The sequence below is a fragment of the Muscardinus avellanarius genome, assembly GCF_963383645.1.
Source record: "Muscardinus avellanarius genome assembly, chromosome: 2".
Lineage (NCBI taxonomy): Eukaryota > Metazoa > Chordata > Mammalia > Rodentia > Gliridae > Muscardinus > Muscardinus avellanarius.
Window position 1 is genome coordinate 118,570,284 of NC_137787.1, and position 72,089 is coordinate 118,642,372.

The window sequence follows — 72,089 nt, forward strand, 5'->3', positions numbered from 1 at the left end:
GGGCAGAGCCAAGCGAATCCAAATAGGGCGGAGCAGGTTGGTTGAAGCCTAGTGGGCCAGAGAAGCAGAAGTGTGGGGCAGCCTGAGGCAGAAACCCCAGAGGTGTGTAGGGGAGACAAAAAAGCATGGGAAACTTATGGGGCAGATCTGAGGGACCCAAGTGGAGCTGAAATGATGGATCGGTGGGGGCGAGAGGGTAGACGGGCAGAGAGGATGGGCAGAACCGATGGGGTGGGCGGGGCTGATAGGGTGGGCGGGGCCAAGAGGGTGGGCTGGGCTTCGTGGAGCCCAACGGGGTGGGTGGAGCCAAAGGGTTAAAGGAGCCAGTGGGGCAGAGCTGGAGGGGCAGGTTGAGAGGTTTGGGTGGAGCCAGTGGGGCAGAGCCAGGAAGGGTGGGTGGGGCCATCCGGTGAGGGGAGGTGAGGGGTGGGATCAAGAGGGTGGGTGGGCATTCCGGTGGGAGGAGCCAAAGGGGCGGGGTCAAGAGGGTGGGTGGGGACAGCCTGTAGGAGAAGCCCTTGGGGTGGGGCTGGAGATCTGGGCCAGGGGCAACCAGCAGGAGCAGTGTGGCCACGTGAGGGATGGAAATAGTTGGGAAGGTCCAGTAAAGTACAGTTGTGGAGATGAATGAGTGGGGGGGTGATTGTTGAGTGGGGGGGTGATTGTTGCTGACTCACTTAGAGGGTCAGAGTCAGCATGGAGAGTGCAGAAGCAGAGGAGGGGTTGGAGAGGGGCCGAACAGGCAGGGTGAGTGGAGCCAACAGGTAGGAGAAGCAGTTAGGGCAGTTTGGGGGTGGAGCTGAGTAGGCAGGGCCTGCTGGATGGGGCAGAACAGTCAGGGCTGAGTGGAGCCAGCCAGTAGGAGGAGCAGTTGGGACAGAGCAAGCAGTTGGGATGGGGCTCTAGGGCGGGGCCCGGTGGAGTCAACCTGTAGGAGGAGCAGTTGGGGATGAGGATGCGGAGCTGAGCAGGCTAGGGCATGGCAGAGCAGGTGGGGCCTTAGCCTAATGGGCAGGGCTGAGTGGGCGGGGCCTGAGCATCACCTGCTGGAGACACCCAGATGGGAGAGGCACGAGGAGGTGGAGGCTGCTGTAGAGATCCTGTCAGACATCGCATGGACCACGTCGTTTTATGTCCCACAGGCCAACAGGCCTCTGGGTCCTCCAGGTGAAATATACCCTCGAACTCCTTTCCTCAGGGCCTCAGTTTCCCATTTCCTTAATCTGGGTGGGGAGGGTGGCAGCAGAAGAGGTCAGCCTGTGGCTGCCTTCCTCTTCCTCAAGGGATCTGGCGGTAACTGCTGCTCTTGGGTGGGGCTAGCGTCCCCTGGGGTCCCTGGGGAACACTTATTCTGGGACAGGTACTGGAATGTTGCTTTAGAGACGTGGCCTTTCAGGACCCTGTGGAGCCTGCAGTGTAAACAGTGTCTACATGGTACAGAGAAGGGACCCCTGTGAGCAGCTGACTCTGCTGGGCCCTGGTTGGGTCCCACTGTCCCCATATTGACACCCACGGGCAGCTGAAGAGGCAGGAATAGGGAGGGAACCTTGGGAGCCTCCTGCTTCGATAAAGGTGGAAACTGAGGACAGCGACTACAGGCCCTTGGGCTGCCATGAAGCTAAGTTCAGCCTCCTAATTCTCCAAAGGACAACTTGGCATTGGATGAAGCAAGATAATATTACCATTTAGCCGTGTGTGTGTGTGTGTGTGTGTGTGTGTGTGTGTGTGTGTTTACGGGGGATTGATACAAGAGTCAGACAACCTCTGAGCTATACTCAGTCCTTCTTATTTTTTGGTTTGAAACAGAGCCTCATTAAGTTACTGAGGCTACCCTTAAACCTGCATTCCTATTTCTGCCTCCCAAGTACTGAGATTACAGGCATGCACCACCACCCTGTTCTACTGTGTGTGTGTTTGTGTGTAGTGTACTGAGGATGGAACCCAGTGTCATTCTACCTGCAAGCCTCACCCCCAGACCCTTTATTGTTTTTTATTTTGAAGCAGGGTCTCTCTAAAATGCTAAGGCTGGCCTTGAACCTGCAATCCCTCTATCACAGCCTCCCAAATACTGAGATTACAGGAATGTGCTATGATGCTCCTCTTCCATTTAGTCTTTAATATGGAAAAATATTCCCTTGTATTATGTGTGTGTGTGTGTGTGTGTGTGTGTGTGTGTGTGTGTGTTACTGAGGATTGAACCCAGGGACTTCTGATCTGCACACCTAGCCACTTTCAGTTTTTATTTTGAAACTCTCTTGCTAGTTTGCCCAGGCTGATCTCAAGCATGCAATCTTCCTGCCTCAGCCTCACTGGCTCTGGGATTACAGACCTGTACCACAACATGGGATTTCTTCCATGTATTTTCAAATAAAACTAACCGGGAACCAGGCACAGTTGTAGTCAGTGAACAAATCCTCCAGGAATCCAAATTTCCTTTCAGCAGGAGGCTGCTGTTCCATGGTCTGGCTCAGGAATTCAGGCTGTAAGCATAGGTGTGGAGCACTGACCACTTGTGCATTTTATCCTATGGAACAATTCATGGCTGTTTGCACTGTTGAATTATTCTAAAACACAAGTCTGGTTGTCTGATCATGTGTTTACCTGCCACAAACCCTTTGATATCTTTGAGGATGGCTTGTTTTAGGAATTGGCTTTGCCAGTAGCTTCGGTTGAATTTCCCCATCCATTCCCCAAATTTTCTACACCTGGCTTGAGGCCCTCCCTCTGCTCTAAGTGAGCTTTAAACTTCTTTGAAGTGCTGAGCTCCACATTAGACACTAGATGGAGCCAGAACTCTACTTAAGAATTTTGCTAGGCGAGCATGGTGGCTCAAGCTTGTAATTCCAGTACTTGGGAGACTGAAGCAGTAGGAGCTGGGTTTGTGGGCAGCCTCAGCTATTTAGTGAGGACCTCAGCAATGTAGTGAGACCCTTTTTCAAAATAAAGAATTAAAAATGGGGCTGGAGGTATAATTGGAAGTAGAATACCCTGGGTTCCATCCCCAGTACTGCAAAAAAAAAAAAAAAAAAAAATTGCCAGCTGAGCATGGTGACTCTAACTTGTAAACCCAGTACTTGGGAGGCTGAGACAGGAGGACCACAGGTTCCCACCCAGTCTCAGCTACTCAGTGAGGCACTCCACAACTCAGTGAGATCCTATTTTAAAATAAAGAATAAGATAGGACTGGCAATGCAGCTCAGAGACAGAATATCCCTGGGTTCAATCCCAGTCCTGCAAAAAGTTTAATTTTTTTTGCTGATCCCCCCACCACAACAGCCCCAACCCCAGATTCCTGGCCTCCTGTCCACTGGCTTGGAGATTGGAACTTTTGGAAAGTCCCATAGTATTTGTTCAATAAGCAGCCTATATTTTCAGATAATCTTTTATATATTAGAAGACTAATACTTAAAATATACAAAAAACCTTAAAAACTTCACTAAAATCAACAAAAAATACCTAAAAAGACAGGCAATTGCACTGAATACACACTGCCTGGAAGAAGAAACACAAATGGCCAGTAGGTATGAATGAATGCTCAACATCGTTAGCAATTGGGGAAATGCAAATCCAAACCCTTCTGAGATTCATCTGCCTCCAGTTACAAGATCAGTCCTCAAGAACACAGGCAATAATAAAAGTTTTTTGTTTCTCCCATGAACTCAGGGGCAGCAGGACCTTCAGCTGGTTGTTATCCAGCCTCCCGGTTGCCAGTGTCACCATCAAGGGCATAATGACCACTGGCGGCGACACCAGGCTCAGTGTGATCCAGGTGCAGGATGTAGAGAACCTGCTACATATTGGCGTGATGAAGGTGAGAACCCAGGGCTGTGGCCTTGTGGGGGAGGCCAGGGCTGGGAAACAGCAGCCCCCATCACCAGTCCTCAGGCCTCATCAGAGTCACCATTCTGTCCTCGGGCCTGTGACCAGTGTTGGGGGCACATGAGGGGAAGCGTTTCAGCAGCAGTCCTGGCTTTGAGGAGCCCATGGCCCCACTGTGGACACAGCACCAGACAGGCAGTGCCCACAGAGCAGGGGGTTCTGGAGGGGAGACCTGAGCACACAGAGGATGTAAGAGAATCCTAGAGCCATTCAGAAAGCCCAGCCTCAGCCCCAGAGAAATGATCTTCAAGCTTCAGGGTCCCTGAGTGCTGGATTATACATTTACAGTAAAAGGAGAGCCTGGGATTCCAGACACTAGCCAGGCTCGGCACTCGTGCCCCACTTAGGGGCACAGCCAGGTGTCCTCGCACGGGCCCACTCTTGGCTTTTGACACAATGTGATGTGGGACTTTCTCTCTTAGTAGTGGCACAGGTCGGGTGTCACCTGTGGCTGGTCATCATCCCTGCCCCCCTGTGGTCCTTGACCCCAAGCCATGCCTGTCCACTGCTCAGTACCCACCCTTATCACCTCATTTAGGATGAAGAATGGAGTCCAATGGTGCATCCATGCACAGCATTCTTGTGTGTTGTTGGGACACTGGGCCACAGGGTATTTGATTTTTTTTCCCCCTTCTGATTCTGGGGTTTAAACTAGAGGGTCAGGTGAGTGAGCTGTGTTCTCAGAACAGAGCCCCCTGTGCAGTATGGTTGGACTCACATAAGAAATAGCATTCTTGGCCAGGCAAAAGTCTCTAATCCCAGTACTTAGGAGGCTGAGAAAGGATTCTTTGAGGCCAGTGTCAGGAACTTAGCGAGAACCTATTTCAAGGTTTAAAAAAAGAAGCAAAGAGCCGGGCGTGGTGGCGCACGCTTGTAATCCCCGCGCTTGGGAGGCAGAGACAGGAGGATCGCGCAGGTTCGAAGCCAGCCGCGCGCTGGCTTAGGAGACCCTGTTTCCAAATAAAAATATAAAAATAGGTCTGGGAGTATAGCCCGGAGGTAGAAGGGCTTCCAGGAATCCCAGTACCACCAAAAAAAAAAAAAAAAAAGCAGCAAAGAAAAAATGCTGGGCATGGTGGTACATACCTGTAATCCTAGTACTTGAGAGGCTGAGGTAGTAGGATCACAGATTTGTGGACAGCCTCAGCAAGTAGTGAGACTCTCATCAGGCTAGTGAGACCCTATTTCAAAATTTAAAAATAGGGCTCATTGTTTAGCTTGTTCAGAAAGCCCAACCTCAGCCCCAGAGGTATGATCTTCACTGCAGAGTCTCTGAGCATGGATTGTACATTCACAGTGAAAGGGTAGCCAGGGCTTCCAGAGGCCAGGTTGTCCCATTCAGGTGCCCTGCACTGACCCACCCCTGGCTTTTGACCCCAGGAAATAGGGTCTTACTAAGTTGCTGAGAGCCTCACTAAGTAGCTGAGCCTGGCTCTAACCTGTGTGATCCTCCTGTCTCAGCCTCCCAAGGACAGGGATTACAATCATACACCACTACACCTGGCAATAATAATTCTTTTAAACATAAATCTTGCCCTTCTGTGCCAGACATTGCTCTAAATGAAGGTTCTAGAGGGACTCAATTTCTGAATCTGCTTTTCTCAGTCCAGGAACACTGAACCTCCAAGCTACACCCCAGCCCATTTTTTTGTTTTGACTTGAAACAAGGTTTTTTTTTGGTTGCAGAGACTCGCTACATTGCTGAGGCTGGCCTCTAACCTGTGATCCTACTTTCTCAGCTTCCCAAGGACTGGGAGAACTTCAGCTCCACACCACAGAAGAGTCTTTTATTACTAAAGTATTTGTAACACCTGGAACCCTGTGCCACACACAGCATTTTTGTTGAATGAATGAAAAAGAAAGACTTTTCTATGGGGAGCAGGCTCAGAAGGAACCCACACGAATTACTCGATGTGTGTCAGAGAGGGTTTGGAGGGGAACCTGGGAGCATGGCCAGAGGCAGCCTCTGAAGAGAAGATGAGCACTGAGAACCCAAGAGTGAAAAATCCAATGCTGTGGTGCACACCTGTAATCCCATCACCTGGGAGGCTGAGATAAAAGGATTGCAGGTTCAAGGCCAGAGTGTGTTAACTTAGACCCTGTTCCAAAATAATAAATAAAATAGGGGCTAGATATAGCTCTGTGCTAGAATGTCCCTGGATCATCCCCTGGTGTCTCTCTCTCTCTCTCTCTCTCTCTCTCTCTCTCACACACACACACACACACACACACACACACACACACACACGAAATACAAACTGTCTTGTGAGGCCGGCACAGTGGAGTATGCATGGAATCCCAGTACTTTGGAGGCTTAGACAGGAGGATCACAGGGTTGAGACTGGTGTGCTGTAACTCAATGAGACCCTTAAGATAAAATAGGGCTGGTGTGGCTCTGTGGTAGGATGCCCCTGAGTTCAATCCCCAGTACCACCAAAAACAAATCATCTTGTTTCAGTTTACCACGAGTCCAGCATGGCTGTGTTTTGAGCGTTCAGTTGTATGGCTGAGAATTACCGTCTTCTGTATTGATTTTCCTCTCTCAGTGTACACTTGGCCTGTGGTCCTGAGGTTGCAGCTAAACCACTTTCCTGCTCCAGAGCCCTCAGGAAGCAAGAGAGGTTGAGGGTTTCTAAATCCTGCAGTGGTGCCCAACGCTGTGTGTAGGGCAGGGCTCAGGGGCCAGAAAGGGGTAGGAGCAGCTGGCCCAGAGGACAGGGCATGGAGTGCCGATCCGGCTCACCACATGGGCTGACACACAGTGCTGGATTCAAAGGGCCCTGGGTGGAAGCACGAGACACCAAGCCAGGCCCCAGCGCCGTGTGACTCCAGCAAACCAGTGCTCTCTGCCGTATTTCCAACAGCATTCATTCATAGGCTGTGTTGTACTTGTGGTACTTGTATTCTTTCTTTCTTTCTTTCTTTCTTTCTTTCTTTCTTTCTTTCTTTCTTTCTTTCTTTCTTTTTTGTTGTACTGAGGATTGAACTTAGGGGTGTTCTATTGAGTTACACCTCGAGCCCTGTTTTATTTTTTATTTTGAAATAGGGTCTAAGTTACCATATATGGCCTTGAACCTGGACCTGTGATTCTCATGTCTTAGCCTTCCAAGTACTGGAATCACACTGCACGCTGCAGGCCAGAAGGATCCCAGGTTTAAGACCAGCTGTGGCAACTTGCTGTGGCAACTTACTGTGACCTTGTTTTAAAAGAAAAAATTTAGAGCTGGGTGTGGTGCTGCATGCTTGTAATCCCAGCATTTGGGAGGCTGAGACAGGAGGGTCATGGATCATGGACAGCCTCAGCTACCTAGTGAGGTCCTTTGCAACTCAGCGAGACCCTGTTTCAAAAAAAAGAATAAAAAAATAGGGCTAGGGGTGTAGGTTATAGGAAGAATGCCCCTGGGTTTCATCGCCAGTACCACAAAATAAATAAATAAATAAATAAATAAATAAATAAATAAATAAGTAGAATAAAAAATAGGGCCATTGGTGTAGCTCTGAGGTAGAATGCCACTGGGTTCCATTCCCAGTACTTCAGAAAGAAAAGAAAGAAAGATAGAATGAAAGAAAGAGAAAATATAAGAAAAAGTACTGGGGCTGTAGTTCAAAGGTAGAATGTTCCTGGGTTTAATCCCCAGAAACACACACACACATACACACATATACACACACTAATAGCATAATAGGATTCAAGCAGTTTTAAGATAGTACTTTAGTACTTTATTGGGAGGGTACTGGCGATTGAACCCAGGGGTATTCTACCTCCAAACCACGCTTTTGGCCCTAGGTTGTTTTTTTTTTTTTTTTTTTTTTTTTTTTTTTTTTTTTTGGTGGTACTGGGGTTCCTGGAAGCCCTTCTACCTCCGGGCTACACTCCCAGACCTATTTTATATTTTTGAAACAGGGTCTCTTACTCCAGCATGGTTGGCTTCGAACCTGTGCAATCCTCCTGTTTCCGCCTCCCAAGCAAGGGGATTACAAGCATGCACCACCATGCCCGGCCCTTGGCCCTAGTTTTTATTTTGAAAGAGTCTTGTTAAGTTGCTGAGTGTCTTGCTACATTGCTGAGGCTCACCTCAAACCTGTGATCCTCCTGTCCCAGCCTCCCAAGTACTGGGAATACAGGTGAGCACCACTGCTGAAACAAACTTGCTCAGTCCTGGGGGGCAAATCTGACACTGAGTCCGTTTGGGACCAAGATCCTCAGAAAGATGGACAAGGGTTGGTTACAGTTCTGCAGCCACTTATCCGCAGCGATTTTTTTCCCTTTTATGAAATAAATTCCTTTAAGTTCCTGTTCACGGCGCTAAAGGTGGAGCTTCCTCTCCGGGAAAAAATCTGAAATAATTATTGACATGGACAACCACCTTCTGTGCAGTTGACAAAGTTTTTAATTTCCATCACCAGTATTTATACCCTATACCCCATGTGTGCACTAAAGGACAATAGTGAGACATTAAGTGTAAACAAGATAAACAGGATAAAAGAGGATCCATGGCATTATAGTTTAAGATTCATCTGGGACTAGGTGATTAAAGTTACTCCCCTTGGCCTTTGTCATTGGAATCAGGTTTCTGGCCTTGGGTGAGCCTTAGGGGGCAAGGTCTGGAGTCTGGAAAGGCTTCTGGAACAGGCAGGCATCTGTAAAGGTGGGGGTTCACACCCAAAGTCCGTTTTGGGGAAATTCAGTCTTCTAGAATCTCCTTTGATCCTTCCAGAGTCTTTTTGTCTCTAGGGCTTAGTCTAGGCCCTCCTTTATCAAGATCCATGGGCTGCCTTGCAGATTTGTCCGGTCCTGTCTGCTCCGCCATCCCCTATGAGGCAATACTTATATTACAGTTAGTAAAACAGGGCAAAAACATTATAACACAGGTGATTGGATTTCTTTTTTTTTTTTTCTTTTTTTTTTATTGGTACACTGTATTCATACATCATAGTAGGATACATACTTTTGTAGACATACATGCACACTTTTCCCAGTCAGCCCCCACCCAATTCCCACCCCATTCTCTCCCTATCCCTCCCTCCCATGCTTGGCTTAGTAGTTGACATCTAGTATTATGGCAATTTATCTAATATTAAAAATGATAATCTCACATAACAGTTTCATTTGTCTGATACCAAGCTTTTGATGACTTAAAGATAATATTTCAATATTTCTTTTTGCTTTCTTTCTTACCAGAGAATATTTTTTAGGTGAAACTATCATATATTTATGTATTTATTTTTCAGAAAAAAATCTCTCCTAATATGGAATATGGAGTCTAGGTACCCAAAACGATCTTGAAAAAGAACAAAGCTAGAAGATATATATTTTCTGATTTCAAACCATATAAAGCTACAATAATTGAAACAGTGTAGTACTATTCTAAAGGCAGATATATAAACCATTGGAGTTAAATAAAAGCCTAGAGCTAAATTCTTCCCTATATTGTCAAGTTATTTTTGACAAGGTTTCCACGAACATTTGGTGGTGGAAATGATAATCTTTTAACTAAATATTGTTAAAAAATAATAATTACATGGAAAAGAATAAAATTGGACCCTTACCTAATCCCATATACACATATTAACTCAAAATAGATAATAGACCTAAATATAAATCTTAAGACTATAAACTTTTAGGAGAAAATCTGGGTCATAAAAGCTCACAACATTGAAATTGGCAGTAATTTCTTGGTTATGATTTCAATGGCACAGGCAACAGAGGAGTATACAGACTCCCTAAAAAATAAAAAAAATAAAAAAATTGTATATCCAAAGACAATGTAAACAGAGTTAACAGTTACTAATAGAATGGGATAAAATATTTCCAATTGCTATATCTGAAGGTATATTAATATTCCTACTAGAAATCCTAAAAATTAACAACAATAAAGGCAAACAATACCATTTAGAGATAGGTAAAAGACTAACATAAATAATGAATCTCCACAGATAACCAATCTTAATTGTCTGTTGGATGGAAACTCTTGTTTCTCTGGTTCTGGTGTGTGTTACCTATTTCTTCTTTGTAGTTAATCTCGTTGAGTATTTTCTCTAGTGCTGGTTTTGAAGACAAAAATTCCTTCAGTTTCTGTTTGTCATGGAAGCTTCTTATTTTTCCATCTAATTTGATAGAAAGTTTTGCTGGGTAGGAAATTTTTGGCTGGAAGTTGTTTTCTTTCAGAGTTTGGAATATGTTACTCCAAGCCCTTCTGGCTCTCATGACTTGGTTTGGGAAGTCTGGAGTGATTCTAATTGCTTTGCCTCTGAATGTCACTTGGCCCTTTGCTTTTGTTGCCTTTAAGATTCTCTGCTTGGCTTCCACATTGGTCATTTTGACAATTATGTGGCGTGGGGATCCTCTTCTCCGATCCTGTCTAAAGGGAGTTCTGTAAGTTTCCTGGACCTTTGTATCAACCTCTTGCTCTATGTTTGGAAAATTTTCTGCTATTACTTCTTTGAAGAGATTGTTGATCCCTTTGGTATCACTTTCTTTTCCCTCCTCTATTCCAATTATTCTTAGGTTAGCTCTCTTAAAATGGGCCCATATTTCTTCAATATCAGATTCCTGCTTTCGGATATTTTTTTCTAGATTAGAAACTATGAGTTCATTTTTGGATTGATCATCTTCTAAGAGCGAGATTCTGTTCTCCATGTGGTCTAATCGGTTGTTTGTGCTTTGAATTGAGGCCTTTACTTCATTAATTGCATCCTTTATCTCTTTTTGGCTCTCTCTGAGTTCTTTTCGAAGCACCTCTATTATTTCTACAGTTATTTTCCTGATTTGATCTTCTAGAAATCTCTGATTTTCTGTTTTATCGGGTTCTGATGTTGTGGGGTTGTGGGCATTCATTGCTCCAGTATTATTCCTCTTTCCCATGATTTCCGATGTTTGTGCCTTCTCTGGGTTCTTCCCTTGGGTCACTATGACTTCCCTTAAGGTGTTCTGGATCTCGAGTCAGTAGTATCTCGGACCCCACTACTCCTTTACTGGGTTTTATCACAGAGTCTCCGACCCAGAGAGTCGATAGAGGCTGCTTTAGACTGTGGGGGGTGCCAGGTTGCACGTTCTCCTATGGTGTGATATCTCTGCCACCGCCCCTCCCCCACTGGGTCAAGTCCCAGGGAGTACAGTACTGGGATTTCTCCTCTGTGGCCCGCAATTTGACTCACTGTTCTTGAGTACGCAGATGTAGCTGTACTGGCCTCGCTGAATTCGCTGCTGCCGCCGCCGGTGGCAATATGGCGCCGCTGCTACGCCCTTGGCAATGGGGCTGGCGTTTTTTTTCTTGATTTTGATTTCTACTCTGAATCCCTGCAGCGTGTGCTGAGCTCGGCTGCTGGGAGCTTTAGATGCTCTCTGCGCGGAGAAATCCCGCCTAGCTGTTCCGCAGTGGCTCACCTCGGCTTGCTGTAGCCGTCCCGTGAATTCACTGGTGCCTCCAGCAGTATGGCGCTGCTGCCGTGTCTGCCGCGGCCTCGCGCCCGAGGCCGGTGTATCTCCTCTGTGGCTCTGTTCTCAGTCCGCTTTCTCTCTGGAGCCTGGTGATTTTTGGTTTCACTGGTGATGGTGTTTTCTGGCTATGAAAGGCGCTGATTTTGTGGTAATGGAGATTTGTTGTTAGCGGGGCTCTTAAGCCCCGCTTTTCTCGGTCGCCATCTTCCCGGAAGTCTGGATTTCTATACTTGTTCTTTAATGCATGATTTTGGGGCAGACTTTTGAGTTTTTTACTGTCCTGCTGCTGAGTCCTAAGGATAGGCTTGTTAATGCCAGATAAGAGCTTATTAGCATCTCTTAAGAGGAAAAACAAATGGCCCAGGTTCCAGAGACAGTTTTACATCTCTTTGGGAAATGGGGCAAGCAGCTTCCCCTGCTGGCAGAGAGGTGCTGGAAGCTCAAAGGACCTGCCTGCCGAGGGGGGGGGGGAATTTGCAGCCCCTGAATTCTGGCTGCCCTTTACTAGAAAATTTATCTTTCATGGACTCAATTTCTTCCACAGTCCTAATTCTTGGGATCCTGTTTTACATCATTGGAGCTTTTTAGTGTAGAAATGTAAGAGCAGGGAGTATTTCTGCCAGAAATGATGCCTCTTTCCTCGGGGCATGGCCTCCTTGGACCTTGCTGGTTGATACAAGCGTTTTCCACGCTTGTATATGCTGAGGGGGGCCGTGGCACACCACCATGTCCAGCTACTCTAGTACACATGTAAGCACTGGTGTCACAATAAGTACTTAAGGTACCACTGTGTGGGAGGGGAGCTACCACAAGACACTTTCCCTTCATGGAGCCTGACTGTCAGTGCCCCATGTTTGAGAAACAAATTCTCCTGATTTCAAAGGAGCCTGTGGACTCTTGTGGTGGTCCCTGAGTGCATCCATGGGCCACCAGGTGTGGAACATTTCTTTTCTTGGCACTGGGAAATGAGCCCAGGGGTGTTCTACCTTCAAACTACTCCCCAAGCCCTTTTTACCTTTTATTTTGAAGCAGAGTCTCACTAGTTTGCTGAGGGCCTTGCTAAGTTCTTGAGGCTGGCCTCACATCTGCAATCTTCCTGTCTCAGCGTCCCAAGTGCTGGGATGACAGATGTGCATCATCATGCTTGGTGAGGATTTCCCATTGAACTTGGAGACCACTGCACGGCCATTTTACACAAAATACTGTGTATATGCATTTGGTACTTTGGGGATTGCCAGCACCAGAACCCCTAGAAGGGGTGTAGCTCAGAGGTAGAATGCCCCTGGATTTAGTCCCTACTAACACACACACACACACACACACACACACACACACACACACATTGTATTGAGTTATGAAAATGTTAAGTGCAATTATATAGATTTCAAGCTATACAAAAATATTCTAGGGATTGTTGAATTGAATCCTCTGTCTGTCTGGCTGTCTTTCTGTCTGTCTGTCTGTCTCTCTCTCTCTCTCTCTCTCTGTTTCTCTACCCAAAAAACACCTATTTAAGGCTCCATATATAGCAGAGCCAGAATTGAAACCCATACCGATTGACACCAGAGCCCTTGCTATATACAACTTTACCATGAGCAGTGTGGTTGGGAAGGAGTTGTCCCAGAGAGGCCCAGGGGGCAAGGAGCTTACACGAGTAGAACTGGGCTTCCCAGGAGACCAAGAGAGGACACTGACCTGGTGGAGTCACAGTGTGCTGGACACTTCCGGGAGTTGAATGGTCCTCACTAAGACCAAGCAAGGAACCAGGGGTGGAGGGGCAAACATGCAAAGCCAGGATAGTACCTCTGCCTGAAGAGGACAATCTCAAGGGCCTGGTGCCTTGGAGAGACTGGGAGGAGGGAGCCAAGCGGATCAAAATAGGGAGGAGCAGGTTGGTTGAAGACCAGTAGGCCAGAGGAGCAGAAGCATGGGCGGCCTGAGGGCAGAAACCCAGAGGTGAAGAGAGAGGCAAATGAGCACAGGAAACCTGTGGGGTGGATATAGATGGGGCTGGGGGTGGAGTCAAGCGGGGGCGGTGGAGCCAACCAACAGAGGAAGTGGTTGGTGAGAAGCTGAGTGGGCGGGGTCTAGCAGACAAGGGTAACCAACAGGCAGGAGGTGTGGTTGGGGGCGGGACCTGGTGGGCGTGGCACTGGGCATGGCCAGCCACCCCTGCTGGAGGCAGCCCAGGCAGGAGAGGCTCAGGCGGCAGTGGCAGCTGTGGAGATCCTGTCAGACATCTTAATGGACTGCGTCCTTTCACGCCCCAGAGGCCAGCAGGCCCCTGGCCTCCCCCAGGTCAAGATGTACCTTGTTTCCCTAATCTGGGCCTGGAGGGTGGTGGAAGAGCCCTGCAAGTGGCTGCCTTCCTCCTCCTCAGGGATGATACTGAAGCTGCTCTTGAGTGGGGTGGGTGCTGGGCCCCTGGGGTCCCTGGGGGACACTTACTCTGGACATACTGGGAATGTTGCTTTGAGTACTGGGCCTTTCAGGAGAGATAGTTGTCCCTGGTTTGTTCCCTGGCCCTGTGGAGCCTGCTGTGAAGACTGTCTACACAGGGTACAGAGAGGTTCGCGTGTGAGCAGCTGACTCTGCTGGACCCTGGTCCGGTCCCACTGTCACCGTACTGATGCTCCCGGGCAGCTGAAGAGGCAGGAATGGAGAGGAAACATTGGGAGCTTCCTGCCTCTATAAAAGGGTAAACTGAGGCCAGCATCTCTGGCCTCCATGGCTGTCGTGAAGCTAAGTCCAGCCTCCTAATTCTCCAAAAGACAACTTGGCGTTGGATGGGGCAGAACATCTGTGTTAAGATAAAAATGTGTGTGTGTGTGTGTGTGTGTGTGTGTGTGTGTGTGTGTGTTACTCGGGATTGAACCCAGGGTCAGTTCACCTTTGAGCTATATTCAGTCCTTATTTTTTTTTGGTTTGAAACAGAGCCTTATTAAGTTACTGAGGCTGGTCTTGAACCTGCAATCCTATCTCTGCCTCCCAAGTACTGAGATAACAGGCAAGCACCACCAGCCCATTCTGTGTGTGTGTGTGTGTGTGTGTGTGTGTGTGTGTGTGTAGTATACTGGGGATGGAACCCAGTGTCATTCTACCTCCAGGCCTCACCCCTAGACCTTTTATTGTTTGTTATTTTGAAACAGGGTCTCCCTAAATTGCTGAGGCTGGCCTTGAACCTGCAATCCTCCTATCTCAACCTCCCAAGTACTGAGATTACAGGACTATGATGCCCCTGTTCCATTTAGTCTTTTATATGGAAAAATATTCCCTTGTGTTTTTTATGTGTGTGTGGTACTGAGGACTGAACCCAGGGACATTCTACTTCTGATCTGTACACGTAGCCCCTTTCCATCTTTATTTTGCAACTGTCTTGCTAGGTTGCCCAGGGTGGTCTCAAACACGCACTCTTCCTGCCTCAGCCTCCTAGGCACTGGGATTATAGGCCTGTGCCACAGTGTCAGACTTCTTCCTTGTATTTTCAAATAAAAACAACCAGGAACCAGGCATAGGTATAGTCAGTGGGTATAACAGAGGTGAACAAATCAGCCAGCAATCCCAGTTTCCCTCCAGCAGGAGGCTGCTGTTCCATGGTCTGGCTCAGGAATTCAGGCTGTAAGCATAGGCTTGGAGCACTGACCACTTGGGCATCTGGTCCTATGTGACCATTCATGGCTGTTTGCTCGGTTGAGTTATTCTAAAATACAAGTCTGACAGTCTGATCATGTCATTTACCTGCCACAAACTCTTCAATATCTTTGAGGTAAAGGCTCGTTTTAGGAGCTGGCTTTGCCTGTGGCTTCAGTTAAATTTCCCCATTTATCCCTCCAATTATTTTCAACACCTGGCTCCAGGCCCTCCCCTCTGCTCCAAGTGGGTTTTAAACTTCTTTGAAGTGCTGAGCTCCACCTTGGACACTAGATGAAGCCAGAAGTCTATTTAAGAATTTTGCTAGGGGAGTATGGTGGCTCAACCTTGTAATCCCAGTACTTGAGAGGCTGAGACAGGAGAATCACAGGTTTCCACACAGCCTCAGCTACTTATTGAGGCACTCCAAAACTTAGACTCTATTTTAAAATAAAGAATAAAGTAGGACTGGAGACATAGCTCAGAAGTTGAATGTCCTTGGGTTCAACCACTAGTACTTAAAATATTTTTTTTGCTAATCCCCCCCACAGAACCACCCCACCACAGAGTCCTGACCTCTTGTCCACTGGCTTGGTTATTGGAACTTTTGGAAAGTCCCTTAGTTCTTGTTCTATAAGCACCCTATATTTTCAGATATTAGAAGACTAATATTTAGAATACAAAGGAACTTAAAATTCTTTATGTTTAAACCCAAAACCTCAGCAAGACAGGCAATTCCACTGAATGCACACTGCCTGGAAGAAGACACACAAGTGGACAATAGGCATGAGTGAATGCTCAACATCATTAGCAATCAGGGAGGATCTGCCTTCCATCACCAGAGCTTTTTTCCTTCTTCAAGTGTGAGTTCCAGCTGGGTCTCCAGCCTGTGCTCAGTGCTTACCATGTATAGAATGGTTTTCCCCTCAGTGTGCTGTCCTTCATGCCACTTGTCTCTAGAAATCACCCACCCTGACACACCCAGAAGTCTCTTTATCCTAGGCATCTCTCCATCTGATCATGTTGACAGTCCAAATTAACCACCAGACACTATCAAATAAGTAGGTTTAGTAGCAAAAGCAAATGTATGGACCAGGTGTGGTGGCACACACCTGTGATCCCAGTACTTGGAAGGCTGAGACAGGAGAATTGTAGGTTCAAAACCAGCCTCAATGACTTAGCATGACCCTGTCTCCAAATAAAAAATCAAATAGAGCTTGGGGTGTAGCTTGAACATAAAGTACCCTGGTCACTCCCCAGCACCACTATATATACATACATAAAATGTACATGATAATGTTTCTATGTAAACTAGTGTTCAGATATGTTATGCTATGGAATATAACTCTGAGAGCAGCTCATTGTGCTTAAGAAAACTTACCTTTGACAAAGATAATCTAACATTTACTGTCCTCCAGCACACAGATTGCAGAATGCTAATGACACGTTTCTCAGTGCTGATGAACACCAAAGGACTAATGGTGGCATAGCCATTGGCTATGAGTATATGGACACCATGGTCAATTGAGTCATTCCTCCACATAAATCTTGAAGAGGAGATGCTGTAATCCAAAAAGTACATGAGCAGAAAGACAGTCACCAGCAGCAGGATGGTCCGGGTGGCCCTTTGCTCTGAGGATGCTTTTGGAGAGAGGCTGGTGTTATGAAGGTGCTGGGACTGCCTCTCATGCCTGCACAAGAGAGCTGCCATGTACCCACAGGAGAGGACCATGACCCCAATGAAAGATACATCCCAGAGCATCCCTATTAAGGCAAACAAGAGCCTGAAAATATGGTCTATGGGTGAGATACTGCAGGATTTAGAGATGAGCAGGTCAGCTGAGGTCTCATTGGTGGTACCAGCAATGGAGATTAAACAATGAGCAGTAATGGATATATTAAACACCCAGAGAATGAGAAAGCAACACAGGCTGTGATGTGGGTATTTATGTTTGAACTTTGCCAAGCAGGAGCTTCTAGGGCTGAGGATGATGGCCTGATGGATACTCAACAGGCAGGTGGTGCAAACAGAGTGGCTTCTGCACAATCTATACAAGTAGACAACTGATTTACATATGATATCATCCACAAAATCCTCAGGCCTTAGAATGTCATGAACTATGAAGGCCCTGGTCAGCAGCAGCATCATTGTGTGGATTAAAGCCAAGAAGCCAATGGTCAGGTCTGTGGGCTTGGGTATGGGCTCCGGAAAGAAGAAGAGGACATGGATGAGAAGAAGAACAGTGTTGGCTGAGATCCCAATGACAGTTTCCCCCCCACAATGCACATTTTATGTGAATATTTTTCTGCATATATTTCTTGTATTTATTCATCCTATGAGGGCAAGAAGCATGTTCTGAATAACTGACAAATCAGAGAAATTCAGTATCATAAATGTTGCCATCTTCATTCTCAACATCCACACCATGAGCATTTGTAGGTATTGCAGTGTCCCCTGTTCCTGTGCTCCTTTAATGCTCCGTCTCCCTTGCCTCCTCTGGAAGCCCCCCAACTCTTCCCTTCTCCCCTCCCTTTCAAGTTATGGCTGGGTGCTGTGTCAACCCATGGCTGGTTTCCCAGAGTGCACAGCTTTCATGTTCAATAAAAATCCACATAGAAAACATTGTATTTTAATTTCATTTTTGCATTTTCTTAGGGACAATAAGGATGTGTTATTTGGTTTTGATCTATATCAACTTGATTAAAATTTAGGTGGATCACAACAGCTATATGATTTGTAGTCAATTTTAATGAGGAAGATTGAACAAAGTCGGAAATAAGATCCTCCCAACAAGAGAATCACAATGTATTAGACATACAGTGAGTTATATAATTTGAGTTATCTTGATTCTGACTGCTTTATTGCTAGACTAAATATTCTTTTCTTTTTGTTCTGGGATTGAACCCAGGAGCATTCTACTTCCAAGCTCCAGATCTATTTCTTATTTTGAAATGTCTTGCTAAGTTGCTGAGGCTGGACTTGAACCTGTGATCCTCCTGTCTCAGCCTCCCAAGTATGGGAATTAGAGGTCAAATATTCTATATATATTAGCAGGACAAATGACTTGCTGTGATTTGTGATCTCTCATTCAAACATAGTATGTGTAACCTTGAGTTTTCTACCCTATGAGCTTTAGTCATCTTATCTATGAAATATGTCCAGTCATATGTTAGATAGTAGATTTATTATGTGAGAAAAAGTTACCTATACCAAAAATGGGAGTGTTTCTGGCACACTGTGATCTCTACAGAAATATTTGCTATTATTTTTATTATTATACAGTTCCTCATATATGTGTCTTAGGACACATTATTTAGCTGTTTTGATAATGGATGAACTCTATCTCTGCCAATAGAGAGATGACAAAAAAAATTCCCCAAACAGGACATGTTCACCATCTCTGTTAAGGGGACTCTAATGGAATTTTCAATCTCTGTCTCATTTATACAAGCTTCTATAAGATACCTATACAGATCATGTGTTGTTTTCAATCCTTTTGCCAGATCAATTAGCCTATGTGAGCAGAGTTTGGTTATCGATCAGTAGAACCATATACCATTATTTTTCTGTTTAGGCACGTGGAATCACAGTTTTAAATTTAACCATAATTAAAATAGAGTCAAATTGAGTGTAGTGGTGAATGTCTGTAACACCAGTATTTGGGAAGGTGAGAGAGGAGTATTGCAGGTTCAAGAACAGCAACAACAAGTATCAAGCCTCTCAGCAGCCTAGTGACACCCTGTTTCAAAACAAAAATAAACTGAGGGAATGCCCCTTGGCTCAATCCCCATGAAAACACACACACACACACACACACACACACACACACACACACACACGGTAATATTATTTTTATTTTTGTTACTTTTTTATTATTTGTGGTGCTGAGGAATTGAACCTAGGGTCTCTAATCTACATCTATAGACCTATTTTATTATTTTCATTTTGAAACAAGGTCTCACTAGGTTGCTGACAGACTCACTATGTTGCAGAGGATGTCTCAAACTGCAATCCTCCGTCTCAGCCTCCCAAGTACTGGTGTTACAGGTGTGCACTACCATGCTTGGCTAAGGTCATATTATTTTTGTGGTACTGGGGGTGGGACCCAGGGGCTTTTCTACCTCTAGGCTATACTCCCAGACCTATTTTTTATACTTTATGTGGAAAAATGTTCTCACTAAGTTGCTGAGAGCCTAACTAAATACCTGAGGCTGGCTTCATACCTATGCCATCCTCCTGTCTCAGTCTCCCAAGCACTGGGATTACAAGCATGCACCACCACACCCAGCTCTTAACCTCATATTATTTTTAGGCTTTATTTCCAAAGTATCCTATTTCACCCTGAGAAATGGGTTTTCATAAGAGCCTATGCTGACTTACAAGTCCCGCTAACAATCGAACTCTATTACCACAAAACCAGCGCCTTTCAGAGTCAGAAAACACCACCAGCAAAGAAATAAAAACGGTAAATACAAGGGACAGAGAAAAAGGGCTGGAAAAACAAGACACCCGAAAAAACACCAGCCCGAAGGGCCGCGCCCACCGCGGTGCAGAGCGGCCGGAGGAGCCGGAGCGGCCAGAGCCGCAGCGCAGAGAAGTCAGAGCCGTGGTGCGAAGCGGGGCGGCCGGAGCAGCCGAGCGGAGCGGCCAGAGCAGCTGGAGAGGAGCGGCCAGAACAGCCGGAGCAGCCAGAGTCGCTTCACGGAACTTCCGGAGCGGCCGGAGTGGCCAGACCCGCAGTGCGGAGCAGCCAGATCCACAGTGCAGAGCAGCCAGAGAGGCCAGAGCGGCCAGACCCGTGGTGCGGAGCAGCCTGAGCCACAGCGCAGAGCGGCCGGAGCGGCGCGGCTTACATCTCCCCTAGCAGCACCAGGCTCCAGAGAGGAGGGAGACTCAAAACAGAGCTCAAATCCAGAGAGGAGGTACTCTGGCCTCGCGGCCTAGGATGCAGAAGCAGCATCTTACTGCTGGCGGCAGCGGCGAATTCACCAGACGGCCCTAGACCAACCCACACAACCAGCCACCAGACGCCTGAGAGGAGGGGTGGACAGCGAGCCAAGGTAAGCCGCTGCTGAACAGCCGGGCGGCAGTCAGCAGTTTCTCCAGTGCAAGGAGCGTCTAAAGCTCCCAAGGGCTGGGCACAGCACACCTGGCAGGGACTCAGTGGAGCTCAAAACCAGAGAAGAAATAGGCCACATCACGGCCGAGGGCGTAGCAGTGGTGCCATATTGCCAGTGGCGGCAGCAGCGAATCCACCGAGTTCACTACAGCTCCATCAGCGTACTCAACAAACGTGAGTCAAATTGCGGCCCCAAGGGGAGAAATCCCAGTACTGCACTCCCAGGGACTTGCGCAGATAGTCTTCCTGGGTCGGAGATTTTAGCAGTGCAGCCCAGTGGGGGAGTGGCAGTGGCAGAGATATCATACCATAGTCACAACTCCCCGCTAGAGAACACCCAACTTGGCACCCCCCACGGTCTAAGCAGCCTCAATTGACTCCCTGGGTCTGAGACTTTGTGATACAACTCAGTAAAGGCATAGTGGTGACTGAGATACCACAGACTCGAGATCCAGAACATCTTAAGTGAACTCATAGTGACTCAGGGAAGAACCCAGAGAAGGCACAAACTTCCAAAATCATGGGAAAGAGAAATAACAATGGAGCAGTGAATGCCCACAACCCCACAACATCAGAATCTGATAACACAGAAATCCAAAGATCTCTAGAAGATCAAATTAGGAAAAGAACTCTAGAAATAATAGAAGACTTTCAAAAAGAATTTAGAGAGAGTCAAAAAGAGATAAAGGATGCAATTAATGAAGTGAAGGCTTCAATTCAAAGTATAAACAACAGATTAGACCACATGGAGAATAGAATCTTGCTTCTTGAAGATGACCATTCCAAAAATGAACGCATAGTTTCTAATTTAGAAAAAAAAAAAAAAACCGACAGCAGAAATCTGACATTGAAGAAATATGGGGCCATTTCAAGAGAGCTAGCCTAAGAATAATTGGAATAGAGGAGGGAAAAGAAAGTGAAACCAAAGGGATCAACAATCTCTTCAAGGAAGTCATAGCAGAAAATTTTCCAAACATAGAGCAAGAGGTTGATACACAGGTCCAGGAAACTTATAGAACTCCCTTTAGACACGATCAAAGAAGAGGATCCACACGCCACATAATTGTCAAAATGACTAATGTGGAAGCCAAGGAGAGAATCTTAAAGGCAACAAAAACTAAAGGCCATGTGACATACAGAGGCAAACCAATTAGAATCACTCCAGACTTCCCAAACCAAGTTATGAAAGCCAGAAGGGCATGGAGTAACATATTCCAAACTCTGAAAGAAAACAACTTCCAGCCAAAAATTTCCTACCCAGCAAAACTATCCATCAAATTAGATGGGGAAATAAGAAGCTTCCATGACAAACAGCAACTGAAGGAATTTATGTCTTCAAAACCAGCGCTAGAGAAAGTACTCAAGGAGATTAACTGCAAAGAGGAAATGGGTAATACACGCCAGAACCAAAGAAACAAGAATTCCCATCCAGCAGACAACTAAGCAAAGAAGAATAAACAGTATCTCAAACAGAAATAAGATCTTAACATGTTAGGAATTAAAAATTATCTCTCTATAATCACACTGAATGTAAACAGCCTCAACTCCCCAATAAAAAGACATAAAGTGGCAAAATGGATTAAAAGCCAGAATCCATCCATCTGCTGCTTTCAAGAAACACACCTTACAAGTAAAGATAGGAACAAACTCAAGGTAAAGGGCTAGAGCAAGGTTATCCATCCTAATGGTACTCGAAGACAAGCAGGAGTAGCAACTATGATATCAGACAAGTTAGACTTCAAACCCAAACTTATTAGAAGAGACAAAGAAGGTCACATTTTACTGGTAAAAGGAATAGTCCAGCAAGAGGAAATAACAATAATCAACATCTATGCCCCAAACATAGGGGCAGCTACTTTCATAAATCAAACTCTTTGTGACATGAAGCCACACATAAATCCCAACACAATAATACTGGGAGACTTCAACACACCTCTCACAATACTAACTGATCTTCCAGACAAAGGGTCAGTAAAGGTGTCTCAGAACTAAAGAACACAATTAACCTAATGGACCTGTTGGACACATATAAAATATTTCATCCAACTACAGCAGAGTTCACATTTTTCTCAGCTGCTCACGGAACCTTCTCCAAAATAGATCACATCCTGGGACACAAAATGAGCACTAGCAAATTTAAAAAATGTTACATACTTCCCTGTGTCATTTCAGACCATAATGGAATGAAACTAGAAATCAACTATAAGAAGACCCAGAGAAACAACATAAACATGTGGAGGCTGAACACCACACTTCTGAATGAAGAATGGGTCATAGAATATGTAAGAGGTGAAATCAAGAAATTTCTAGAAACAAATGAAAATAAAGAAACAACATATCAAAACCTCTGGGACACTATGAAGGCAGTATTAAGAGGAAAATTTATAGCACTGAGTGCTCACATAAGAAAAACAGAAAATCTTCAAATAAATAGCCTTATGACACACCTCAAAGCCCTTGAAAAGCAGGAACAATTGAACCCCAAAGCCAGCAGAAGATGGGAAATTATTAAAATTAGAGCAGAAATTAATGAAATAGAGAATAAAAAAACAATACAGAAAATCAACAAAACCAAAAGCTGGTTTCTTGAAAAGATTAACAAGATTGATAAACCACTGGCCAACCTAACTAAAAAAAAGAGAGAATCAACCCAAATTATGAAGATAAGGGATGAAAAAGGAGACATTACTACTGACAGTGTAGAAATCCAGAGGATTATCAGAAACTACTTTGAAAAACTATACTCCAACAAAATGGAAAATCTGGAGGAAATCGACAACTTCCTAGATAAATACAACCTTCCTAAACTGAGTCAAGAAGATATAGAACACTTAAACCAACCAATAACAATCAAAGAGATTGAAACAGCAATAAAGAGCTTACCATCAAAGAAAAGCCCAGGACCAGATGGTTTTTCAAGTGAATTCTATAAAACCTTTACAGAAGAGCTAATCCCAATACTACTCAAACTATTTCGGGAAATAGAAAAAACCGGGACTCTCCCAAATACATTCTATGAAGCCAACATCACACTAATACCCAAACCAAATAAAGACAGTTCAAGGAAGGAAAACTACAGACCTATATCTCTGATGAACTTGGATGCAAAACTATTAAACAAAATACTAGCAACACGTATTCAAAACCACATCAAGAAAATCATTCATCACGACCAGGTAGGGTTCATCCCAGGGATGCAAGGCTGGTTCAATATACAAAAATAAATCCATGTAATTCATCATATAAACAGAATCAAAGACAAAAACCACATGATCATCTCAATAGATGCTGAAAAAGCATTTGATAAAATTCAACATCCATTTATGATAAAAACACTGCAGAGAATTGGAATAGAAGGAACATATCTCAACATTATTAAGGCAATCTACAACAAGCCCACTGCCAGCATCATATTAAATGGGGAAAAACTTCAAGAATTCCCCCTAAAAACTGGAACTAGACAAGGATGTCCACTATCACCACTTCTCTTCAATATAGTACTAGAGACTCTAGCCAGAGCAATAAGGCAAGAAAAGGAAATCAAAGGAGTACAAATAGGAAAAGAAGAACTTAAGCTTTCACTATTTGCTGATGACATGATACTATATTTAGAAAACCCAACAAACTCAACCAAAAGGCTTATAGAACTGATCAACAAATTCAGCAAAGTATCTGGATACAAAATCAATCTTAAAAAATCAGAAGCTTTCCTGTACACCAACCATAAATCCACTGAAAAAGAAATTCAGAAAACACTTCCACTCAGGATCTCCCACAAAAAAATAAAATACCTAGGAATAAATTTGACCAAGGAGGTAAAAGATCTCTACAAAGAAAATTATAAAACACTGAAAAAAGAAATCGAAGAAGATCTTAGAAGATGGAAAGATCTTCCATGTTCATGGATTGGCAGAATAAATATCATTAAAATGGCCATCCTCCCAAAAGTGATCTACAGATTTAATGCAATGCCCATTAAACTACCAAGATCATTCCTCACAGACATAGAAAAATCAGTCCTTAAATTTATCTGGAATAACAAAAAGCTCAGAATAGCCAAGGTAGTTCTCAGTAACAAAAACCACGCAGGAGGAATCACAATACCTGACTTTAAACTATACTACAAAGCCATTGTAATAAAAACAGCATGGTACTGGCAAAAGAACAGATATATAGACCAATGGAGCAGAATAGAAGACCCAGAAACAAGCCCACACACTTTCAGCCAATTGATTTTTGACAAAGGGGCCAAAAACATACACTGGAAAAAAGATAGCCTCTTCAACAAATGGTGTTGGCAAAACTGGTTAACCATATGCAGAAAATTGGACGTTAATCCCACTTTTTCACCCTGTACAAAAGTCAACTCACAATGGATCAAAGACTTGGAAATTAAACCAGAGACTTTGAAGCTCCTTGAAGAGGGCATAGGTCCAACACTACAACACATAGGCACAGACAAACATTTCCTCAATAAGACCCCAAAGGCACAACAAATTAAAAGGAGAATCAATACATGGGATTACATGAAACTGAAGAGCTTCTGTTCAGCAAAGGAAACTATCAAGAACCTCAATCGAGAGCCAACAGAATGGGAGAATATTTTTGCCACCTACCCCTCCGATAGAGGACTAATATCTAGAATATACAGAGAACTCAAGAAACTCAACACTAAGAAAACAAAGCATCCAATAACAAAATGGGCAAATGAACTAAATAGACACTTCACAAAAGAAATCCAAATGGCCAATAAATGCATGAAAAAATGCTCAACATCACTGGCAATCAGAGAGATGCAAATCAAAACTACCCTGAGATTTCACCTAACTCCAACTAGAATGGCCATCATTCAAAACACAAACAACAACAGATGCTGGCGAGGATGTGGAGAAGTGGGAACTCTAAGACATTGTTGGTGGGATTGCAAATTAGTGCAACCACTTTGGAAAACAGTATGGAGAATCCTCAGAAGAATGGGAACACACCTACCATTTGATCCAGCAATACCACTGTTGGGTATCTACCCAAAAGAAAAGAAACCAAACTACCAAACTAATGCATGTGTATCTATGTTCATAGCTGCACAATTCACCATAGCCAAACTATGGAACCAGCCAAGATGTCCATCAACAGATGAATGGATTGCAAAACTGTGGGATATGTACACAATGGAATTTTACTCAGCCATCAAAAAAAATCTCAATTACGTCATTTCCAGGGAAATGGATGGAACTGGAGGACATTATGCTAAGTGAGGTTAGTCAGTCACAAAAAATAAGAAATCAGATGCTTTCCCTAATATGTGAGAGTTAGGGAGAAAAGAGGAGCAAACAAGATAACCTAAAGGAAGATAAAGGAGGGGGAAGAGAAAAATCTCTAAAGCACACAATGTACTTAAACATATCAAAGTCAATCACTAAGCCAAGCAAGGAAGGGAGGGACGGGGAGGGAATGGGGTGGTATTTGGGTAGGGGTTAAATCAGCGATGAGTACATGTTTATACACACAAGTTTTTTACCCCAATAAGTTGTATGAATATAATGCACCAATAAAAAAAATAAATTAAAAAAAAATAAGAGCCTATGCTGTTAACTCTCCTCTAAGTTAAGCAACAATATTTCTCCAGATACCTGAGGCCCCAGCATAAAAATTATACTACAAAGTTTTTATATTTGTCTGCAAAATATGCACATTTTTATTAATTCAAGCCTTATATATATGAGATGCATAATGTTATAAAATGTTTCTAGTTGTATATTCAAAATTATCTTCTGAAAATTAAGAGAGTAAGGACCAATTATTTCTTGGCTCCTTACATCATATAGTTCTAAAATGTAACACAAAGAGAAAGCAGAAATGTTAAAGATTTATAAACATAAAATACCATTTAATACACACCTACTACAGTATGTGAAGATACCATTCATAGGCAGAAGATGCCAGTATTAATATTAATATTATACTGTAATACATGAAAATACCTTTCATTTTAAAATTCAGAGCTGTAATACATATTGGTTAAAATGGTGGGAAATGTGCATTTCCTATAATAAAGTTTCAATAGCAGAGGCAAGAATGGTGGTGTATGTCTATATACCCAGTATTGGGAGGCTGAGAAAGAAGGATCACAGGTTCAAGACCAGCCTCAGCAATCTACTGAGACTCTCAGAATCCTAACAAGACTGATTTCAGTGGAGAATTGAAAGGCTTGGAAATGTTCAAGGAATTACATCACACCTCTATTAAGACACCTCTATTAAGTGAATCAAGGAAGCAGGTACTTGAGACATTCTGTATTTTGCCATTTCTGAACTGACAAACTGATGACATAGGTTTTGTCAAATGAGATGAGAGATGGGTGCGGTGGCACATGCCTGGAATCCCAGTACTTGAGAAGGAGAGGCAGGAGTATCACAGGTGTGAGGCCAGTCTCAGTAACAGCAAGACCATGTTAAAACATCCAAAGGGCTAGAAGTGCAGAGAGAGATAAAATGCCCCTGGGTTTAATCCCCAGTAATATAAAAGTAAAGGAGTAAAAAAGAAATGGTTTATTTTTAAAAGAAGCAGACATATAGGAAAAGATAAATGGATACCAATAACAATATTCTTGCTCCCAAAGAATTTGAAATTATATTTTCAAGTCTTTTGAGGCCAAGACAGGGAAAACAACCATCATTATTGTTTTTGTTTTTGTTTTGTCTTTTTTTTTTTTTTTTTTTTTTGGTGGTACTGGGGTTCCTGGAAACCCTTCTACCTCCGGGCTACTCTCCCCAGACCTATTTTTTATATTTTTATTTGGAAACAGGGTCTCTTAAGTCAGCGTGGCTGGCTTCAAACCTGCGTGATCCTCCTGTCTCTGCCTCCCAAGAGTGGAGATTACAAGTGTGCACCACCATGCCCGGCCACATTACTGGGTTTTAAAAACATTTAATGTAGCCGGGCGTGGTGGCGCACGCTTGTAATCCCCGCACTTGGGAGGCGGAGACAGGAGGATCGCGCAGGTTTGAAGCCAGCGCTGGAGTAAGAGACCCTGTTTCAAAAATATAAAATAGGTCTGGGAGTGTAGCCCGGAGGTAAAAGGGCTTCCAGGAACCCCAGTACCACCACCAAAAAAAAAAAAAAAAAAAAACCACCAAAAAACAAAACAAAACCCATTTAATGTATTTGCAACTTTATTCTCTCTCTCTCTCTCTCTCTCTCTCTCTCTCTCTCTCTCTCTCTCTCTCTCTCTCTCTCTCCTTTCTCTCTCTCCTCTTCTCTCTCTTTCTTCTCTCCCTTTCTCTCTCTCTCTCCTCTCTCCTTTTTCTCTTCTGTCTTTCTCTTTCTCCCTCCCTTTCCCTCTCTTCTCTATCTCTTGTAGTACTGGTACTGAGGATTAAACCCATGGTAATTTTACCCCTGAGCTGTACCCCCTAGCCCTTTTAATTAATTTTTTTTCAAGATAATATGGATATATTTCTAGAAAATGTAAAATGCCAAAATTGAGACAACAAGGAATATAAGTTAACAATTCTTAAAAGAGCAATATAAACTTTGTTCTAAAAAAATTAACTTTCCTCCCATAAAGTACCAAGCCCAAGAACTTTTTTTTTCTTTTTAAAATTTTTTTATTGGTGCACTGTATTCATACATCATAACGGGATAAAAACTTGTCTAGACATACATGCATACATTGCCCAGTTACCCCCTACCCAATCCCCACACCATTCCCTCCCCATCCCTCCTTCCCATCATTGGCTTAGTGGTTGACATCTAATATTATAGCAATTTATCCAAAATTAACAATGATAATCTCACATAACAGATTCATTTGTCTGATATCAAACTTTTTATCACTTAGAGATAACATTTCAGTATTTCTTTTTGCTTTCTTTCTTACCAGAGAATATAGCCCTTTTAATTTAATTTTATTTTTTGGTGGCACTGGGAGTGGAACCCAGAGTCTTTCTACCTCCAGGCTATACCCCCAGACCTATTTTATATTTTATTTGGAAACAGGGTCTCACTAAGTTGCTGAGAGCCTCACTAAGTAGCTGAGGCTGACTTCGAACCTGAGCAATCCTCCTGTCTCAGTCTCCCAAGCACGGAGATTACAAGCATGTGGCACCACACCCAGCTCCCCTTTTTATTTTTTAATATGAAACATGATCTTGCTGAGTGAATACATGCTGACCTTGAACCTCTGACCCTCTTTTTTCAGCCTTCCAAGTACCGGAATTAAAGGTGTATGCCACCAATGCCTGGCTAAAACTTTTTTTTTAATTTCTCAAACTATAGAAGTCACATATCAGTATTAGCTCGGTTTTATTAGTGAGGGCAAAAGAAATCTGAGTTTGTTTAATGAAACTGTTAATATAAAACTAATTCATCCATTCCCTGATAATATGTGAAGGGTTGATGATGCTTAAAATCTCTATATATCACACAGTGTGTGACCTAAGGCCCAATATGGACAGGTAGAGACAGGTATTTGATTCACAACAATAAATGAAAACCTAGAATCAGTAGGCAAATTTTAATATTTAAAAAAGGAAAGAACAGGAAATCCAAAGAAAGCATCCTCATTGCCCTAAGTAAAACCCAATCCTCTGTTCCTGGCATGACTTGTTAGAGCTGGATGTCTCTCCTACAGCTGCATAGACCTGGCTAATGAGCCCCATCTTCCTCCTTCCTCCACCCAGGACCCCAAGCTCCTACAGATCCTGCACCATGAATGCAGAAGCAATTACCCAGACAGATGAGGTGGGAGGATTCTGAGCATCTGAGATGAACCTGTGGATTCATGGAAAGTGTGTCTTGAACTCATCTATCTACAGGCCTGTGATTTTAGTGCCTGGGAAATGATGGAAAGGCTCCTGGGAAGCTCAGATCCAGGGCGTGCTCAGTGAGCATGCTACCCCCCTCTTAATTTTACCTGATTCTCCCTGGATATCGTGATCTACAGAGACAGTATTATCATTTAGGTATATGCATGGAAAATCAGTAATCAACAAGACTCAGCTGAGCATGGTGGCATATGCCAGGACTTTCAGTACTTGAGAGGCTGAGACAGGAGGATCTCAGGTTTGAGGCCAGCTTCAGCAACTTAGCAAGACCCTGTTTCAAAATAAAAATTAATAAAGAAAAAGGACTGCAGGTATAGTTCATAGGATGAATTTTACACTGCAGGTGTAGTCCCTGGATTCAATCCTCAGGTCCACTAAATTTTAAAATGCTATTTATTTAAATAGTGGCCTTCAGTGTTCTAGGCAGCAGGGATGAAGATGTGAACAAATCAACCTGGAATCCTGCTTTTTTTATTTCCAGTAGGAAGCTGCTGTTCTAGTGGTCTGGCCCATGAATCCAGGCAGTAAGTTTAGTAAATGGAACTCTGACCACTTTAGACACTGACCTCATGTTGTTATCTATGGGTATATTTCCACTGATGAATTTTCTTTTTTTAATGTATTTATTTATTCATTTTTTGTGGTTTTGGGAATAAAACCTAGGGGCTTTCTACCTCCAGGCTATACTCCCAGACCTATTTTATATATTTTTATTTTTATTTTTTTACATTTTTTACATTTTATTTTTTTACATTGGTGCATTGTATTCATACATCATAATGGGATAAAAAATACTTTTGTAGACATACATGCACACATCACTCAGTTAGCCCCTACCCAATCCCCACCCCATTCCCTCCCCATCCCTCCTTCCCATGCTTGGCTTAGTGGTTGACATCTAGTATTATAGCAATTTATCCAAAATTAAAAATGATAATCTTACATAACAGATTCATTTGTCTGATACCAAGCTTTTGATGACTTAAAGATAACATTTCAATATTTCTTTTTGCTTTCTTTCTTACCAGAGAATATTTCTTTCTTTTTCTTTTTTAAGGTGAAACTATCATACATTTATTTATTTATTTTTTCACAAAAAAGTCTATCCTAATATGGAATATGGATTCTAGATACCCAAAACGATCTCGAAAAAGAACAAGGCTAGAAGATGTATATTTTCTGATTTCAAAATATATAAAGCTACAATAATTGAAACGGTGTAGTACTGTTCTAAAGGCAGATATATAAACCATTGGAGTTAAATAAAAGCCTAGAGCTAAATTCTTCCATATATTGTCAAGTAATTTTTGACAAGGTTTCCATGAACATTTGGTGGAGGAAATAATAATCTTTTAACTAAATATTGTTGAAAAAGAATAATTACATTAAAAAGAATAAAACTGGACACTTACCTAACACCATATACAAATATTTACTCAAAATAGATAAAAGACCTAAATATAAATCTTAAGACTATAAACTTTTAGGAGAAAATCTGGGTCATAAAACCTCACAGCATTGAAATTGGCAGTGATTTCTTGAATATGATTTCAATGGCACAGGCAACAAAAGGGTAAACAAACTCCCTAAAAAATAAAAACATATTGTATATCCAAAGACAATGTAAACAGAGTTAAAAGTTACTGATAGAATGGGATAAAGTATTTCCAAATGCTATATCTGAAGGTATATTAATATTCCAACTAGAAATCCTAAGAATTAGCAACAATAAAAGCAAACAATACAATTTAGAGATAGGTAAAAGACTAACATAAATAATGAATCTCCAAAGATAACCAATCTTAGCTGTCTGTTGCATGGAAAATCTTGTTTCTCTGGTTCTGGTGTGTATTACCTATTTCTTCTTTGTAGTTAATCTCTTTGAGTATTTTCTCTAGCGCTGGTTTTGAAGACATAAATTCCTTCAGTTTCTGTTTGTTGTGGAAGTTTATTATTTCCCCATGTAATCTGATAGAAAGTTTTTTGGGTAGGAAATTTTTGGCTGGAAGTTGTTTTCTTTCAGAGTTTGGAATATGTTTCTCCAAGCCCTTCTGGCTTTCATGACTTGGTTTGGGAAGTCTGGAGTGATTCTAATTGGTTTGCCTCTGAATGTCACTTGGCCTTTAGTTTTTGTTGCCTTTAAGATTCTCTGCTTGGCTTCCACATTGGTCATTTTGACAATTATGTGGCGTGGGGATCCTCTTCTCCGATTCTGTCTAAAGGGAGTTCTATAAGTTACCTGGACCTGTGTATCAATCTCTTGCTCTATATTTGGAAAATTTTCTGCTATTATTTCTTTGAAGATATTATTGATCCCTTCGGTTTCACCTTCTTTTCTCTACTCTATTCCAATTATTCTTAGGTTAGCTCTCTTAAATGGGCCCATATTTCTTCAATGTCAGATTCCTGCTGTCGAATTTTTTTTTCTAAATTAGAAACTATGCGTTCATTATTTGAATGATATTCTTCTAAGAGCAAGATTCTATTCTCCATGTGGTCTAATCGGTCATTTGTACTTTGCATTGATGCCTTTACTTCATTAATTGCATCCTTTATCTCTCTTTGGCTCTCTCTGAATTCTTTTTGAAACACCTCTATTATTTCTACAGTTATTTTCCTGATTTGATGTTCTAGAAATCTCTGAATTTCTGTTTTATCAGGTTCTGATGTTGTGGGGTTGTGGGCATTCATTGCTCCATTGTTATTCCTCTTTCCCATGATTTAGGAAGTTTGTGCCTTCTCTGGGTTCTTCCCTTGGGTCACTACGACTTCACTTAAGGTGCTCTGGATCTCGAGTCTGTGGTATCTCGGTCTCCACTACTCCTTTACTGGGTTGTATCACAGAGTCTCAGACCCAGGGAGTCAATTGAGGCTGCTTTAGACCATGGGGGGTGCCAGGTTGGGCGTTCTTCTATGGTGTGATATCTCTGCCACTGCCACTCCCCCACTGGGTCAAGTCCCTGGGTGTACAGTACTGGGATTTCTCCTCTAGGGGCCGCAATTTGACTCACTGTTGTTGAATGCGCAGATGGAGCTGTAGTGGTCTCGGTGAATTCGCTGCTACTGCCGCCTGTGGCAATATGGCGCTGTTGCCATGTCCTCAGGCTTTAGGCTGGTGTGTTTCTTCTCTGTTTTTGAGCCCCACTCTGAGTCCTTGCAGGGTGTGCTGAGCCCAGCCCCTGGGAGCTTTAGATGCTCCCTGCGCCGAGAAATCTGCTGAATTCCTCCCAGCTGATCTGCTGCAGCTCACCTCGGCTCACTGTCCACTACTGCTCTCTGGAGCCTGGTGGGCTGTTGAGTGTGTTGGTCTGTAGCCATCCCATGAACTCGCCACTGCCGCTGGCAGTATGGCGCTGCTGCTGCGTCCTCGGGTGTGAGGCCGATTTATCTCCTCTGTGGCTCTGAGCTCCATTTTGAGTCTCCCTTCTCTCTGGGGCCTGGTGCTGCAAGAAAAGATGGCGCCTATTGCTTCATGCTGCGGCTCTGGCCACAGCACTGTGGTCTGGTTTCTTTCTGGTGTCTCGTTTTTCCAGCCCTCTTTTTCTCTGACCCTTGTAATTACATTTTTTGTTTCTCTGCTGATGGTGTTTTCTGGCTATGAAAGGCGCTGATTTTGTGGTAATAGAGATTGGTTGTTAGCAGGGCTCATAAGCCCTGCTTTTCTCCGTCTCCATCTTGTCAAGTTATTTTTAACAAGGCTTCCAAGAACATTTGGTGGAGGAAATAATAATCTTTTAACTATTGTTGAAAAATAATAATTACATGAAAAAGAATAAAACTGGACCCTTACCTAACACCATATACAAATATTAACTCAAAATAGATAAAAGACCTAAATATAAATCTTAAGACTATAAACCTTTAGAAGAAAATCTGGGTCATAAAACCTCACAACATTGAAATTGGCAATGATTTCTTGGATATGATTTCAATGGCACAGGCAAAAAAAGGGTAAACAAACTCCCTAAAAGATAAAAAAAATATTGTATATCCAAAGACAATGTAAACAGAGTTAAAAGTTACTGATAGAATGGGATAAAGTATTTCCCAATGCTATATCTGAAAGTATATTAATATTCCAACTAGAAATCCTAAGAATTAGCAACAATAAAAGCAAACAATACAATTTAGAAATAGGTAAAAGACTAACATAAATAATGAATCTCCAAAGATAACCAATCTTAGTTGTCTGTTGGATGGAAAATCTTGTTTCTCTGATTCTGGTGTGTGTTACCTATTTCTTCTTTGTAGTTAATCTCTTTGAGTATTTTCTCTAGCACTGGTTTTGAGGACATAAATTCCTTCAGTTTCTCTTTGTCATGGAAGCTTCTTATTTCCCCATCTAATTTGATAGAAAGTTTTGCTGGGTAGGTGCCGAGACCACTTGATTCTTCTCAGCATCTGTGTGATGGTCTCCCACGCAGCTAATTGGCGGATTCTCAATGTGAGCAAAGCCCCGAGAAAGAGAGTGTTGTCTCTGGCCAAAGTACTCCCCCACTCTTGGATATTCTTTCATAACTATTATTCTTTTGGTAATGATTCTTTTAAATTTCCACATGAATTGCTCCAGTGAAGTAAGATCAGGACTGTGAGAGAAACTGAGTTCATGGAAAATAAACTTTCTGGTAATTTGTCTAAGCCTCTAAATGTCCTTGGCTTTGTTCAAATGGTAATAAAATCTAATTAGAATTCAGATGCAGTGGCAGCATTCTAGTAACAGTAATTACAAATGCAGATTTCCCCTCTATCTCTGACCTTCATTCTAATCATTAACTTACAACAAAAGCCCTAAAGGGGAGGAAACCCGGTGCCTCTGTTTACTCCTCTCTTTGTGTTCCTGCCTAGATACAGAGAAGACAAATGTTGGGTGTGACATCAAAGCAGCCTAGTTGATGAGCAGCTAATACTGCCCAATACAATAAAGCTGAAGGCTAGGAAGATTCTTGACCTTTACACCCAGTATGAGCGCTGCCTGAGACAGGGAGGCGCCACGTGGCTAAGAAATGAATATGTCAGAACAAAGGATAGATATAATAAATGTGTAAAAGAAAGGAAATATGGTGAGAATAAGAACTGGAGCATGCCGATTAATATGGCTTTTTCACACTCCTATATGCCAAGGGGGAGGGGCGGTGGCAGGTAGTATAGGGACAAAGAATGCATTTTCCATGAGGGGATTTTATGCGGTGGCAGGATTCCCCGCTGCTCTGTGATTGCTTTGTTTATTCACCCATCCCAGGGGCCTCCCTCCCTTTTCTGGGCCCTGTCCCCAGACCCTGCCCATGCTATGAGGTCTGTGCTTTCCACCGGGGACATCTGACCTGGGCTCACAAGCACTCCCCGGCTCCCTCCTTGGGGCAAACCTATCTCTTTGTGAGCCTGCTGTTTGTGCAGGCTCAGTTCGGGCTGGCTCACCGCGCCATATGGGAGGAGAGTCACCTTCAGAAGGATTGGGCAACACAGTTCCACCTGTTTTCTCCCTTTCCTGGGAGTTTCCCATGCTGATCATGGGTGCCTTGGGTTGAAGGCCCTACCCAAACTGCCAAGGCCCTCTTTGTTTCACCCTGCCTTCTGAGGGAACCACACTGGGGCTTTAGGGTGCCCTAGAAAAAAGCCTGGCTGCAAGCCCAGCATGGACTGCGTCATTACTGTGAGAGCACTCGCAGCCGCTCCTGCATACTTCCCAGGCACAGGTGTGGAAGATTAAACCTCACATGGAGCCGGGCATAGGGGTGCACGCTTCCACTCCCCACGCTTGGGAGGGGGACACCGGAGGATCAAACTTTCGCGGCCAGCCTCGGCTACGTAGTGAGGCTTTTGGCAACTTGGAGAGTCCCGATTTCCAAGGAAAACATAAAATAGGTATGTAAGTAGAGCCCAGAGGTAGAAAACGCCCTGGGTTCAATCCCAGTACCACCAAGAGGAAAAATAAAATCAAAAATAAAAATAAAATATAAATCCTAAATGGGAATTAGGCACTTGACATAGAATCACAGATGCCTGGGCAGCTAGGTGAACGCAGGAGGACATGTCCTGGCAGTAGCTGGTGTTTTTAGCTGGCGGCAGTGTCCCGCACTGCACCCCAACCATCTTCTTTCAGGTCCTTGCTGTTAGTTCGGCCCTGCCCTCACTACGCGGATTCCCTGCTGACCCGTGCTTGCTTTGTTCATTCACTCATCTGGAGGGCTTCCATTTTTTTTCTCGGCCCTGTCCCCAGAACTTGCCCATGCTATGAGGTCTTTGCTTTCCCCCAGGGACATCTGTCCTGGGCTCGCAAGCACTCCACAGGCTCCCTCCTTGGGGCAAACCTATGTCCCCTGTAAGACTGCTGTTTGCGCAGGCTCAGTTCGGGCTACCTCAAGGTGCCATATGGGAGGAGAGTCACCTTCAGAAGGACTGGGCAACACAGTTCCACCGGTTCCCTCCCTTTCCCGGGCGTTTCCCAGCCTGACCATGGATGGCTTTTTTTGAAGGACCTACCCAGAATGCCAAGGCCCTCTTTGTTTCGCCCTGCCTTCTGAGGACCACCCTGGGGCTTTATTGTGCACTAGAAAAAACTGGGCGGCAAACCCCGCGTGGACTGTGTCATTCCTGCGAGAGCACTCATGGCAGCTCCTGCACATTTCCACATGCACAGTGTGGAGGATTAAACCTCACATGAAGCCGGGTGTAGGAGTGTACGCTTGCACTCCCCGCATGTGGGAGGTGGAGAACGAAGGATCAAAGTTTCGCCGCCAGCCTCGGATACGTAGTGAGGCTTTTGGGTACTTAGTGAGTCCCAGTTTCCAAGGAAAACATAAAATGGGTACAGAAGTAGAGCCCAGAGGTAGAAAACAACCTGGGTCCAACCCCAGTACCACCAAGAGGAAAAATAAAATAAAAAACAAAAATAAAAAATAAATCCTAATTGGGAATTAGGCACTTGACACACAATCATAGACGCCTGGCCTGCTAGGTGAACGCAGGAGGACACGACCTGGGCAGTAGATGGTTTTTTTTAGCAGGTGGCAGTGTCCCGCACTGCACTCTGAACATCTTCTGCCCTCGGGTCCTTGCTGTTAGCTTGGGCCTGCCCTCACCATGTGGATTCCCTGCTGCCCCGCACTTGCTTTGTTTATTCACCCATCCCAGGGGACTCCCTCCCTATTCTAGGCCCTGTCCCCAGATCCTGCCGAGGCTATGAGGTCTGTGCTTTCCCCTGGGGACATCTGTCCTGGGCTGGCAAGCACTCCCCGGGTTCCCTCCTTGGGGCATACCTATCTCCCCTGTGAGACTGCTCTTTGCACAGGCTCAGTTCGGGCTGCCTCACCGCGCCACTTGGGAGGAGAGTCACTTTCAGAAGTATTGGGGAACACAGTTCCACCGGTTCCTTCCATTTCCCGGGTTTTCCGGGTTGACCATGGATGCCTTGGGTTTGAAGGCCCTACCTAGAATGCCAAGGCACTCTTTGTTTCACCCTGCCTTCTGAGGGAACCACCCTGGGGTTTTAGGGTGCCCTAGAAAAAAAGCCGGGCGGCAAGCCCCGCGTGGACTGCTTCATTCCTGCGAGAGCACTCGTGGCTGCTCCTGCACACTTCCACACGCACAAGTGTGGAGGATTCAACCCCACATGGATCCAGGCGTAGGGGTGCAGGCTTGATCTCCCCACATTTGGGAGGCGGAGACAGGAGGATCACAGTTTTACGGTCGGCCTCGGCTATGTAGTAGGCTTTTGGCAACTTAGTGAGTCCCGGTTTCCAAGGAAAACATAAAATGGTGTTAGGGTCCGAGATGCACCCTCTTGCCCAAATAACGAAGGACTCACCAAGGATGTAACACACAGGCAGAGTTTTTATTGTGCTGCAGCTCTTTTGTACTGGCTAGCCAGTGGTCAAAGCTCTTTTACAAGCCCGCCTGTGGTTCGAGGACTGTCCGGGTGGCTACCAGGGAGTGCCCTGGCCGAGCCAACGTCCAGCCTCACCAACAGAGAGCGAGTGGTCAGAGTCGACCCCGAGCACACTTCAGGCTCTATATTTATAGCCCCTAGAGGGGTGGTTACACACATCACAGCCCGCCAAAAAGTAGGATACAACCAATCAAATAAAAAGGTAAACAAGTACAACCAATGATTTCAAAAGAAAGCACACACACACTTGAATTACAGCAAATAGTTTTAAAGGACAGCCTTTCTAAGTCACTGCCCGCCAAGGAGTGACTTTCTCTTTCATGCTTGGTTACTATGGCAACCTTCAGCTCGGCCCAGGATTACTGACCATTTGAGGAACTGTCCGGGTGTTTCCTTTAGATAAGGTTTGTGGCGAGCTTGGGACTCACTTCCAAGAAAAATAGCTTCAAATAGCTTCACTCTCTAAACGACTTTATACTGTTTTAAAATATTTCAAACTTTAGTAATATCCTTAAAATAATTTCTAACAGTAACTTAGGTTTTAAAATAAAACAACTTTTAACATTAAGGTAGCTGGGATATAAGCAAGCAGTTTCACAGAAGCCAGAACTCAGGCAGTTATCATAAGCAGGAACTTATAAGTTGTACTTTATATTGGCAAGTGGGGTTACCGAAGCAGAGACTCGCAGTTTTAATTTTATCAGGAGAGGGGAATATTTCCTCACAGCACTCTTACATGTTTTGTTACTCTCTTACTTCTACAATGGTCCTACTTTAATTCTAATATCCTGCTTTCTTATTTCTCTTCCTGCATTCCTTCAATGGGTACGGAAATAGAGCCCAGAGGTAGAAAATGCCCTGGTTTCAACCCCAGTACCAGAAAGAGAAAAAAATAAAATAAAAAATAAAAATAAAAAATAAATTTTAAGTGGGAATTAGGCTCTTGAAACAGAATCACAGATTCCTGGCCTCCTAGGTGAATGCAGGAGGACATGCCCTGGGCAATAGCTGTTTTTTTTTTTTTTAATTTTTTTTTTTTTTTTTGGTGGTACTGGGGTTCCTGGAAGCCCTTCTACCTCCGGGCTACACTCCCACGGGCTACACTCCCAGGCCTATTTTTTAACTTTATATGGAAACAGGGTCTCTTAAGCCAGTGAGGCTGGCTCCGAACCAGCGCGATCTCCTGTTTCAGCCTCCCAAGCGCGGGGATTACAAGCATGTGCCACCACGCCCGGCTTCAATAGCTGGTTTTTTTAGTTGGTGGCAGATCCCGCACTGCACCCCGACCATCTTCTGCCCTCAGGTCCTTGCGGTTAACTCGGGCTTGCCCTCACCACGCAGATTCCTGACGCCCCACGCTTGCTTTGTTTATTCACCCATCTTGGGGGCCTCCCTCCCTTTTCTGGGCCCTGTTCCCAGACCCTGCCCACGCTATGAGGTCTGTGTTTTCTCCCGGGGACATCTGTCCTGGGCTCGCAAGCACTCCCCAGCCTCCATCCTTGGGGCAAACCAATCTCCCCTGTGAGACCACTGTTTGCTCACGCTCAGTTCGGGCTGCCTCACCGCGTCATATTGGACGAGAGTCACCTTCAGAAGGATTGGGCAACACAGTTCCACCGGTTCCCTCTCTTTCCTGGGTGTTTCCCGGGCTGACCATGGACGTGTTGGTTTGAAAGCCCTACCCAGAATGCCAAGGCCCTTTTTGTTTCGCCCTGCCTTCTGATGGAACCACCCTGGGGCTTTAGGGTGCCCTAGAAAAAACCGGGCAGCAAACCCCGCGTGGACTGCGTCATACCTGCGATTGCATTCATGGCCGCTCCTGCACACTTCCACACGCACAGGTGTGGAAGATTAAACCCCAAATGGAGCCGGGCGTACCTGTGCACGCTTGCACTCCCCGCGCTTGGGAGGTGTAGACCGGAGGATCACACAGGTTCGCGGCCAGGCTCGGCTACGTAGTGAGGATTTTGGCAACTTATTGAGTCCCAGTTTCCAAGTAAAACATAAAATGGGTACGGAAGTAGAGCCCAGAGGTAGAAAACGTCCTGGGTTCAACCCCATTACCAACAAGAGGAAAAAAAAAAAAATCCTAAGTGGGAATTACGCACATGACACAGAATCACAGATGCCTGGAGTGATAGGCGAACACAGGAGGACACGCCCTAGGCAGTGGCTGGTTTTTTTAGCTGGCGGCAGTGTCCCGCACTGCACCCCGACCATCTTCTGCTTTCAGGTCCTTGCTGTTAGCTCGGGCCTGCCCTCACCACGCGCATTCCCCGCCGCCCCGTGCCTTCTTTGTTTATTCACCCATTCCGGGGACCTCCCTCCCTTTTCTGGGCCCTCTCCCCAGACCCTGCCCATGCTATGAGGTCTGTGCTTTCTCCCGTGGACATCTGTCCTGGGCTCGCAAGCACTCCCCGGGCTCCCTCCTTGGGGCAAAACTATCTCCCCTGTGAGACCGCTCTTTGCACAGGCTCAGTTTGGGCTGCCTCACCGTGCCATATGGGAGGAGAGTCACCTTCAGAAGGATTGGGCAACAATGTTCCACTGGTTCCCTCCCTATCCCAGGTGTTTCCCAGGCTGACCATGAATGCCTTGGTTTGAAAGCCCTAACCAGATTGCCAAGGCCCTCTTTGTTTCGCCCTTCCTTCTGAGGGTACCACCCTGGGGCTTTAGGGTGACCTAGAAAAAAAGCTGGGTGGCAAGCCTTGCGTGGACTGCGTCATTCCTGTGAGAACACTCGCGGCCACTCCTGCACACTTCCACACGCACAGGTGTGGAGGATTAAACCCCACATGGAGCCAGGAATAGGCATGCACGCTTTAACCCCCGCGCCTGGGAGGCGGAGACCAGAGGATCACAGTTTCGCGGTCAGCCTCGGCTACATAGTGAGGCTTTTGTCAACTTAGTGAGTCTCGGTTTCCAGGGAAAACATAAAATGGGTACGGGAGTAGAGACCAGAAGTAGAAAACGCCCTGGGTTCAACCCCAGTACCACCAAGAGGAAAAATAAAATAACATAAAAATAAAAAATAAATCCTAAGTGGGAATTAGGCACTTGACATAGAATCACAGATGCCTGGTCTCCTAGGATACCGCAGGAGGAAAATCCCTGGGCAGTAGCTGGTTTTTGTAGCTGGCGGCAGTGTCCCGCACTGCACCCTGACCATCTTCTGCCCTCAGGTTCTTGCTGTTATCTTGGGCCTGCCCTCACCACACGGATTCCCTGCCGCCCCGCATTTGCTTTGTTTTTTCACCCATCCCGGGGGGCCTCCTTCCCTTTTCTGGGCCCTGTCCCCAGACCCTGCCCACGCTATGAGGTCTGTGCTTTCCCCCGGGGACATCTGTCCTGGGCTTGCAAGCACTCCCCGGGCTCGCTCCTTGGGGCAAAACTATCTCCCCTGTGAGACCGGTGTTTGTGCAGGCTCAGTTAGGGCTGCCACACCGCACCATATGGGAGGAGAGTCACCTTCAGAAGGATTGGGCAACACTGTTCCACCAGTTCCCTCCCTTTCCCGGGTGTTTCCCAGGCTGACCATGGATGCCTTGGTTTGAAAGCCCTACCCAGAATTCCAAGGCCCTCTTTGTTTCACCCTGCCTTCTGAGGGAACTACCCTGGGGCTTTAGGGTGCCCTAGAAAAAAACGGGCGGCAAGACCAGTGTAGACTGCGTCATTCCTGCGAGAGCACTCACGGCAGCTCCTGCACATTTCCACACTCACAGGTGTGGAGGATTAAACCCCACATGGAGCCAAGCGTAGGAGTGCACGCTTGCACTCCCCACACTTGGGAGGTGGAGACCGGAGCATCACAGTTTTGTGGCCAGCCTCGACTACGTATTGAGACTTTTGGCAACTTAGTGAGTCCCGGTTTCCAAGGAAAACATAAAATGGGTATGGAAGTATAGCTCAGAGGTAATAAATGCCCTGGTTTCAACCCCAGTACAACCAAGAGGAAAAAAAAATCCTAAGTGGGAATTAGGCTCTTGACACAGAATCACAGATGTCTGCCCTGCTATGCAAACACAGGAGGACACGCCCTGGCAGTAGCTGGTTTTTTTTAGCTGGCAGCAGTGTCCCGCACTGCACCCCGACCATCTTCTGCCCTCACGTCCTTGCTGTTATCTCAGGCCTGCCCTCACCATGAGGATTCCCTGCCGCCCCTCGCTTGCTTTGTTTATTTACCCATCCCAGGGCCTCCCTCCATTTTCTGGGCCCTGTACCCTGACCCTACCCATGTTATGAGGTCTGTGCTTTCCCCCGGGGACATTTGTCTTGGGCTCGCAAGCACTCCCCGGGCTCCCTCCTTGGGGCAAACCTATCTCCCCTGTGATACCACTGTTTTCTCAGGCTCAGTTCGGGCTGCCTCACTGCTCAATATGGGAGGAGAGTCACCTTCAGAAGGATTGGGCAACAGAGTTCCACCGGTTCCCTCCATTTCATGGGTGTTTCCCAGGCTGACCATAAATGCCTTGGGTTGAAGGCCCTACCCAGAATGCCAAGGCCTTCTTTGTTTCGCCCTGCCTTCTGAGGGAACCTCCCTGGGAATTTAGGGGGCCCTAGAAAAAAGCCGGGCGTCAAGCCCCAAGTGTACTTCGTCATTCCTGCGAGAGCACTCGCGGTCACTCCTGCACACTTCCACACGCACAGGTGTGGAGGAATAGACCCCACATGGAGTCGGGCGTAGGGGCGAATGCTTGCACTCCCTGCACTTGGGAGGTGGAGAACTGAGGATCAAAGTTTCAAGGCCACCCTCGGCTGTGTAGTGATGCTTTTGGCAAGTTAGTGAGTCCCGGATTCCAAGGAAAACATAAAATGGGTACGAAGTAGAGCCCAGAGGTAGAAGAGGCCCTGGGTTCAACCCAATACCACCAGAGAAAAAATAAAATAAAATATAAAAATAAAAAATAAATCCTAAGTGGGAATTAGGCACTTGACACAGAATCACAGATGCCTGGCAACCTAGGCGAACGCAGGAGGACACGTCCTAGACAGTAGGTGTATTTTTAGCTGGCGGCAGTGTCCCGCGCTGCACCCTAACCATCTTCTGCTTTCAGGTCCTTGCTGATATCTTGGGCCTGCCCTCACCACACGAATTCCCCACTGCCCCGCGCTTGCTTTGTTTATTCACCCATATCGAGAGCCTGCCTCCCTTTTCTGGGCCCTGTCCCCAGACCCTGCCCATGCTATGAGGTCTGTGCTTTCCCCTGGGGATATCTGTCCTGGGCTCCAAAGCACTCCCCGGGCTCCCTCCTTGGGGCAAACCTATCTCCCCTGTGAGACCGCTCTTTGCGCAGGCTCAGTTCGGGCTGCCTCAAGGCGCCATATGGGAGGAGAGTCACCTTCAGAAGGATTGGGCTACACAGTTCCACCAGTTCCCTCCCTTCCCGGGTGTTTCCTGGGATGACCATGGAGGTCTTGGGTTGAAGGCCCTACCCAGAATGCCAAGGCACTCTTTCTTTCACCCTGCCTTCTGAGGGAACCACCCTGGGGCTTTTGGGTGCCCTAGAAAAAAGCCGGGCGGCAAGCTCTGCGAGGACTGCATCATTCCTGCGAGAGCACTCGCGGCCACTCCTGCAAACTTCCACACTCACAGGTGTGGAGGATTAAACCCCACATGGAGACAGGCATAGGGGTGCACTCTTACACTCTACGCTTGGGAGGCAGAGACCGGAGGATCAGTTTCGCTGCCAAATTCGGTTACCTAGTGAGGCTTTTTGGCAATTTAGTGAGTCCCGGGTTCCAAGGAAAACATAAAACGGGTACGGAAGTAGAGCCCACTTGTATAAAACGCCCTGGGTTCAACCCCAGTACTACCAAGAGGAAAAGTAAAATAAAAAATAAAAATAAAAAATAAATCCTAAGTGGGAATTTGGCACTTGACACAAAATCACAGATGCCTGACCTGCTAGGCACCCGCAGGAGAACACGACATGGGCAGTAGCTGGTTTTTGTAGCTGGCGGCAGTGTCCACACTGCACCCCGACCATCTTCTGCACTCAGGTCCTTGCTGTTAGCTGGGGCCTGCCCTCACCAGAGGATTCCCTCCTCCCCGCCCTTGCTTTGTTTATTCACCCAACCAGGGGGCCTCCCTCCATTTACTGGGCCCTGTCCGCAGAGCCTGCCCAAGCTATGAGGTTTGTGCTTTCCCCTGGGGACATCTGTTTTGGGCTCCCAAGCACTCCCCGGGGTTCCCTTCTTGGGGCAAACCTATCTCCCCTGTGAGACAGGCTCTTTGTGCAGGCTCAGTTCGGGCTGCCTCAAGGCGCCTATGGGAGGAGAGTCACCTTCAGAAGGATTGGGCTACACATTTCTACCGGTTCCCTCCCTTCCCGGGTGTTTCCCTGGCTGACCATGGAGGTCTTGGGTTGAAGGCCCTACGCAGAATTCCAAGGCCCTCTTTGTTACACCCTGCCTTCTCAAGAAACCACCCTGAGGTTTTAGGGTGCCCTCGAAAAAAGCCTGGTGGCAAGCCCCATGAGAGCTGCATCATTCCTGCGAGATCACTCGTGGCCGCTCCTCAAACTTCCACACTCACAAGTGTGGAAGATTAAACCCCACATGGAGACGGGCATAGGGGTGCACCCTTGCACTCCCCGCGCTTGGGAGGGTGAGACCGGAGGATCACAGTTTCGCTGCCAAATTTGATTACCTAGTGAGGCTTTTGGCAATTTATTGAGTCCCGGGATCCAAGGAAAACATAAAACGGGTAAGGAAGTAGAGCCCACATGTATAAAATGCCCTGGGTTCAACCCCAGTACCACCAAGAGGAAAAGTAAAATAAAAAATAAAAATAAAAAATAAATCCTAATTGGGAATTAGGCACTTGACACAGAATCACAGATGCCTGACCTGCTAGGATCCCGCAGGAGGACAAGACCTGGGCAGTAGCTAGTTTTTGTAGCTGGCAGCAGTATCCCGCACTGCACCCTGACCATCTTCTGCCCTCAGTTCCTTGCTGTTAGCTGGGGCCTGCCATCACCACGCGGACTCCCGCCGCCCTGTGCTTGCTTTGTTTATTCACTAATAATGGGGGCCTCCCTCCCTTTTATGGGCCCTGTCTCCAGAACCTGCCCATGGGATGAGGTGTGCGCTTTCCCCCGGGGACATCTGTCCTCGGCTTGCAAGCACTCCTCGTGCTCCCTCTTGGCACAAACCTATCTCCCCTCTGAGACTGCTCATTGTGCAGGCTCACTTTGGGCTGCCTCACCATGACATATGGGAGGAGAGTCACCCTCAGAAGAATTGGGCAACACAGTTGCACCGGTTCCCTCCCTTTCCCGGGTGTTTCCCGGGCTGACCATGGAGGCCTTGGGTTGAAGGCCCTACCCAGAATGCCAAGGCCCTCTTTATTTCACCCTGCCTTCTGAGGAAACCAACCTGGGGGTTTGGGTGCCCTAGAAAAAAGCCGGGCGGCAAGCCCCGCGAGGCTGGCGCCATTCCTGCGAGTGCACTCGTGGCTGCTCCTGTACACTTCCACATGCACACGTGTGGAGGATTAAACCCCACATGGAGCCGGGTATAGCAGTGCATGCTTTCACTCCCCGTGCTTGGGAGGTGGAGACCGAAGGATCACATTTTGTGGCCAAACTTGGTTACATAGTGAGGCATTTGTCAATTTAGTGAGTCCTGGGTTCCAAGGAAAACATAAAATGGGTAAGGAAGTCGAGCCCACATGTCTAAAACGCCCTGGGTTCAACCCCAGTACCACCAAGAGGAAAAGTAAAATAAAAAATAAAATTAAAAAATTTTTATTTTTTATTTTACTTTATTTTTTATTTTACGCACAGGTGTGGAGGATTAAACCCCACATGGAGCCGTGCGTACAGGTGCATACTTGCAATCCCCGTGCTTGGGAGGCGGAGACCGGAGGATCACATTTGCAGCCAGCCTCAGCTACGTAGTGAGGATTTGGCAACTTAGTGAGTCCCGGTTTCCAAAGAAAACATAAAATGGGTACGGAAGTAGAACCCAGAGGTAGAAAATGCCCTGGTTTCAACCGCAATACCACCAGAGTAAAAATAAAATAAAAAATAAATCCTAAGTGGGAATTAGGCACTCGACACAGAATCCCAGATGCCTGGCCTCCTCGGCTACCACAGGAGGACACGACCTGGGCAGTAGCTAGTTTTTTAGCTGGCGGCAGTGTCCTGCACTGCACCCCGACCATCTTCTGCCCTCAGGTGCTTGCTGTTATCTCGGTCCTGCCCTCACCACGTGGATTCCCTGTCGCCCCACGCTTGCTTTGTTTATTCACCCATCCCGGGGGCCTCCCTCTTTTTTCTGGGCCCTGTCCCCAGATCCTGCCCACCCTAGGAGGTCTGTGCTCTCCCCCGGGGACATCTGTCCTTGGCTCACAAGCAATTCCCAAGCTCCCTCCTTGGAGCAAACCTATCTCCCCTGTGAGACAGCTGTTTGCTCAGGCTCAGTTCCGGCTACCTCACCGTGCCATATGGGAGGAGAGTCACCTTCAGAAGGATTGGGCCACACAGTTCCCCCGGTTCCCTCTCTTTCCCAGGTGTTTCCTGGGCTGACCATGGATGCCTTGGTTTGAAGGCTCTACCCAGAATGGCAAGGCCTTCTTTTTTCGCCCTGCCTTCTGAGAGAACGACCCTGGAGATTTAGGGGGCCCTAGAAAAAAGCTGGGCAGAAAGCCCCGCGTGCAATGTGCAATTCCTGTAATTACACTCGCAGCCGCTCCTGCACACTTCCACACGCACAGGTGTGGAGGATTAAACCCCACATGGGGTCGGGCGTAGGGGTGCATGCTTGAACTCCCCATGCTTGGGAGGCAGAGACAGGAGGATCACACAGGTTCGCGTTCAGCCTCGGGTCCTTAGTGAGGCTTTTGCAACTTAGAAGTCCCGGGTTCCAAGGAAAACATAAAATGGGTACATAAGTAGAGCCCAGAGTTATAAAACGCCCTGGGTTCAACCCCAGTACCACCAAGAGGAAAAGTAAAATAAAAAATAAAAATAAAAAATAAATTCTAAGTGGGAATTAGGCACATGACACAGAATCACAGATCCCTGGAGTGAAAGGCGAACACAGGATTATACGCCCTAGGCAGTAGCTGGTTTTTTTTAGTTGGCGGCAATGTCCTGCACTGCACCCCTACCATCTTCGGCCCTCAGGTCCTTGCTGTTATCTCACGCCTGCCCTATACAAGCAAATTCCCTGCCGCCCTGCACTTTCTTTATTTAATCACCCAACCCGGGGTCCTCCTTCCCTTTTCAGGACCTTGTCCCCAGACCCTGCCCAGGTTATAATGTCTGTATTTTCCTGGGGGCATCTGTCCTGGGCTCGCAAACACTGCCCAGGCTCCCGCCTTGGGGCAAACCTATCTCCCCTGTGAAACCGCTGTTTGTGCAAGCTCAGTTCGAGCTGCCTCACAGAGCCATATAAGCGTAGAGTCACCTTCAGAAGGATTGGGCAACACAGATCCACCAGTTCCCTCCCTTTCCCGGGCAGACCATGGATGCCTTGGTTTGAAGGCCCTACCCAGAATGCCAAGGCCCTCTTTGTTTTGCCATGCCTTCTGAGGGAACCACCCTGGGGCTTTAGGGGGCCCTAGAAAAAACCGGGCGGCAAGCCCCGCATGGACTGCATCATTCCTGCGAGAGCACTCGTGGCTGCTCCTGCACATTTCCACACGCACAGGTGTGGAGGATTAAACCCCACATGGACCAGGCCATAGGGGTGCATGCTTGAACTCCCCGTGCTTGGGAGGCAGAGAGAGGAGGATCACAGTTTCGTGGCCAGCCTCGGCTACATAGTGAGGCTTTTGGCAACTTAGTGAGTTCCGGTTTCCAAGGAAAACATAAAATGGATACAGAAGTAGAGCCCAGAGGTAGAAAATGCCCTGGGTTCAACCCCAGTACCACCAAGAGACAAAAAAAAAAAAAAAAAAAAAAAAAAAAAAACTAAAATGAAAAATAAATCCTAAGTGGGAATTAGGCACTTAACACAGAATAAAAGATGCCTGGCCTCCTAGGCTACCGCAGAAAGACACGACCTGGGCAGTAGGAGGTTTTTTAGCTGGCAGCAGCGTCCTGCACTGCACCCCGACCATCTTCTACTCTCATGTCCTTGCTGTTAGCTCGGGCCTGCCCTCACCACGTGGATTCCTCACCGCCCCACGCTTGCTTTATTTATTCACCCAACCCGGGGGCCTCCCTCCCTGGCTATGAGGTCTGTGATTTCCGCCGGGGACCTCTGTCCTGGGCTCACAAGCACTCCCCGGGCTCCCTCCTTGGGGCAAACTTATCTCCCCTGTGAGACTGGTTTTTGCTCATGCTCATTTGGTGCTGCCTCACCGCACCAGATGGGAGGAGAGTCACCTTCAGAAGGATTGGGCAACACAGTTCCACTGGTTCCCTCCCTTTCCCGGGTGTTTCCGGGGCTGACCATGTATACCTTGGTTTGAAGGCCTTACCCCCAATGCCAAGGCCCTCTTTGTTTCGCCCTGCCTTCTGAGGGAACCACTATGCAGCTTTGGGGTTCCATAGAAAAAAGCCAGGCAGAAATCCCCGCGTTGACTGCATCATTCCTGCAAGAGCACTCGCGGCCACTCCTGCACACTTCCACACGCACAGGTGTGGAGGATTAAACCCCACATGGAGCCGGGTATGGAGGTGCACGTTTGCACTCCCCGCGGTTCGGAGGCTGAGACCAGAGGATCAAAGTTTCTCAGCCAGCCTGGGCAACGTAGTGAGGCTTTTGGCAACTTAGTGAGTCCTGGTTTCCAAGGAAAACATAAAACGCATATGGAAGTAGAGCCCAGAGTAGAAAACGCCCTGGGTTCAATCCCAGTACCACCAAAATAAAAAATAAGATTAAAAAATAAATATTAAAAATAAATCCTAAATGGGAATTAGGCACTTGACACAGAATCACAGATGCCTGGCCTCCTTGGCTACTGAAGTAGGACACGTCCTGGGCAGTAGCTGGTTTGTTTAGCTGGCGGCAGTGTCCTGCACTGCACTCCCCCATCTTCTGCCCTCATGTCCTTGCTGTTAACTGGGGCCTGCCCTACCATGGGGATTCCCGCTGCCCCTTGCTTACTTTGTTTATTCACCCATATCGGGGGCCTCCCTCCCTTTTCTGGGCCCTGTCCATTGAACCTGCCCACGCTATGAAATCTGTGCTTTTCTCTGGGGACATCTGTATTGGGTTTGATAGCACTCCCCAGGATCCCTCCTTTGGGCAAACCTATCTCCCATGTGAGACCGCTGTTTGTGCAGGCTCAGTTCTGGCTGCCTCACTACGCCATATGGGAGGAGAGTCACCTTCAGAAGGATTTGGCAACACAGTTCCACCAGTTCCTTCTTTTTCCCGGGCTGACCATGGATGTTTTGGGTTGAATGCCCAACTCAGAATGCCAAGGCCCACTTTGTTTCAGCCTGACTTCTGAGGGAACCACCCTGGGGCTTTAGGGTACCCTAGAAAAAACCGGGCGGCATGCCAAACGTGGACTGCGTAATTCCTGCGAGAGCACTCACGGCCGCGCCTGCACGCTTCCTATGCACAGGTGTGGAGGATTAAACCCCACATGGATCCGGGCGTAGGGGTGCATGCTTGCAATCCCCGTGCTTAGGAGACGAAGACCAGAGGATCAAACTTTCACTGCCAGCCTCGGCTACATAGTGAGGCTTTTGGCAACTTATTGAGTCCCGGTTTCCAAGGAAAACATAAAATGGGTACAGAGGTAGAGCCCAGAAGTAGAAAACGCCCTGGGTTCAACCCCAGTACCACCAAGAGGAAAAATAAAATAAAATAAAAATAAAAAATAAAAAATAAATCCTAAGTGGGAATTAGTCACTTGACACAGAATCACAGATGCCTGGCCTGCTAGGCTCCTGCAGGAGAACACACCCTGGGCAGTAGCTGGTTTGTTTAGTTGCCAGCAGTGTCCCACACTGCACCCTGACCATCTTCTGCCCTCAGGTCCTTGCTGTTACCTTGGGCCAGCCCTCACCACGTGGATTCCCCACCGACCTGCGCTTGCTTTGTTTATTCACCCATCCTGGGGGCCTCCCTTCCTTTTCTGGGCTCTGTCCTCAGACCCTGCCCATGCTATGAGGTCTGTGCTTTCCTCCGGGGACATTTGTCCTGGGCTCGCAAACACTCCCTGGGCTCCCTCCATGGAGCAAACCTATCTCCCCTATGAGACCACTGTTTCCTCGGGATAAGTTTGGGTTGCCGCACAGTGCCATATGAGAGGAGAGTCACATTCAGAAGGACTGGGCAACACAGTTCCACCAGTTCCCTTCCTTTCCCGGGTGTTTCCCGGGCTGACCATGGAAACCTTGGGTTGAAGGCCCTACCCAGAATGCCAAGGCCCTCCTTGTTTCGCGCTGCCTACTGAGGGAACCACACTGGGGCTTTAGGGTGCCCTAGAAAAAAGCCGGGCGTCAAGCCCTGCGTGAACTGGGTCATTCCTGTGAGAGAACTCGGGGCCACTCCTGCACACTTCCACACGCACACATGTAGAGGATTAAACCCCACATGGAGCTGGGCGTAGGGGAGCAAGCTTTCACTACCCGTGCTTGGGAGGTGGAGACTGGAGGATCACAGTTTCACGGCCAGCTCGGCTACATAGTGAGGCTTTTGGCAAATTAGTGAGTCCCGGTTTCCAAGGAAAACATAAAATGTGTACGGAAGTAGAGCCCAGAGGCCCAGAGGTAGAAAAAGCCCTGGGTTCAACCCCAGTACCACCAAGAGGAAAAATATAATAAAAAATAAAAATAAAAAATCCTAATTGGGAATTCGGCACTTAACACAGATGCCTGACCTGCTAGGCTCCCACAGGAGGACAAGCCCTGGGCAATAGCTAGTTTGTTTAGTTGCCAGCAGTGTCCCGCACTACACCCCGCCCATCTTCTGCCCTCAGATCATTGCTGTTAGCTTAGGCCTGCCCTCACAACGTGGATTCCCCGCCACCCCTCACTTGTTTTGTTTATTCAGCCATCCCAGGGGCCTCCCTCCCTTTTCTGGGCCCTGTCCCCAGACCCTGCCAAGGCTATGAGGTCTGTGCTTTCCCCCGGGGACATTTGTCCTGGGCTTGCAAGCACTCCCCGGGCTCCCTCCTTGGGGCAAACCTATCTCCCCTGTTAGACCCCTCTTTGAGCAGGCTCAGTTCGGGCTGCCTCACCACGCCATATGGGAGGAGAGTCACCTTCAGAAGGATTGGGCAACACAGTTCCACCAATTCCCTTCTTTTCCCGTTGTTTCCTGGGCTGACCAAGGACGCCTTGGTTTAAAGCCCTACCCAGAATGCCAAGGCCCTCTTTGTTTCGCCCTGCCTTCTGAGGGAACCACCCTGGGCCTGTAGGGTGCCTTAGAAAAAGCCAGGCAGCTAACCCCGCGTGGACTGCGTTATTCCTACGAGAGCATTCGCGGCTGCTCCTGCACACTTCCACACGCACAGGTGTGGAGGATTCAACCCCACATGGAGCCGGGCGTAGGGGTACACGCTTGAACTCTCTGTGCTTGGGAGGCAGAGACCAGAGGATCACAGTTTTGTGGCCAGCCTCGGCTACATAGTGAGGCTTTTTGCAACTTAGTGAGTCCCAGTTTCTAAGGAAAACATAAAATGTGTACGGAAGTAGAGCCCAGAGGTAGAAAATGCCATGGGTTCAACCCCCATGCCACAAGAGGAAAAATAAATAAAAAAATAAAAATAAAATAAATCCTAAGTGGGAATTAGGCACTTGACACAGAATCACAGATACCTGGTCTCCTAGGCTACTTCAGGATGACACGCACTGTCAGGAGCTGGTTTTTTTAGCTTATGTCAGTGTCCCGCATTGCACCCCGACCATCTTCTTCCCTCAGGTCCTTGCTGTTATCTGGGGCCTACCCACACCACGTGGATTCCGGACGTCCCGAGGTTGCATTGTTTATTCACCCAACCCAGGGGCCTTCCTCCATTTACTGTGCCCTGTCCCCAGACCCTGCCCATGCTATGAGGTTTGTGCTTTCCCCCAGGGACATCTGTCCAGGGCTCTTAAGCACTTCTCGGGATCCTTCTTGGGGACAAACCTATCTCCCCTCTGAGACTGCTCGTTGCACAGGCTCAATTCGGGCTGCCTTACCACGCCATATAAGAGGAGAGTCACCTTCAGAAGGATTGGGTTACACAGTTCCACAGGTTCCCTCCTTTCCCAGGTGTTTCCCGGGCTAACCATGGAGGTCTTGGGTTGAAAGCCCTACCCAGAATGCCAAGGCACTCTTTCTTTCACCCTGCCTTCTGAGGGAACCACCCTGTGGTTTTTGGGTGCCCTAGAAAAAAGCCGAGAGGCAAGCTTCGCGAGGACTGCGTTATTCCTGCCAGAGCATTCTCGGCCGCTCCTCAAACTTCCACACTCACAGGTGTGGAGGACTAAACCCCAAATTGAGACGGGCATAGGGGTTCACCCTTGTACTCCCCGCGCTTGAAAGGTGGAGACTGGAGGATCACAGTTTCGCTGCCAAATTCGGTTACCTAATGAGGTTTTTGGCAATCTCGTGAGTCCCGGGTTCCAGGGAAAACATAAAACGGGTAAGGAAGTCGAGCCCACAAGGATAAAACGCCATGGGTTCAACCCCAGTACCACCAAGAGGAAAAGTAAAATAAAAAATAAAAATAAAAAAACAAATCCTAAGTGGGAATTAGGCACTTGACACAGAATCACAGATGCCTAACCTTCTAGGCTCCAGCAGGAAGACACGATCTGGGCAGTAGCTGGTTTTTGTAGCTGGCTGCAGTGTCCCACCCTGCACCTCGAACATCTGCCCTCAGGTCCTTGCTGTTAGCTGGGGTCTGCCCTCACCTGCGGATACCCTACTCCCCTTGTGTGCTTTGTTTATTCACCCTGAAGGAATGCAGGAAGAAGAATCTAAGATATTGACAATACTAGTATAGGGAATCTACTAGAAATAAGAAAGCAGGATATTAGAATTAAAATAGGACCCTTGTAGAAGTAAGAGAGTAACAAAAACATGTGAGAGTACTGTAAGGAAACATTCCCCTCTCCTGATAAAATTAAAATGTGAAGAATTAACTGTGAGTCTCTGCTTCGGTAACCCCACTTGCCAATATAAAGTACAACTTGTAAGTTCCTGCTTATGATAACTGCCTGAGTTCTGGCTTCTGTGAAACTGCTTGCTTATGTCCCAGCTACCTTAATGTTAAAAGTTGTTTTAATTTAAAAACCTAGGTTACTATTAGAAATTATTTTAAGGATAGACTTGTTTTTCAAAATTCTTGATGTTAAGAATTGTTTTTTAAAGTTTGAGATATTTTAAAATAGTATAAAGTAATTTAGGGAATGAAGCTATTTTTCTTGGAAGTGAGGCCCAAGCTCACCGCAACTTTATCTCAAGGAAGCACCCGGAGGGCTCCTCAAACGGTCAGTACTCAGGGGCCGAGCTGAAGGTTGCCATAGTAACCAAGCATGAAAGAGAAAGTCACTCTTTGGCGGGCAGTGACGTAGAAAGGCTGTCATTTAAGACTATTTGCTGTAATTCAAGTGTGTGTGTGCTTTCTTTTGAAATTATTGGTTGTACTTGTTTACCTTTTTATCTGATTGGTTATATCCTACCTTTTGGCGGGCTGTGACGTGTGTAACCACCCCTCCAGGGGCTATAAAAATAGAGCCTGAAGTGTGCTCAGGGTCGAGCTCCGACCACTTTCCTTGCTGTCTACTGAGGCTGAACGCTAGCTCGGCCAGAGGCTCCCTCTGGTAGCTGCTGGGCAATTCCTCTACTGACAGTCAAGCTAGTGAAGGAGTCTCGACCCTGGCATGCCAGTGAGAGCTGCAGCACTATAAACTCTGCTTGTGAGTTGCAACCTTGGTGTGTCCTTCGTTATTTGGGTAAGGGGGTGACTCTCGGACCCTAACATCTGGAGGTCCCACCGAGATCCCTCCCCCCACCTAGCGAACGACCCCAAGGGCAGGAGTTTAACTACAACGGACCTCAGGCAACGAGACGTCGTGTAAGACCTGGGAAGAGACAGAGGAAAAGGCGGGGGCAACGGGACGCCGTATAAGGCCCTCGTGACCTCTGTCACCCCTCAGGCAACGAGACGTCGTGTAAGGCCTGAGGAGGAGAGAGGGGGCTTAGGCAACGAGACGTCGTGTAAGACCTAAGTGACCTCCAGAGACTTTTTCAAGTCTCATTGGAGAGGGGATTCTTGTGGAAACCCCTGAGCTAGCAACGAAGCCGTCCTGGCGAACGAAGAAGTGCTCGAGCTGATCGACCTGCAGCCGGCGAAGTGGACACCATTTGGCCTCATCCAGGATCCTAGCAGTAAGTGTGGTGTAAATGTGAGAAGGACCGGTCCGTATGAATGGAGAGCATGGAGTGAGTGGAAACAAATGATGTGTGTTATTGGAATTGCAATTCCTGTGCTTATTATAATTTTTTTATTAGAATACTGGTACCAGTAATAGAAATAAGTAAAAGTTTTATTGCAAGTAGTTTATTATAATTGGGTTTTAATAATAATAACAAATTAATATGTCTAATTAGTTAGGGCATTTATTGGTTGTTATATTAAGGTATCCGTGTCAGGAAGGGCTAATCTTGGGTGGAGTTGAGCAACGACATCTATTAAAAATTAAATTCTAACAGTCCGCCAGGGGAGTGCACATGAGGGGTGGTCGCCCAGCACTCCGGACGAGCCTACCTCTGCTAGAGAGGGCAGGTTTTTTTACCTGAGGCACTGTGGAGGCATACGACACCTGGCCAAAAACCTGGTGGAGTCCCCTCCTTAATACAGCACACTTGCAGACCCGACACACTAGGAAAACCCATCCCAGACTCTGGTATAGGCGAAGGACTTCTACCGGTTGCCCGGGTGGCTTTCCGACCACCTGTAGCCCTTAAGGACTGGGGGGAGCAACTTGGATGAAGAACTAGCCACCAGAGTCTAAAATAAGACCCCTAGACTCATAACTCCTCCACCCAACTTAGAGACATAAAAAAAAAAAAAAAAAAAAAAAAAAACTAGAATAAATTAGTTAACGATGGGGCAAGCCCAGGTTACGCCCAGAGGTCTCATGCTTTCCCACTTCTCGGAGGTCCAAAAAGAAGCTCAAGAAAAGGGCCTGATTATCAAGAAAGGTAAGTTTAATACTCTCTGCTCTGTTGAATGGCCAGCTCTTGGAGTTGGATGGCCACCACAGGGATCATTTTCCCCAGGCTTAATTTCAAAGGTCAAAACAATCATCACGCAGCCGGGTAGCCAGGGCCATCCTGACCAATTCCCTTATATCTTGGTCTGGGAGGACATAGTTCAAGAGCCCCCTTCCTGGCTCCGGCCAATTCTGCAAACTATTGGCAATGCAGCCCTAGTAGTCCAGGAAAAGAAGGGAGCCACAGGAGCCTCTAACTCTCTTGGGGAGAAATTTTCCGCCCCAGTACTGCCGGAAAGCTCGCCCTTATACCCTTCTTTACTAGATTTAGATATAGCCAGACCACCTCCCTACGCCCAGGCAGAACAGGCAGCTGAGGGACCTAATAGTGTGGCCAGGCCCTCCTCTTCAGCACCCGTATCTCAGAACCAGGACAGAGGTCGTAGACCACGAACTAGGGGGCTCCAAAGACAGGAAGAGGAACAGGAGCCCACCTCCTCAACACAAGAGGAGGAGGTCTCGGTTCTCCCAGTTCGTGCCACTGGACAGGGGGGACCGGAAGGGAATCACCTTTATCAGTATTGGCCTTTCTCCTCCAGTGACCTATATAACTGGAGAACCCAGAACCCCCCTTTCTCTGAAGATCCTAAGTGTCTTATAGGATTATTAGAATCTATCATGCATACCCATTGCCCCACCTGGGATGACTGCCAGCAGCTGTTGAAAACACTCTTCACCACTGAAGAAAGGGAGCGCATTATCAACGAAGCCAGAAAGAATGTTCTCGGCGAGAATGGGAGACCCACCACACTCCAGAATGAGATTGAGGACACCTTCCCTCTCAACCGCCCAGACTGGGACTTCAGGGACGCACGAGGTAGGGAGCGTCTCCGAGTATACCGCCAGACTCTAATGACCGGTCTCCAAGCAGCTGCCAGGCAGCCTACTAATTTTTCCAAAGTAAAAGCTGTTGTTCAAGGAGACACTGAAAGCCCGGCCGCATTTTTAGAGCGTTTGTACGATGCTTATAGGCAGTATACCCCAATAAATCCAAAGGCAGACGAACATCGATCAGCCATTATACTTTCTTTCATTAGTCAGGCAGCTCCTGATATCAGAAAGAAATTAAGCAAACAGGAGAATCTGGGAGAGTTAACTGTGGGAGAAATGATGCAAATAGCAGAGAAAGTATTTAATACCAGAGAGACTAAGGAAGAGAGAGAGGAAAGGTTAAGAAAGGAAGATAGGGAGGTCCAGGAGAAAATTAGAAGGGAAGATCGTGAATTCCAAGCAAGGGAAAACCGAAAGCAGCAGAAAGAAATAGCTCGAATCTTTTTGGCAGGAATCAAGGACAGGGATGAATATAAGCTAAGGAACAAAAACTTTACTAGGTTAGACAGGAACCAGTGTGCAGGATGCAGGGGTTATGGGCACTGGAAGCATAACTGCCCAAAACTTCAAGAAAGGGAAAGAAGGGGAAACAATTATAATTTTAAAAGGGAAAGGGAAAGAGCGGTGGAACAAGCCAAGGGTCTCTTAGTGGGAGAAAAACAATGAGGGGGTCAGGGCTCGACTCCCCTCCCCGAGTCTTGGGTAACTTTAACAGTGGAGGGGAAACCGGTGGGATTCATGGTAGACACCGGAGCACAATATTCTGTATTAAACCAGTCGTGGGGAAAGCTAGATAACCAAAGAACTAGTGTGGTCCAGGGGGCCACTGGCTCGAAACTTTGTTCATGGACAAATAAACGAACTGTTCATTTGGGGAAACATCAGGTCACTCACTCATTTCTGGTGGTTCCTGAAAGCCCAGCCCCATTATTGGGAAGAGATTTGCTTACTAAGGTAAATGCCCGTATCCATTTTGAGCCGGAAGGAATTAAGGTTACTGACGGAGATGGCCAGCCATTACATGTCCTAACCTTGTCACTAAATGATGAATACCGTTTATTTAAAGAGCAAGGGAAGGAATTAAGAGATCAGGAGGATATGACAATATGGTTAGAGCGCTACCCCAATGCCTGGGCTGAAATAACAGGCGTAGGACTAGCCAAGCATGTGGCTCCAATCATAGTGGAATTGAAAGCTACTGCCCAACCTATAAGGGTTAAACAATATCCAATGCCCGAGGAAGCACGACGAGGGATAGCGCCTCATATCCATAGACTGCTGAGAGCTGGAGTCCTCAGGCCCTGTCATTCGGCATGGAACACCCCTCTCCTCCCAGTCAAAAAGCCAGGAGGAACAGATTATCGACCAGTGCAGGATCTTAGAAAGATCAATGAAAGAACTGAAGACATACACCCAACCGTGCCTAATCCCTACACAATTTTGAGCCATCTTTCCCCAATACTAATTTGGTACACGACTCTCGATTTAAAGGATGCGTATTTTAGTTTAAGATTGGCTGAGGTTAGCCAACCATTGTTTGCTTTTGAGTGGCAAGAAGAAAAAGGGGGAAAGATAGGCCAATTAACGTGGACCAGGCTCCCCCAGGGATTCAAGAATTCCCCCACTCTTTTTAATGAGGCCCTTAGCCAGGATCTGGAGCATTTCCGACAGACTCATCCTCACGTGACTTTGCTACAGTATGTTGATGATTTGCTGCTAGCGGCAGCTACTAGACAGGAATGCTTGGAAGCGACAGGCCAGCTACTAGAGGAGTTGGGGGCCCTGGGGTATCGTGCCAGTGCTAAAAAGGCACAGATTTGCCAACAGACGGTCACATACCTGGGATACAAACTAAGGGATGGAGCGCGATGGCTGACTGACGAAATGAAGAAAACCGTTCTTCATATCCCGACCCCTACCTCCGCTCGAAAGGTAAGAGAATTCCTGGGGTCTGCCGGGTTTTGTCGACTATGGATACCTAATTTTGCGGAGGTGGCCAGGCCCCTCTATGAGGCTACCAAAGAGACTAAACAGTGGCAATGGACCAGGGAACATCAACAGGCATTTGATCATCTTAAAAGAGCCCTCTTACAGGCTCCTGCATTAACCTTGCCTGATCCTCTAAAGCCATTCGTCCTGTTTGTGGACGAACGAGGAGGAGTAGCAAAAGGGGTGTTAACCCAGCGGCTGGGACCATGGAAAAGGCCAGTAGCCTACCTGTCAAAGAGACTGGATGCGGTGGCAGCCGGGTGGCCCCCATGCCTCCGCATCATCGCAGCTATAGCAGTTCTTGTCAAAGATGCAGATAAATTAACGTTTGGACAAAATCTGCAAATAACCGCTCCCCACCCAGTGGAAGGAGTCCTAAGGCAGCCTCCAGGCAAATGGATGACAAATGCCAGACTAACTCATTACCAGGGACTGTTGCTGGATTCACCTAGGATCACCTTCACGGATCCAGTGATCTTGAATCCAGCCACCCTGCTGCCCACGCCAGACCTGGAGCAACCCCTTCATAATTGCACGGAAGTCTTGTCTGAGGTCGCTCAGATACGAGGGGATTTACAAGATGTCCCTTTGCTGAACTGTGAACTATGTTGGTATACAGATGGTAGCAGTTTCGTGCAGAACGGACAGCGGCGAGCTGGGGCAGCAGTGGTGAGTCAGGATGGAGAGGTAATCTGGAGCAGTGCTCTGCCTCCCGGGACATCAGCCCAAAAGGCAGAACTAGTGGCGATGGCTGAGGCTCTTGAGCGAGCCAAAGGAAGACGTGTTAATATTTACACGGACAGCCGGTATGCATTTGGAACTGTGCATGTGCATGGCGCCATCTACCGGGAGCGGGGATTTCGCTCTGCAGAAGGCCGAGAACTCAAAAACTTGGCTGAAGTACAGCGGTTGTTAACTGCTGTGAATAAACCAAAAGCTGTGGCTGTGATGCATATCCCAGGACATCAATCCGCTAACACCCCCGAAGCAATTGGTAACCGGCAAGCAGATGCGGAGGCCAGACGAGTGGCTGCAGAAGATTGGGGTGAGGTGCAACAACATCCTAGCGATGCGAATAAGCCAGAAGTCATGGCTCTGGTGAGTCTGCCTCTTCCTGAGTTACCAGCTTTGCCCCCTCAGCCAAATTACTCCCCAGAGGACTTGAATTGGATAAAAAGACATTTAGGACTGAGGGATCCTATAAATACTAGGGAGTGGCACAGAGACTGTGATGGAAAACTGATTTTGCCACAAGATTTGGGACATTTTCTTCTCGCTAACCTCCACCAAACATCCCACTTGGGATGGAAAAAACTACTAACTCTATTCTCTGCAGCCCAGCTCCGGTTTCCCCATCAAGCAAGTATAGCTCGACAGGTAGTAGATCGCTGTGTAAGCTGTATCATGATGAAGCCAGCCTTGCAAAAGAATATACATACAGGTATTCGAATAACCGGGAGGGCACCAGGAAGGAGTTGGGAGGTGGACTTTACTGAGGTAAAACCGGGCAAATTTGGGTACAGATATCTATTAGTATTAGTGGATACTTTCTCGGGGTGGGTAGAAGCATTTCCCACAAAGAGGGAAACAAGTCAGGTGGTAGCTAAAGCCTTGTTGGAAGAAATCATTCCCCGCTATGGGATCCCACAGGCCATTGGGTCTGATAACGGTCCGGCTTTCATTAGTAAAGTCCTCCAAGGACTAGCTCAAGCCATGGGGATTGATTGGAAATTACATTGTGAATATAACCCCCAGAGCTCTGGGCAGGTAGAGAGGATGAATCGGACCTTAAAGGAGACCTTAACTAAATTGGTAACAGAGACTGGCGGTGACTGGGTGACACTCCTTCCCTTAGCCATCTTTCGGGTTCGAAATTCCCCATACATTCACGGCCTAACTCCCTTCGAAATCATGTATGGGGCACCTCCTCCCATCATTCAGCGCGCCATGGCGCCACCAGGGGAGAAAAATCTGGCTCCAAATTATCTAACCATGCTGGAAGCCCTGGCTACAGTCCAGCAAACAATCTGGCCCCTTATTCAGGCCTATCATGATAAGGATGTACAATCGAACCCAAAACATGGCATAATCCCAGGGGATATGGTTTGGGTCAAAAGACACCAGTCAAAGACTTTGGAACCTCGATGGAAGGGACCTTATGTTGTCTTGTTTGCCACTCCTACTGCTTTAAAGGTTGACGGCATTGGACCTTGGGTGCACTTTTCCCATGCAAGAAAAGCACAACCTAATGAGATAAGGAAAGCAACCAACGAGTGGACCGTCCAGAGACATCTCTCCAACCCACTGAAGTTACATCTAACCAGAAGAAAGGATGATGGCGGGTCCTCTCCTCCTGTCTCTTCTCCTCGGAATGATGCTGAACCAGACTGAGGCTACTCCCTTGAACCCTCCCCATTTTGGTAACCCGCATAGGCCGGTTAAACAAACTTGGGTGTTTAGAAATGCAGTAACCCATGAGGTATGGAATTCAACGTCCAAGGTGGCGCCCCCACTGACGTGGTTTCCGGACTTATATTTTAATCTGGAAACAATAATGGGGGGTGTTAATGCCATAACTGACCCTAAAAGAAAACTTATAACCCGTGAGGACATGAGAAAGAAAGGATTTTGGGTATGTCCAGAACATCAATCGGTAAACTTAAGGGAAAAATGTGGAGGCGTACAAAAATCCCATTGTGCTCATTGGGATTGCGTCATCGCAGCAGACGGACAAAACCAAAGGGGGTTAGTTAACTCGGGCTTAATATTAATGAAATTCATTAACCCGTATCCAATTGAAGGCTCTAAGGAGGAGGCTAATATAGTCAAAATCCATTTTACGGAGATGGGTAAAGCAGAAAATCGATGGGAGCGAGGGTTCACTTGGGGTATAGTCTTGTCCCCTACAACTGAAGTAGTTGGAATGCACATGGGTTCTGAGGTTCCTAGCTTCTTTACAACAATAATACCCGGCCGTGCGGTTCTTGCCCAACTACTCTTAACAGTAGAACAACCGGCAGAACCTGCTAGGAAACCTGCCCAACTAGGCCCAAAGCTAGTCACCAGAATTCCTATTACCACCACGACCACTACCACCCCTACCTCAATAGCTCTAAAGGCGGGGTGGACCACCCCACTATGGTCGATGGCTAAGGCCGTTTATAACACCCTTAATCACACTGCTCCAAATTATACAGGGTCATGTTGGCTATGTTATGAACCCACCTTACCTTTCTATGAAGCAGTAGGAATAGAAGGGACATATAACATTAGCAAGGAAACCCCAACCAATTGGAAACAGCAGCCTGTGGGCTTAAATTCAATAACTGAAATAGCAGGTAGAGGAACATGTGTGGGGAAGGTCCCTCAGGACAAACAACAGTTGTGTGCCACCTCCCTGCCCTCTCCAAATTGGAGTGCCAATACCTGGGTAAGCCCCAAACAAGATCTGTGGTGGGCCTGTTCTTCAACTGGGATAACTTCCCATATCACCACCACAGTATTCGATCCCTCCCAAGAATTCTGTATGATTGTAATGATAGTGCCCCGCCTCTTATATTATAGAGGAGATGTCCCCTTTAACTATTGGAATGAGAGAACACAAATAAGCCAATTAAGAGCCCTTCGTAGACCTAAAAGGGAACCAATTACTGCTATTACTGTTTCAGTAATAATAGGACTTGGGCTTGCGGGAGCAGGGACAGGAATCGCCGCCTTGGCCACCCAGAAACATGGCCTGGCTACCTTAAGGTCGGCAATAGACAAGGACATAGCGCACATGGAGCAGTCTGTTTCTGCACTGGAAAAATCCCTAACGTCCCTCTCTGAAGTTGTACTCCAGAATCGGAGAGGACTAGATCTCTTGTTCCTCAAGCAGGGTGGACTATGTGCTGCTCTAGGTGAAGAATGCTGTTTCTATGCGGATCATACAGGAGTGGTGCGTGACTCCATGGCTAAAGTGAGGGAAGGATTACAAAAACGTCAAAAGGAAAGGGAGGCCCAACAAGGATGGTTTGAATCATGGTATAATTTTTCCCCATGGTTGGTGACCCTTCTCTCGGCCTTGGCTGGGCCCCTAATCGTTATAGTTCTTATTCTTATCATAGGCCCATGTGCTATAAATCAACTCATAGCCTTTGTGAAAAACCGTGTAAGCGCGGTACAACTCTTGGTCCTCAAAAGTCATTATGACCTTTTGGACACAAATACAGCTGAGGAAGAATCCTCAGTATAAACAGAAAAAGGGGGAAATGAAGGAATGCAGGAAGAAGAATCTAAGATATTGACAATACTCGTATAGGGAATCTACTAGAAATAAGAAAGCAGGATATTAGAATTAAAATAGGACCCTTGTAGAAGTAAGAGAGTAACAAAAACATGTGAGAGTACTGTAAGGAAACATTCCCCTCTCCTGATAAAATTAAAATGTGAAGAATTAACTGTGAGTCTCTGCTTCGGTAACCCCACTTGCCAATATAAAGTACAACTTGTAAGTTCCTGCTTATGATAACTGCCTGAGTTCTGGCTTCTGTGAAACTGCTTGCTTATGTCCCAGCTACCTTAATGTTAAAAGTTGTTTTAATTTAAAAACCTAGGTTACTATTAGAAATTATTTTAAGGATAGACTTGTTTTTCAAAATTCTTGATGTTAAGAATTGTTTTTTAAAGTTTGAGATATTTTAAAATAGTATAAAGTAATTTAGGGAATGAAGCTATTTTTCTTGGAAGTGAGGCCCAAGCTCACCGCAACTTTATCTCAAGGAAGCACCCGGAGGGCTCCTCAAACGGTCAGTACTCAGGGGCCGAGCTGAAGGTTGCCATAGTAACCAAGCATGAAAGAGAAAGTCACTCTTTGGCGGGCAGTGACGTAGAAAGGCTGTCATTTAAGACTATTTGCTGTAATTCAAGTGTGTGTGTGCTTTCTTTTGAAATTATTGGTTGTACTTGTTTACCTTTTTATCTGATTGGTTATATCCTACCTTTTGGCGGGCTGTGACGTGTGTAACCACCCCTCCAGGGGCTATAAAAATAGAGCCTGAAGTATGCTCAGGGTCGAGCTCCGACCACTTTCCTTGCTGTCTACTGAGGCTGAACGCTAGCTCGGCCAGAGGCTCCCTCTGGTAGCTGCTGGGCAATTCCTCTACTGACAGTCAAGCTAGTGAAGGAGTCTCGACCCTGGCATGCCAGTGAGAGCTGCAGCACTATAAACTCTGCTTGTGAGTTGCAACCTTGGTGTGTCCTTCGTTATTTGGGTAAGGGGGTGACTCTCGGACCCTAACACTTTCAACCCAAGACCTCCATGGTCAGCCCGGGAAACACTCTGGAAGGGAGGGAACCAGTGGAACTGTGTAGCCCAATCCTTCTGAAGGTGACTCTCCTCCCATATGGCATCTTGAGGCAGCCCTAACTGAGCCTGTGCAAAGAGCCTGTCTCACAGGGGAGATAGGTTTGCCCCAATGAGGGAGCCCGGGGAGTGCTTGGGAGCCCAGGACAGATGTTCCCAGGGGAAAGCACAAACATCCTAGCTTGGGCAGGGTCTGGGGACAGGGCCCATTAAATGGAGGGAGGCCCCCTGGTTCTGTGAATAAACAAACCACAGGAGGGGAGTAGGGAATTCGCGGGTGAGGGCTGACCCCATCTAACAGCAAGGACCTGAGGAAAGAAGATGGTCGGGGTGCAGTGCATGCAGGACCCTGCTGCCAGCTACAAAAACCAGCTGCTGCCCAGGTCCTGTCTGCCTGCGGGTGCCTAGCAGGTCAGGCATCTGTGATTCTGTGTCAAGTGCCTAATTCCCACTTAGGATTTGTTTTTATTTTTATTTTTTATTTTACTTTTCCTCTTGGTGGTACTGGGGTTGAACACACGGCGTTTTATCCATGTGGGCTCGACTTCCTTACCCGTTTTATGTTTTCCTTGGAACAGGGACTCACGAGATTGCCAAAAAGCCTCACCAGGTAACCGAATTTGGCAGCGAAACTGTGATCCTCCAGTCTCCACCTTTCAAGCATGGGGAGTACAAGGGTGAACTCCTATGCCCGTCTCAATTTGGGGTTTAACCATCCCCACCTGTGAGTGTGGAAGTTTGAGGAGAGGCCAAGAATGCTCTGGCAAGAATAAAGCAGTCCTCGCGAAGCTTGCCTCCTGGCTTTTTTCTAGGGCACCCAAAAGCCCCAGGGTGGTTCCCTCAGAAGGCAGGGTGAAACAAAGAGTGCCTTGGCCTTCTGGGTAGTGCTTTCAACCCAAGACCTCCATGGTCAGCCCGGGAAACACTCTGGAAGGGAGGGAACCAGTGGAACTGTGTAGCCCAATCCTTCTGAAGGTGACTCTCCTCCCATATAAAGCCTTGAGGCAGCCTAAACTGAGCCTGTGCAAAGAGACTGTCTCACAGGGGATCTAGGTTTGCCCCAAAAAGGTAGCCCGGGGAGTGCTTGGGAGCCCAGGACAGATGTTCCCAGGGGAAAGCACCAACATCCTAGCATGGGCAGGGTCTGGGGACAGGGCCCATTAATGTAGGGAGGCCCCCTGGTTCCTTGAATAAACAATGCACACAAGGGGGTAGGGAATCCACTGGTGAGTGCAGACCCCAGCTAACAGCAAGGACCTGAGGGCAGAAGATGCTTGGGGTGCAGTGCATGCGGGACCCTGCTGCCAGCTACAAAAACCAGCTACTGCCCAGGTCCTGTCTGCCTGCGGGAGCCTAGCAGGTCAGGCATCTGTGATTCTGTGTCAAGTGCCTAATTCCCACTTAGGATTTGTTTTTATTTTTATTTTTTATTTTACTTTTCCTCTTGGTGGTACTGGGGTTGAACCCAGGGCGTTTTATCCATGTGGGCTCGACTTCCTTACCCGTTTTATGTTTTCCTTGGAACAGGGACTCACGAGATTGCCAAAAAGCCTCACCAGGTAACCGAATTTGGCAGCGAAACTGTGATCCTCCAGTCTCCACCTTTCAAGCATGGGGAGTACAAGGGTGAACTCCTATGCCTGTCTCAATTTGGGGTTTAACCATCCCCACCTGTGAGTGTGGAAGTTTGAGGAGAGGCCGAGAATGCTCTGGCAAGAATAAAGCAGTCCTCGCGAAGCTTGCCTCCTGGCTTTTTTCTAGGGCACCCAAAAGCCCCAGGGTGGTTCCCTCAGAAGGCAGGGTGAAACAAAGAGTGCCTTGGCCTTCTGGGTAGGGCTTTCAACCCAAGACCTCCATGGTCAGCCCGGGAAATACCCGGGAAGGGAGGGAACCAGTGGAACTGTGTAGCCCAATCCTTCTGAAGGTGACTCTCCTCCCATATGGAGCCTTGAGGCAGCCCAAACTGAGCCTGTGCAAAGAGACTGTCTCACAGGGGATCTAGGTTTGCCTCAAGGAATGCGCGGTTTGTTTCAGCTAGTGTGGAAATAAATCATATTATTGCTAGTGGTCATGTGGAAAAAATTTGCCCCGGGGAATGCTTGGGATCCCAAAACAGATGTCCCCAGGGGAAAGCACAAACATCCTAGCATGGGCAGGGTCTGGGGACAGGGCCCATTAATATAGGGAGGCCCCCTGGTTCCTTGAATAAACAACGCACACAAGGGGGTAGGGAATCCTCTGGTGAGTGCAGACCCCAGCTAACAGCAAGGACCAGGGGGCAGAAGATGGTCTGGGTGCAGTGCATGCGGGACCCTGCTGCCAGCTACAAAAACCAGCTACTGCCCAGGTCCTGTCTGCCTGCAGGAGACTAGCAGTTCAGGCATCAGTGATTCTGTGTCAAGTGCCTAATTCCCACTTAGGATTTGTTTTTATTTTTATTTTTTATTTTACTTTTCCTCTTGGTGGTACTGGGGTTGAACCCACGGCGTTTTATCCATGTGGGCTCGACTTCCTTACCCGTTTTATTTTTTCCTTGGAACAGGGATCAGGAGATTGCCAAAAAGTCTCACCAGGTAACCGAATTTGGCAGCGAAACTGTGATCCTCCAGTCTCCACCTTTCAAGCATGTGGAGTACAAGGGTGAACTCCTATGCCCTTCTAATTTTGGGGTTTAACCATCCCCACCTGTTAGTGTGGAAGTTTGAGGAGAGTCTGAGAATGCTCTGGCAGGAATAAAGCAGTCGTCCCAAAGCTTGCCTCCTGGTTTTTTTCTAGGGCACCCAAAAGCCCCAGGGTGGTTCCCTCAGAAGGCAGGGTGAAACAAACAGTGCCTTGGCTTTCTGGGTAGGGCTTTCAACCCAAGAACTCCATGGTCAGCCCGGGAAACACTCTGGAAGGGAGGGAACCAGTGGAACTGTGTAGCCCAATCCTTCTGAAGGTGACTCTCCTCCCATATGGAGCCTTGAGGCAGCCTGAACTGAGCCTGTGCAAAGAGACTGTCTCACAGGGGATCTAGGTTTGCCCCAAAGAGGTAGCCCAGGGAGTGCTTGGGAGCCCAGAACAGATGTCCCCAGGGGAAAGCACAAACATCCTAGCATGGGCAGGGTCTGGGGACAGGGCCCATTAATGTAGGGAGGCTCCCTGGTTCCTTGAATAAACAATGCACACAAGTGGGTAGGGAATCCGCTGGTGAGTGCAGACCCCAGCTAAAAGCAAGGACCAGAGGGCAGAAGATGGTAGGGGTGCAGTGCATGCCGAACCTTGCTGCCGGCTACAAAAACCAGCTACTGCCCAGGTCCTGTCTGCCTGCGGAAGCAAAGCAGGTCCGGCATCTGTGATTCTGTGTCAAGTGCCTAATTCCCACTTAGCATTTGTTTTTATTTTTATTTTTTATTTTACTTTTCCTCTTGGTGGTACTGGGGTTGAACCCATTGCGTTTTATCCATGTGGGGTGGACTTCCTTACCCGTTTTTTGTTTTTTTTGGAACACGGACTACGAGATTGCCAAAAAGCCTCACCAGGTAACCGAATTTGGCAGCAAATCTGTGATCGTCCAGTCTCCACCTTTCAAGCATGGGGAGTACAAGGGTGAACACCTATGCCCCTCTCAATTTGTGGTTTAACCATCCCCACCTGTGAGTGTGGAAGTTTGAGGAGAGGCCCAGAATGCTCTGGCAGGAATAAAGCAGTCATCGCGAAGCTTGCGTCCTGGCTTTTTTCTAGGGCACCCAAAAGCCCCAGGGTGGTTCCCTCAGAAGGCAGGGTGAAACAAAGAGTGCCTTGGCCTTCTGGGTAGTGCTTTCAACCCAAGACCTCCATGGTCAGCCCGGGAAACACTCTGGAAGGGAGGGAACCAGTGGAACTGTGTAGCCCAATCCTTCTGAAGGTGACTCTCCTCCCATATAAAGCCTTGAGGCAGCCTAAACTGAGCCTGTGCAAAGAGACTGTCTCACAGGGGATCTAGGTTTGCCCCAAAAAGGTAGCCCGGTGAGTGCTTGGGAGCCCAGGACAGAAGTCCCCAGGGGAAAGCACAAACATCCTAGCATGGGCAGGGTCTGGGGACAGGGCCCATTAATGTAGGGAGGCTCCCTGGTTCCTTGAATAAACAATGCACACAAGGGGGTAGGGAATCCACTGGTGAGTGCAGACCCCAGCTAACAGCAAGGACCTGAGGGCAGAAGATGCTTGGGGTGCAGTGCATGCGGGACCCTGCTGCCAGCTACAAAAACCAGCTACTGCCCAGGTCCTGTCTGCCTGCGGGAGCCTAGCAGGTCAGGCATCTGTGATTCTGTGTCAAGTGCCTAATTCCCACTTAGGATTTGTTTTTATTTTTATTTTTTATTTTACTTTTCCTCTTGGTGGTACTGGGGTTGAACCCACGGCGTTTTATCCATGTGGGCTCGACTTCCTTACCCGTTTTATGTTTTCCTTGGAACAGGGACTCACGAGATTGCCAAAAAGCCTCACCAGGTAACCGAATTTGGCAGCGAAACTGTGATCCTCCAGTCTCCACCTTTCAAGCATGGGGAGTACAAGGGTGAACTCCTATGCCCGTCTCAATTTGGGGTTTAACCATCCCCACCTGTGAGTGTGGAAGTTTGAGGAGAGGCCAAGAATGCTCTGGCAAGAATAAAGCAGTCCTCGCGAAGCTTGCCTCCTGGCTTTTTTCTAGGGCACCCAAAAGCCCCAGGGTGGTTCCCTCAGAAGGCAGGGTGAAACAAAGAGTGCCTTGGCCTTCTGGGTAGTGCTTTCAACCCAAGACCTCCATGGTCAGCACGGGAAACACTCTGGAAGGGAGGTAACCAGTGGAACTGTGTAGCCCAATCCTTCTGAAGGTGACTCTCCTCCCATATAAAGCCTTGCGGCAGCCTAAACTGAGCTTGTGCAAAGAGACTGTCTCACAGGGGATCTAGGTTTGCCCCAAAAAGGTAGCCCGGGGAGTGCTTGGGAGCCCAGGACAGATGTTCCCAGGGGAAAGCACCAACATCCTAGCATGGGCAGGGTCTGGGGACAGGGCCCATTAATGTAGGGAGGCCCCCTGGTTCCTTGAATAAACAATGCACACAAGGGGGTAGGGAATCCACTGGTGAGTGCAGACCCCAGCTAACAGCAAGGACCTGAGGGCAGAAGATGCTTGGGGTGCAGTGCATGCGGGACCCTGCTGCCAGCTACAAAAACCAGCTACTGCCCAGGTCCTGTCTGCCTGCAGGAGACTAGCAGTTCAGGCATCAGTGATTCTGTGTCAAGTGCCTAATTCCCACTTAGGATTTGTTTTTATTTTTATTTTTTATTTTACTTTTCCTCTTGGTGGTACTGGGGTTGAACCCACGGCGTTTTATCCATGTGGGCTCGACTTCCTTACCCGTTTTATGTTTTCCTTGGAACAGGGACTCACGAGATTGCCAAAAAGCCTCACCAGGTAACCGAATTTGGCAGCGAAACTGTGATCCTCCAGTCTCCACCTTTCAAGCATGGGGAGTACAAGGGTGAACTCCTATGCCTGTCTCAATTTGGGGTTTAACCATCCCCACCTGTGAGTGTGGAAGTTTGAGGAGAGGCCTAGAATGCTCTGGCAGGAATAAAGCAGTCCTCGCGAAGCTTGCCTCCTGGCTTTTTTCTAGGGCACCCAAAAGCCCCAGGGTGGTTCCCTCAGAAGGCAGGGTGAAACAAAGAGTGCCTTGGCCTTCTGGGTAGGGCTTTCAACCCAAGACCTCCATGGTCAGCCCGGGAAACACCCGGGAAGGGAGGGAACCGGTGGAACTGTGTAGCCCAATTCTTCTGAAGGTGACTCTCCTCCCATATGGAGCCTTGAGGCAGCCCAAACTGAGCCTGTGCAAAGAGACTGTCTCACAGGGGATCTAGGTTTCCCCAAGGAGTTAGCCCGGGGAGTGCTTGGGAGCCCAGGACAGATGTTCCCAGGGGAAAGCACCAACATCCTAGCATGGGCAGGGTCTGGGAACAGGGCCCATTAATGTAGTGAGGCCCCCTGGTTCCTTGAATAAACAACGTACACAAGGGGGTAGGGAATCCTCTGGTGAGTGCAGACCCCAGCTAACAGCAAGGACCAGAGGGCAGAAGATGGTAGGGGTGCAGTGCATGCGGGACCCTGCTGCCAGCTACAAAAACCAGCTACTGCCCAGGTCCTGCCTGCCTGCGGAAGCCTTGCAGGTCAGGCATCTGTGATTCTGTGTCAAGTGCCTAATTCCCACTTAGGATTTGTTTTTATTTTTATTTTTTATTTTACTTTTCCTTTTGGTTTTACTGGGGTTGAACCCACGGCGTTTTATCCATGTGGGCTCGACTTCCTTAGCCGTTTTATGTTTTCCTTGGCACCTGGATTCATGAGATTGCCAAAAAGCCTCACCAGGTAACCGAATTTGGCAGCAAAACTTGATCCTCCAGTCTCCACCTTTCAAGCATGGGGAGTACAAGGGTGAACTCCTATGCCCGTCTAAATTTCGGGTTTAACCATCCCCACCTGTGAGTGTGGAAGTTTGAGGAGAGGCCGAGAATGCTCTGGCAGGAATAAAGCAGTCCTCGCGAAGCTTGCCTCCTGGCTTTTTTCTAGGGCACCAAAAGCTCCAGGGTGGTTCCCTCAGAAGGCAGGGTGAAACAGAGTGCCTTGGCCTTCTGGGTAGGGCTTTCAACTCAAGACCTCCATGGTCAGCCCGGGAAATACCCGGGAAGGGAGGGAACCAGTGGAACTGTGTAGCCCAATGCTTCTGAAGGTGACTCTCCTCCCATATGGAGCCTTGAGGCAGCCCAAACTGAGCCTGTGCAAAGAGACTGTCTCACAGGGGATCTAGGTTTGCCCCAAGGAATGCGCGGTTTGTTTCAGCTAGTGTGGAAATAAATCATATTATTGCTAGTGGTCATGTGGAAAAAATTTGCCCCGGGGAATGCTTGGGAGCCCAAAACAGATGTCCCCAGGGGAAAGCACAAACATCCTAGCATGGGCAGGGTCTGGGGACAGGGCCCATTAATATAGGGAGGCCCCCTGGTTCCTTGAATAAACAACGCACACAAGGGGGTAGGGAATCCTCTGGTGAGTGCAGACCCCAGCTAACAGCAAGGACCAGGGGGCAGAAGATGGTCTGGGTGCAGTGCATGCGGGACCCTGCTGCCAGCTACAAAAACCAGCTACTGCCCAGGTCCTGTCTGCCTGCGGGAGCCTAGCAGGTCAGGCATCTGTGATTCTGTGTCAAGTGCCTAATTCCCACTTAGGATTTGTTTTTATTTTTATTTTTTATTTTACTTTTCCTCTTGGTGGTACTGGGGTTGAACCCAGGGCGTTTTATCCTGTGGGCTCGACTTCCTTACCCGTTTTATGTTTTCCTTGGAACAGGGACTCATGAGATTTCCAGAAAGCCTCACCAGGTAACCGAATTTGGCAGCAAAACTGTGATCCTCCAGTCTCCATCTTTCAAGCATGGGGAGTACAAGTGTGAACTCCTATGCCCGTCTAAATTTCGGGTTTAACCATCCCCACCTGTGAGTGTGGAATTTTGAGGAGAGGCCGAGAATGCTCTGGCAGGAATAAAGCAGTCCTCGGGAAGCTTGCCTCCTGGCTTTTTTCTAAGGGCACCAAAAGCCCCAGGGTGGTTCCCTCAGAAGGCAGGGTGAAACAAAGAGTGCCTTGGCCTTCTGGGTAGGGCTTTCAACCCAAGACCTCCATGGTCAGCCCGGGAAACACCCGGGAAGGGAGGGAACCAGTGGAACTGTGTAGCCCAATCCTTCTGAAGGTGACTCTCCTCCCATATGGAGCCTTGAGGCAACCTGAAATGAGCCTGTGCAAAGAGACTGTCTCACAGGGGATCTAGGTTTGTCCCAAGGAGGTAGCATGGGGAGTGCTTGGGAGCCCAAAACAGATGTCCCCAGAGAAAAGCACAAACATCCTAGCATGGGCAGGGTCTGGGGACAGGGCCCATTAATGTAGGGAGGCTCCCTGGTTCCTTGAATAAACAATGCACACAAGGGGGTAGGGAATCCGCTGGTGATTGCAGACCCCAGCAAACAGCAAGGACCAGAGTGCAGAAGATGGTAGGGGTGCAGTGCATGCGGGACCCCTGCTGCCAGCTACAAAAACCAGCTACTGCCCAGGTCCTGTCTGCCTGCGGGAGCCTAGCAGGTCAGGCATCTGTGATTCTGTTTCAAGTGCCTAATTCCCACTTAGGATTTGTTTTTATTTTTATTTTTTATTTTACTTTTTTTCTTGGTGGTACTGGGGTTGAACCCAGGGCGTTTTATCCATGTGGGCTCGACTTCCTTACCCGTTTTATGTTTTCCTTGGAACAAGGACTCAGGAGATTGCAAAAAAGCCTCACCAGGTAACCGAATTTGGCAGCAAAACTGTGATCCTCCAGTCTCCAACTTTCAAGCATGTGGAGTACAAGGGTGAACTCCTATGCCCGTCTCAATTTGGGGTTTAACCATCCCCAACTGTGAGTGTGGAAGTTTGAGGAGAGGCCAAGAATGCTCTGGCAAGAATAAAGCAGTCCTCGCGAAGCTTGCCTCCTGGCTTTTTTCTAGGGCACCCAAAAGCCCCAGGTGGTTCCCTCAGAAGGCAGGGTGAAACAAAGAGTGCCTTGGCCTTCTGGGTAGGGCTTTCAACCCAAGACCTCCATGGTCAGCCTGGGAAACACCCGGGAAGGGAGGGAACCAGTGGAACTGTGTAGCCCAATCCTTCTGAAGGTGACTCTCCTCCCATATGGAGCCTTGAGGCAGCCCAAACTGAGCCTGTGCAAAGAGACTGTCTCACAGGGGATCTAGGTTTGCCCCAAGGAGGTAGCCCGGGGAGTGCTTGGGAGCCCAGGACAGATGTCCCCAGGGGAAAGCACAAACATCCTAGCATGGGCAGGGTCTGGGGACAGGGCCCATTAATGTAGGGAGGGCCCCCTGTTTCCTTGAATAAACAATGCACACAAGGGGGTAGAAAATCCACTGGTGAGTGCAGACCCCAGCTAACAGCAAGGACCAGAGGGCAGAAGATGGTTGGGGTGCAGTGCATGCGGGACCCTGCTGCCAGCTACAAAAACCCGCTACTGCCCAGGTCCTGTCTGCCTGCAGGAGCCTAGCAGGTCAGGCATCTGTGATTCTGTGTCAAGTGCCTAATTCCCACTTAGGATGTTTTTATTTTTATTTTTTATTTTACTTTTCCTCTTGGTGGTACTGGGGTTGAACCCAGGGTGTTTTATCCATGTGGGCTGGACTTCCTTACCTGTTTTATGGTTTTCTTGGCACTGGGACTCATGAGATTGCCAAAAAGCCTCACCAGGTAACCGAATTTGGCAGCGAAACTGTGATCCTCCAGTCTCCAACTTTCAAGCATGGGGAGTACAAGGGTGAACTCCTATGCCCGTCTAAATTTCGGGTTTAACCATCCCCACCTGTGAGTGTGGAAGTTTGAGGAGAGGCCTAGAATGCTCTGGCAGGAATAAAGCAGTCCTCGTGAAGCTTGCCTCCCAGCTCTTTTCTAGGGCACCCAAAAGCCCCAGGGTGGTTCCCTCAGAAGGCAGGGTGAAACAAAGAGTGCCATGTCCTTCTGTGTAGGGCCTTCAACCCAAGACCTCCATGGTCAGCCCAGGAAACACCCGGGAAGGGAGGGAACCAGTGGAACTGTGTAGCCCAATCCTTCTGAAGGTGACTCTCCTCCCATATGGAGCCTTGAGGCAGCCCAAACTGAGCCTGTGCAAAGAGACTGTCTCACAGGGGATCTAGGTTTGCCCCAAGGAGGTAGCCCGGGGAGTGCTTGGGAGCCCAAAACAGATGTCCCCAGGGGAAAGCACAAACATCCTAGCATGGGCAGGGTCTGGGGACAGGGCCCATTAATGTAGGGAGGCTCCCTGGTTCCTTTAATAAACAATGCACACAAGGGGGTAGGGAATCGCTGGTGATTGCAGACCCCAGCAAACAGCAAGGACCAGAGGGCAGAAGATGGTAGGGGTGGAGTGCATGCGGGACCCCTGCTG

General features: G+C 47.3%; 1 protein-coding gene across 1 annotated transcript; it reads right to left on the reverse strand.

Annotated features, from left to right (window-relative positions):
* Positions 1-1,252: 1,252 nt before the first annotated feature.
* LOC308258783 (vomeronasal type-1 receptor 53-like) lies at positions 1,253-57,061 on the reverse strand (the record flags this gene model as incomplete). The annotated part of the gene is made up of 9 exons (XM_080689414.1): positions 1,253-1,409; positions 1,467-1,519; positions 2,379-2,480; positions 3,676-3,787; positions 3,876-4,051; positions 16,332-17,153; positions 52,737-52,763; positions 52,965-53,064; positions 57,006-57,061. The coding sequence occupies 9 exons, from the start codon at positions 57,059-57,061 to the stop codon at positions 1,253-1,255; spliced, it is 1,605 nt and encodes a 534-aa protein (XP_080545540.1).
* Positions 57,062-72,089: the final 15,028 nt, after the last annotated feature.